This window comes from Zea mays, chromosome 8, assembly GCF_902167145.1.
Source record: "Zea mays cultivar B73 chromosome 8, Zm-B73-REFERENCE-NAM-5.0, whole genome shotgun sequence".
Lineage (NCBI taxonomy): Eukaryota > Viridiplantae > Streptophyta > Magnoliopsida > Poales > Poaceae > Zea > Zea mays.
In genome coordinates, this window is record NC_050103.1 from 166,789,673 (window position 1) to 166,850,620 (window position 60,948).

Sequence of the window (60,948 nt, forward strand, 5' to 3'; positions counted from 1 at the left end):
TCCCCCCTCGGAGGACTTTGGTGACTCTGCGTACTCAGAGGAGGAGTTTTCCTCCGAGTCCGAGGGGTCGCCGGTCTACGCCTCTCCCCCGGTGTCGTCCGATGATTCGGACGATTCCAAGGGGATCGTCGCCGAGGTGTGGACGTACATTCAGGCCGTCGAGCGCTCCGGGCTCGAGGGCTCGGATGAGTCAGAGGTCTCCTCGGACGAGGAGAACACCTCCGACTCGTCCGAGGAGGGGAGCAGCGGTGACAGTGACGACGAGGGCGATGACGGTGATGACGGCGACGGCAAGGGCGACGGAGGCAACAGCGGCAAGGGCGACGACAACGACAAGGACAGCGGTGGCAGCAGCAAGGCCAGTGGCAAAGCACCACTAGTTTAAATATTAGTATAGGTAATTAGTAATAGCAGCAGTAGTAGTAGTAGCAGAATAATGTAGTAGTAGTTAGTAGTATAGTGTAGTGTGAGTAATGTAGTAATGCAACGTAGTGTAGTGAAAAAGGGAGAAAAGGCCGACTCATAATGAGTTGGTCTTTAAGTTTGTGGAAAAACTTCCCTCCTCTATATATCCAAGAAAATTTCAGCTTGTTCTAGGGCAACCTTTTGCTTTTCCGCCGTTCTTCTTTTATAGTTGATTGATAGTTTGACTTCGCGCCCAATGTTGTTGATGTTGTTAGAAATAATTACCAAGCAATAACTGGTAACTGCTACGCCATGCTTGGTGAGTCTCGGCGTTTTTTAGAGAAAATGGTCGAGTTATGACAGACATTGTCGGTGTTTTAGAGGTAACAACCGAGTTATGGCAGGCACTATCGGCGTTTTAGAGGTAACGACCGAGTGGTATTTGACTCTGTCGACGTTTTAGATATAACAATCGAGCTATGGCAGACACTGTTGGTGTTTTAGAGGTAACGACCGAGTGGTGTTTGATGTTGTCGGCGTTTTAGAGGTAACGGCCGAGCTATGGCATGTGTTGTTGGCATTTTAGAGGTAACGGTCGAGTGGTATTTGACTCTGTCGACGTTTTAGATATAACAGCCGAGCTATGGTAGGCACTGTCGGAAATCTCATTTTCCTGAGTGATGACTTGGCACTTTTTAGAAACGGTGCCCAACCCAGGAAACCCCCATTTATACTCATGTCGTTGTGCGCTCTTGAGTTCTGAGCCCTAACTTCACATTTCTGCTTCAAAACACTCCTCTGTTTCCCTCTGATCTCGCCCTTGCTCGACCCACCGGTGAGATTGCGATGGCGCCCAAGCGGAAGAGCCAGAGTTCTGATGCGGTAGTCATTCCTCCCATCGACCCCAACAGCCAGTTGTCGTTCGCAGATAACCACATGTTTGTTGTCTCAGAATCAGATCTCCTTCGCCTTGTCGATGTTGGAGTTCTTCCTCCAAAAGAGCTCTATTCTTGGTGGATTTGTCGTGGGGTCACTGTTCCAACAAAAGATACTCACGAGTCTGTCGTCTACGTTCCTTTTCTCATCTGCGGTCTTGCTCTTCCCATTTCTCCCTTCTTCCACAGCATCCTCGATTTTTACAATCTAAACCTGACGCACCTGAATCCCAATTCCATCTTGCAAATGTCCATCTTTGTAAATCTATGTGAGGCCTACCTCGGAATTCTTCCTCATTTCGGATTATGGAAGTATTTGTATCACTATCGGCCTGGGATGGCTGGGGGGGCAGCACCAGCTCGTTGGTGGTGCAAGTCTGGAGATGCGCCGCGGGAGGAAGACGAAATACCTTGACATTACTCTCAAGGACAGCATTAAAGGGTGGCGCCTTGAATGGTTTATTGTGGAAAACCACGGCAAGTCCCTCCCCCCTCGGTCGGGGAGACAGCCAGATGTACGCACTCCGAGTTGGGTTGAGTCTCCCACTGCCTTGGAGGTGACAGAAGCTAGGGTTCTGCTAGCTGAAATCTGTCTGCTGAAGGAGAGAGGTCTGACTACCTAAGTTGTGGTTGCTAACTTTATTTTCAAGAATATTCAGCCTTTGAAAGACAGGGCGTATCCAGCTTACTTGTACAATGGTATTACTGACTCAACTCGGGTCACCAACAGGAAAATTCCAACTGAGGATCTGGTGAGCCGACTAAATATGATCATGAGGGGCAAGGTATCAAATGTTGGTGCTCCTGTTGCTTATTCTGCTTGGAATCTGCCACCTCCTAGGTCATTTTTCAATTTTGTGTCCAACCCTCCTGCTAGTGATAGTGGTCTGGGTCTTAGAGTGCGACCCTCTCCTGAAGACATTGAAGCTCTGGTAGCTCCTCTTCGTGATCTTCCCAATGATGAGAGGCAAGTTCACTTTTCGATGCCGGCAAGTCCGGATGATGCAGAAATAGATGTTGTACTCAATATGTTGGCTGGAGAATCTTCTGACTCGACCCATGCTGAACCGATGGCTGTTACGGTTGGACAAGAGGTTAACAAAACAGTGGACACCCGAAAGCCTGAGGGTACTCGCCCAAAACGTCCTCGCTAGGTTAGCCGTCCAACTGTGCCTGTTGAGGAGAAGAAGAAGAGGCGGCTTCGGCGACTATCATGCTTGGATCAGGATGCTAGCCCTTCTGCTTCTGTTTGTGAAGAAGTACCAGCAGAGGTCCTTACTGAGGTTGATCCCAATGGTGGTGTACATGTTGAATCTGACCCCAATGGGTGTGACCGTGTTGAAGCTGATCCCAATGGGCGTGACCTTGTTGAAGCTGATCCCAATGCGTGTGACCGTCCATAAGCTAAACCCAATGGGTGTGACCGTGTAGAAGCTGACCCCAATGGGTGTGACCGTGCACCGGCTATTGTCCGTATTTTTGATGAGGACGAAGAAGAGGAAGAAGAAGTTCCGCTAATTTGTGACACCCCAGTGTCACCTAGGGTTTCTCTCAAATACCAACCCAAGAACCATTATTTTATGTGAACCAAAGTAAGCATGAGCATCAAAATAACTTAAGTACTAAAGGATTCACCAAGTATATACTTAAAAGTATCATGATCAAAACAATTGAGTCTTTTAAAAAGATAAGAATGTACAACCCTAATGAAAACCCTAAGTGAGCCCCATGAGCAAAATTCAAGAAAATAAGAAAAAGGGGATGAAAAGTTTAAAATTATGACTTGAGCCAATTATAAAAATTGAAGTATATTTAATGAGCAACAAGAAAGGTTGAGAAAGCTTAGCCAAAATAACTCAAATAAAACCCCAAATCAAGCTTCTCATGTGGGGACTAAATGGGAATTCTGAATTTCAGAATTCTGAAATTCAGACCTTGAGCCAAAGATCAGGGATGTTCACCTTGATCCCTAACTCGAATCCTAATGGCCCCATTGACAAAATTGTGTCTAACTAACCCCTCTGTCGTGTGCCAGAAGATGGCATTGGGACGCGAGCCCTAGACACGACAAAACCTTGGATTTGCCTCGGGTTTGGGCAGGGAGACAGACCGGATTTCCTGGCTCCATATCTCTGCAACCAGTAGGCAAAATCCTATGACCCCCACACAAGAATGGTAGCTTGTAGGGAGGAGAAGAGGTTTTGTGCACTGACCAAGGCGAGAGCAAGCTCGGATGAGCGACCACACGCGCCAGAACTTGGGCAGAACGCACGGGCACACGTGTTCGACCCTGGTCGGCACGCCAGAGCTCGCCCAACCCGCGCGCGCGCTCGCCCTGGCGTCCGGTCAAGTCCGCCGCGCGCCCACGCCCTCGGCCGTGCCCGCCCGCGCCTATAAAGCCTCTCCGGGCGCACCTCACTTCGCCCCGCACTCACCCTCACCGGCAAGCCCCCTCTCCATAGCTCCGGCGAGCTCATTTCCGCCCGCCATTGCCGCCAGAGCTTCGGCCACCGTGGCCAGCCCACTCCAGCCATCCTCAAGTCGAGCCAGTGCTTCGGCTAGCTCCGCCAGTAACCCGTGAAGCTTGCCAAGCCCTCGGACCCGGCCAGACTTCACCGGAGGCCCGAGATCGACCTCACCGGACTTCGGTCTTCCGCCACCGCGCATGGACCGAGCTATCCAGTGAGTCTCCGACCGATTTCTTGCACTCATATCTTCTCTGGCATCCCGTGAACCTCTCTGACCCATCCAATTGCTCTATCTCGCCGTGACCAGGCCGGACTCCTCGCCGCCGACGAGCATCCCCGCCTGCGCGCGTGGACCGACCAACTCCGGCCATCTCCGACGGCGACCCGCACACCGTTGTGATCCCCGAGACCTCCCCTGCGTCCTCGACCACTTCACTGGAGCAATCTCGCCGCTGGTAAGCCCCTCCGCCCTTTCTTCTGCTGCGGTTACTGTTTAAGATAGAAGAAGGACCTCGGGTTAGGATTTGTAGAACCCGAGGGGTTTTCTGTAACGTCAGTGACTCATGTGAATAGTAGCTTAAGGACTGATTTGCGAGGAAAACTTAAAAACCTGCCAGGGACTCCAGTGCAAAGTGGATTTCCATTAAACCAATTTTGTTATTCTTTTTAAAATGACCAGAGAACTTAGAAAACCCATAACTTAATGATTTTTTTATAAAAAGTTGTCAAACCAATTTTGCTAGCTCCTGAATATTATGAACTATCATTTAAAAATGATAAACCCTATGCTTTTTGTTCTAAATTTTAGAGTTTAAAATTAAAAACAGAAACCCACTAAACCTTGTTTAATTAAGGAAAATTAGTTTTTCTTCTGTACTGAACTTAAGAAAATTTGTAGATGATCAAACCTCATTTAGACACTGTTTAAAAATAGTAGGAATCCCAGCATTAGAAATTATGGTGTGCTTATTCATTTAAAGCTATTTTACCCAAAACTTAGGAAAAATCAGAAAGGCATTAGAAATTAATGAACATTGATTAAGATTATTTTTCCTAGTTTACTTATGTAACAGAGAACCTAGGAAAAATACAGAGACCATTAATTTGGACCAGTTTTAAATTAAAATGTTTTATTTAGCCTTATATGGACTGAAAATCAATTATTAGAGTAGCAAAAATATAACCAAAATGAGTAGTAAAAATCCAGTGGACTTACAACCACCAGAGCCCCACTACAAAAATAAAGAGCCCCTCAGCCCAACTTTTTAAGTAAAGAAAATAAATACAAAGTGATAATAAGGCATTTTCCCTATAATTCTTGAACAACCCCTAATAGTGTGATAATGGGCAACCAAAAATTAGCTAAGTCCATAATGAGATAAACTACCAGAGAAAAATGCAAACCCATGAAAAAGAAGCAAACTCATACCTATTGCTAATAATTTAAAAGAGAGGCCACTTGATTCAAATAATGCATACCACCCCTTCCCTTAAGCAAATAGAGGCCAAACTTCAGAATGGTTGCTCTTGCACAAAATAATAACCAAGAAAAATAAGAACTCTGTTGTTTGATGTTTTTCAAATATAGTGGTAGTAGAAAGCACCCATTTGGCTAGAAACTTGAGAAAACCATAGAAAAATAATTAAAAGATATTAATGACTAGAACTTTGTATCAAGTCATGTTATAACACCTAAAAGCCAGCAAAAATAAGTTTTAGAGAATTACCCACTATTAAATAATAGTTGTAGTTCAAAGCACCCCTTCTACCCTAGGATTTGATAATTTTGTCGAGAGGAAACTATTCACTTTCTGATCTCCAAATTTTGCGACAGAGAAGCATACACCAGTATCAAGCCACTGTAATTTTGGCAGAATTTTTAGAATTTCATAAAAGCAACTTGTAGTTCAAACCCACTCCAAAACATTAAAAAGAAGAAAAGAAAAGGGAAGAAGAAATAAACCTCACCCCAATAAGTCTAACTTGAGAACTTATCAATTCTCCCTAAGACTTAAAAGGAATTCAGTGGAACCCCAAAAATTGAATCCACTACTTACCTTAGCTAAGTTTAAACCAATTTACCAAGTATACCACCCAAGGGTCTTGCATAAGTAAAGTTCACCTTGTTTAACTCAAGAAGATCATAAACCTTTAAAGTTGTAATTTCTAGAAGCACATATCATATCATGCATATATCTTACGCATTGCATTCATTAGATTGTAATCTTGCCGACGGAGAGTACGTGCTCATCCCCGAGCAAGGACCTGTCCAAGAGGAGGACCAGGAGCAGGCTTCAGAGGCTGCTATTGAGGATCTCCCCGCAGCCCCAGCAATTGAAGGCAAGCCCCGGTTTATATGCATAACCGTATTATTATATGCTACTTTACTACACTTAATGCTTGTAGGATTGCAATGTGCACTTAAGTGTAGGAGTTGCTTGAAACCTCTAGTTGCATGAACTTAGGATTCCTTTTTGAGATGAATACTAGTATGCTAGGTCGAGTAGCTGCTTGCTAATCAGGATCTCGGTAGAAGTCGAGTGATTTTTCTAGCACTCGCGCGAGGTCAGGAATTGATTGTATTCATCTTGATAACGGGATCTATGTTGGTATATGGACTTGGATCCAGGGAGGATGCCTTGTCCATGAGACGGGAAAAATGAATTAAGGATTAATGTGTGGATACCTGAGTCAAGCTTTTGAACGTACTAAGCACATGCCGGGAAAAATGGTAACCGGTAAACCTAGTACCTGATTGAAGCCGGGCGCGGACTTTATCCCTCATGCGACCTGAGACTGGGTCTCCCATGCTAGCTATGGTGGGTACAAGTACGGTCACTGCACGGCAGCAGCCGGGGTCAGTGGAGCATTGTATGCCAAGGCGGTGAGGCCTGGACGCGAACGGGGAATCGATGGGGACGGTTGTCATGTGTGGGGTCGGAGTACCCTGACATGCCGTGTGTTTAGGTTTATCTTGCAAGGTTAAAACTCGATTCGAATCGTCTGCTTCTCGCAGCTAATGAGACTGCTTGACCCCTTGTACTGCATTGAGTAAGAAGTGAAATGAGGTTACATGAGATAACTTGTTGATTGAACAAAATGCTTGTCACCATGTATGCTTAGAAGGAGCAAACCTAGCTAAATTAATGAGGATAGAATTTGAGAAGCTAAAACTTGATTTTAGATACAGCTAGTGCTTTTGGCAAACCAAACCCCTCAGCCAAACAGCTGCATGGTCTAGATGTAGAGGAGTAGACTCCTCACACCGGGTAAGTCTAGCTGAGTATTAGTATACTCAGTCTTGCTTGTGGCATAATTTTTGCAGGTACCATTCAGGAAATGGTTGATGGTGTGACTTGGCCTACCACCCTACCACCGGGTTGGACGGTCGAGTGGGATGTTGCTCCGGCAGGAGAGGAGCACGAGGAGTAGTGGGCTAGGCCTTGCCCGATTCCTCGATACCGACGACATCGATTATCCGCTGCACTTTATTTTGTGAACTTTATTTACTACGCAAAAACTCCGATTTATGTAATAACTCAGTACTTAATTTGAGGTTTCCTGTTTTATTGTATTTCTTCTGTGACTCACCTTCGAGTGAGATTGTGGAATTTGATCCTGGTTAAGTGGCTCTATCAGACTAGATCTGAGGGACTAACGGGTTATTCCGATTTAAGTGTGTTACGGCCCCTGGGGCGTGACTTAGGCACTTAAGCTGGAATAATTCGGGCGGTTCTGCCACATAATTCGTAAGAATAGCCGGCGTTACAGAGGTAGTAGGGGGGATAGTGATGTTCCTTCTCCAGCTCTGTCTGCTCTTGTCGTCCATCAAGAATTGTCCATAACAGATTTTGATCAGGCCCTTGAGGATGTCGTTCCTGAAAATATGCTGTTGGAGCCAACTGCTGGCGACATGATGGATGTTTGCTCTGAAATTCCAGACGTGGGATTAGAGGTATCCCGAGTAGTATCTTGCGCATCGTCGACTTTGGAAGGCAGTCTTCAATGTCAAGAAGTTGGTCAGGATTGCCCGACTCCCATGGAGGTGACTGAGGATCCTTCAGCCTTAGAGGTGGCTGTTGCGGAAAACTCAACCCCTGAGGGTGGTGCTGGCAGTTACCCAGCCCCCGAGGGTGTCGCTGGTAGTGATCCGGCTCTAGTGGGTAGCGCGAGCTACAACCCAGCCCCCGAGGGTGTTGCCGGTAATGATCCAGCTCTGGTAGGTGGCGCGAGCTACAACCCAGCCCCTGAGGGTGTCCAAGTGAGCTCTCCTTTCCACACCTCCATGGATGTCCATGCCGGGTCATCTCCACCACGATCTGATGGGGTGATGGCGATGCATGCTTCTTTGACTTCGAGCAAACGAGTCGCCTTGGAGGTCGGCGAGCCAGATGCAAGAATTCTGATATCCGTTGGTGGGGCTGAGTCAACCCCTGACAATGTTCTTCAAATTGTTCCCGTTGATCTTCCTTCATCGAGCTACGACGCAGCTTCTCCTGACTTGGGATTACCCTCATTTTTTCCAATCTTCAGGTAACTCAGCTCTTTCGTTCTGTCGTTCCTCCTGGTAAATCATCTTCTCTATGCTCATTTGTCTTTGATAATAGGCTTTGGTTGACGGAATGTCCGCTCAGTTGAGATCACATGGTGCCACTATCCTAGAAGGGGCTCTGTCTCTGACGTAGTGGAACCCATTGCTGCTTCAGAAATAGATAGCTGATTTGAAGGCGTCAAATGTTGGTTGGTAACTTTGTTTCTTCCTTGGCTGATTGATCAACTTGTTTTTACCCGTGTATCCTTCTTTGACTGCTTTGTTAGATATGGCTCAGCGGTGCTCTGAGCTTGAGGAAAAACATCTTCAACATCAAGCCGACTCAACCCGACGGTACTCTGGCCTTGAAGAGAAGTATTCTTAAAGTCAGACCGACCTGCCTCGGGTTTCTGCTTCTTTGGACGATGCACATTCTTTGAATTTTTCTCTCAATGCTCAGCTTAACTCTGAAAGGGTAGTTCATGAGGTAAACTTCCTTAATTGGCTCTGCCGTTCTTACTGCTTACTGGATGCTTGAAAGTTGATTCTGGTTTGTAGGAGGAGAGGCGAGCACTTGCAGCTTCTCTTGACAATCTAGATAGATTGTATCGTGATGCCAACAACTCCTTAACCATCTTAGAGCGAAGCCATCGTTTTACTATGTCGGACCTGGATCATCATCGTCGCGAACTGCAAGTGTCCCAAGATGAGGTCCTGCGGCTTAGACAGTTGGTGTCAAGCAAGGATTCCATCGTCAAAGATCTGCGTGCCTCCAAGAAGCTAGTCGCCCAGGAGCTAGAGGCCGCTCGACTGGCTACCAAAGTTTCAGAAGACAAATGTACCGTTCTGAAGGCTCAGCGCGACAAGGCTATGGACAAAGCCATTCGCGTGGGGCGGATCTTGATGAGAAGGGCCGGTGTAATTGTTCCTGATGACATTGTTGCCGACGTCAAGGCTGCGCCTGATGCCTCGAGTCGCCCTTCTTCCTCAATTGCCCTTGCAAAAGACATTGCCAAATAGAGATGTTTCGCCGTAGTGACGTGTTTAGAAGATACTGAATGTATTTGTGAATTATATGTGTTTGTGATCATTGTGCCTGGATATTCGGTGGGTGGAGCACTAGAATGTGCCCTGGCGCTAACAACTATAACACTTGTTTCTATTGTTAGGATGTAACAATCATCTTGACCGATTGCGGAAGTAAATGTGGCGTGCTAGTTTTGGAGTTTTTTCCTGACTTATGCCAATCGCTTGGCTGGTGAGGCATAGTGGTTGCCCTAAGATGAGTATACGTGAGCATGTCGCACCGTCTTAAGTCGTTGCCGACTTAAGCCGATTGCTCCGTTAGTAGGGTATAGTGGTCACCCTAAGTCGAGTAAGCGCGAGCATGTTGCACCGTTTTAAGTCATTGCCGACTTAAGCCGATTGCTCCGTTAGTAGGGTATAGTTGCCACCCTAAGTCGATTAAGCGCGAGCATGTTGCACCGTCTTAAGTCATTGCCGACTTAAGCCGATTGCTCCATTAGTAGGGTATAGTGGCCACACTAAGTCGAGTAAACACGAGCATGTTGCACCGTATTAAGTCATTGCCGACTTAAGTCGATTGCTCCGTTAGTAGGGTATAGTGGTCACCCTAAGTCGAGTAAGCGCGAGCATGTTGCACCATCTTAAGTAATTGCCGACTTAAGCCGATTGCTCCGTTAGTAGGGTATAGTGGTCACCCTAAGTCGAGTGAGCATGTTGCACCGTCTTAAGTCATTACCGACTTAAGCTGATTGCTCCGTTAGTAGGGTATAGTGGTCATCCTAAGTCGAGTAAGCGCGAGCATGTTGCACCGTCTTAAGTCATTGCCGACTTAAGCCGATTGCTTCGTTAGTAGGGTATAGTGGTCACCCTGAGTCGAGTAAGCGCGAGCATGTTGCACCGTCTTAAGTCATTGCCGACTTAAGTCGATTGCTCCGTTAGTAGGGTATAGTGGTCACCTAAATCGAGTAAGTGTGTTGATTCCAAGTCTAATCAAGTCGAAGTCAATTGATAACCAATAGTTTGAATGCCTTCGAGAATGAAATCTTTTATTGATGACGTATTTTCCAATTACAGAGTATAACGTTGCTCCGATAGCTCTTGCTAAGGGTAAAACTTCCTGAGATGCTCTATATTCCATGAATTCCCCACTTTCGTGCCATCCACTTGAGTAAGCCGATATGATCCTGGCCGAGTGACCTCTGATACCATGAATGGCCCTTCCCATAGCGGTGACAACTTGTGCCATCCTTCTCCCGTTAGAATTCGACGAAGGACCAAGTCTCTCACTACAAAGGATCGATGTCGTATAGCCTTATCATGATAGCGCCTCAGGGTCTACTGGTATCTGGCTGACTGAATTACTGTATTCAATCGCTCTTCCTCCAGCACGTCAAAATCTTCTAGCCTGGTAGCTTCTGCTTCAGCTATGCTTTCGAAGACCAGCCTTGGTGCCCCAGACCTGAGGTCGACAGGTAGCACTGCCTCCGAACCATAGACCATGAAGAAGGGGGTGTTTCCATGCAGAGCTCGACTGGGTTGAGTTCTTAGGCTCCAAACCACATAAGGTAACTCTCTGATCCACTTCCCTGCAAACTTTTCATTCTTGTTAAAGACTTTCTTCCTGAGTGCTTCCAGTATCATTCCATTAGCCCTTTCCACCTGACCATTAGCTCTTGGGTGTGCTACCGATGCATATTTGATCTGGATGCTCCGTTGTTTGCAGAAATCAAAGAATTCAGAGCTAGTGAAGTTGGATCCCAGGTCGGTTATGATGCTATTCGGTATCCCAAACCTGAATATTATATCTTGTATGAATTCAACTGCCTTGGCTGAAGTTAGAGAAGCAATGGGTTTGTATTCTATCCATTTGGTGAATTTATCGATTGCAACCAACACGTGAGTATAGCCTCCTTGAGCTTTCTTGAAGGGTCCAATCATGTACAGTCCCTAGCACGCAAATGGCCATGTTACGGGTATGGTCTGCAGCTGCTGTGCTAGTAAATGCTATTGCTTTGACAAGAATTGGCAAGCTTCACATCTCTGGACTAACTCGGCTGCATCACTCTTTGTTGTTGGCCAATAGAAACCAGACCTGAAGACTTTCCCAACCAGAGTTCTGGATGCTGCGTGTATTCCACACTGTCCGGCATAAATCTCATCTAGTAGTTGTCTCCCAGTAGTCGAGGAAATGCACTTCATGAGGACTCCCGTTGCACCCCTTCTGTACAGTGCGCCCCCTATGAGGGTGCAGTGGGTCGACTGTCTTGCGATGCGTTCTACTGCTGCTTTATCATCCGGTTCTTCTTTGTTCTTTATATACTTGATGATAGGCTCTCTCTAGTCATTAGAGTCTGACTCTGGTTGGCTCAAAATGTTGCACTCTTCCGCCTGATCTGAGGGAATGCTTGGGCGTGACACTTCCTGGACGAAAACTCCGGGTGGGACCTGGGCTCGATTGGATCCTAGCTTTGACAATGCATCTGCTGCTGTGTTGCGATCTCTTTCCACGTGGTTGAATTCCAGCCCTTCAAACTTGTCTTCTAATTTTCGGACGGTCGTACAGTACTTGCCCATAGAATCACTCAAGCAATCCCGATCTTTATTTATCTGACTTATGACCACCAGTGATTCTCCGTATACCATCAACCTCTTAATGCCCAGTGATATGGCAATGTTCAATCCATGGATCAGAGCCTCATATTCTGCTGCATTATTTGATGCTGGGAATGATAACTGAAGAGCATATTTGAGTTGTTCACCTCCAGGGGCAATGAAGAGGATTCCTGCGCCTGCTCCCTGTAGTTTCAGCGAGCCATCGAAATACATTTGCCATACTTCTGTAGCCTCCGGGTTGTCAGGTACTTGTTGCTCATCCACTCTGATACGAAGTCAACCAGTGCTTGAGTCTTTATTGCTGTGCGAGGCCGAAACTCGATGTCGTGAGCTCCAGCTCGCAGGCCCACTTGGCTATTCTCCCGATGGCTTCTTTGTTGTGAAGAATAACCCCTATTGGAAACCCAGTGACTACTATGACTTTGTGGTCGTCAAAGTAGTGACGGAGCTTACGGGCAGTTAGAAGTACTGCGTATAATAATTTTTGAACTTGAAGATACTTCTTTTTAGAGGGCCCCAGAACTTCACTGATGAAGTAAACCGGATGTTGTACTGGATATGCGTGCCCTTCGTCTGCCCGCTCGACTACTAACGCGGTGCTCACCACATGAGTCGTGCAGGAGATGTATAACAACAGATCTTCTGCCGACTGATTTGGCATTGCTCGGCGTGGCGGCTTTAGCACTGGTGGCGTGGTCAAGAACTTATTTAGTGCATCGAGAGCTTCCTGTGCTTCTGTGGTCCACTGAAACTTGTCCACCTTCTTGAGCAATTTGTAGAATGGTAAGCCTTTTTCCCTAGCCTTGATATGAACCTGCTTAAAGCTGCCATGCATCCAGTAAGCCTTTGCACTATCTTCTGTGATCGTGGTGCTTCCATTCTCATGATAGCCTCGATTTTTTCCAGGTTAGCTTCAATTCCTCGGTGGCTGACAATGAATCCGAGCAACTTCCCTGCTGGTACTCCAAAGACACATTTTCTGGATTGAGCTTCCACCGGTATCGCCTAAGGCTGTTGAAGACCAGCTGCAAATCTTCAATGAAGTTTTCTAAGTTTTCTGTTTTGATCACCACATCATCGACATAAGCTTCTACCTGCTTGCCCCAGTGATCGGCTTAGCATGTTTGAATAGCTCTCTAGTAAGTCGCTCCAACATTCTTGAGGCCGAACGACATAGAGGTATAGCAGAAAGCTCCAAACGGGGTAATGAATGCTGTTTTTTCCTCATCCTCTTTTGCCAGGCTGATTTGATGGTATCCAGAGTAGCAGAGCGATCGAATCTACCACCTGATCTATTCTAGGAAGTCCAAAGGGATCCTTCGCACAGTGTTTGTTGAGATATGTATAGTCGACGCACATGCACCAATCCACTTTATTCTTTTTTAGTATAAGAACAGGATTTGCTAACCACTCATGATGCAGTACTTCTCTAATGAACCATGCTGCGACTAAGCGAGCTAGCTCGACACGAATAGCTTCTCTCTTGTCAGGCGTGAAATGACGAAACTTTTGTCGGATTGGCCTCGCCTGGGGATAGACCTTCAGTTTGTGCTCGGCCAGTTCTCTCGGGACTCCCGGCATATCCATAGGCTGCCATGCAAATACGTCTCGGTTATCTTACAGAAACTGGATGAGCGTGCCTTCCTATTTGTCGTCTAGTTTGGAGCTGATGATGGCAGTCTTGCGTTCATCAGCGAACCCGAGGTTGATTCTCTTCGTCTCCTCAATCGGCCGCATAGAGGTCACGACTTGAGCTTCATTCGCAGGTATCGCGAGGTCTTCCTTAGGCTTTGAGTTCGCCTGCGTGGAGGAAGTCGTCGGTGGTTTGGTGGTGAGGGCCGCCTAAATGGCCACTCAGAAACATTTCGTGATGCCTTGGAAGTCAGCGCACACGGTGATGATTCCTTGTGGTCTCGGCACCTTCAATATCATGTACGAATAGTGTGGAATGGGCATGAATTTTGCCAACCCTGGCCTGCCGATGATGGCGTTGTATCCACAGTCGAAGCTTGCTACCTCGAACCTCAGGAACTCGGTTCTGTAGTTTTCCGGAGTTCCAAAGGTGACAGACATGTAAATGTGCCCAAGCGGGTATTCTCCTTCGGTCGGCACAATACCGAAAAAAGGAGTGTCTGACTCGTGGAGCTCTTTGAGCGCGACTCCCAAGCCTAAGAGTGTCCGGGGGAAGGTGACATTGATGTTGCTTCCCCCGTCCACCAACACCTTCTTTACCCTGCTCTCTCGGATCACCGGATCGACAAGGAGCAGGTACTTGCCCGGATGATCGAAGTTGAGCCATTGATCCACCCGAGTAAAGGTGATCGATGTCCGCCGAAGATGACGCTGACTTCTCCATCGACGCGCGGCAATGCTCCGCCTCCTCCCCCTTTATAGATGGCCAACCGAGCCGGCACGACCCGACCCGGCACGGCCTGTGGTCGGCACGGCCCACGGTCGGCACGGCCCGTTAGGCCCAACTAATGAAACATGTCGTGCCAGATGGACCGACGTGCCGCTACCATGGCCCAGGCACGGCCCATCAGCCTGCTAGTTGTGTCGGGTCGGCCCGGTGGCACTATGGTCCATCTGAGTATCTCTACTAACTATTAAGGGGGCAGTGTAGACTGCCCCCACCGCATCCCCTCGCGCACGCCCGCACCCCTCCCTTCCCCGCCGCGATTCCCCTCACGCTCGCCCCCCACGCCGCAATTCCCCAACCGCCCGCGGATCACGCGCACGACCGCCCCCTCCCGCCGCGAAATCCAAGGGCACGAGCACACCATGCTGCCGGCCCGGCAGCGCTCCTCCTCCTCCTCCGAGTCCGAGATCGGAAGGCATGGGAGGAAGGAAACGGGCGAAAGGATCCAGCAGCACCCCATGCGCCCGGTGGTTAACTCGTCCTAGATCTTGGCGCGGCGCGGTGCCTCCCTCCCGGCCCTGCCGGCGAGAGGCAGTCCGATGAGGCGGCGACCGTTCCTGGACCAGCGATGGCCGTCGTTCAAGCGCCGGTGGCAGCAGCAGCCGTGGTGGGTGCGCCTCTTGCTCTCCCTCCTCCTCGCTGTCCTCCTCGGCTCCCCTGACCTCGAGGAGTTAACCGCCTTCCACCTCCGCTGTGTCCTCCAGATGGTGGCCGAGTACCGCCAACCCTTGGTGAAGATCGAGGGTGCCAGCCTCAGCATCGCGCAGGTGGCCGCCGTGGCCACCGGCGCTAGCGAGGCCCGGGTCGAGCTAGACGAGTCCGCCCGTAGCCGGGTCAAGGCAAGCAGCGACTGGGTCATGAACAACATGACGAACGGTGCCGACAGCTACGGCGTCACCACCGGCTTCGGCGCCACGTCACACAGGAGGACCAAGGAGGGCGGCGCTCTCTAGAGGGAGCTCATCAGGTTCCTCAACGCCAGCGCCTTCGGCACTGGCACTGACGGCCATGTCCTCCCGGCCGAGGCGACGCGCGCGACCATGCTCGTCCGCATCAACACCCTCCTTCAGGGGTACTCCAGGATCCGCTTCGAGATCCTCGAGGCGATCGTCAAGCTACTCAACGCCAACATCACGCTGTGCCTGCCGCTGCGTGGCACGGTCACCGCGTCCGGAGACCTCGTGCCGCTCTCCTACATTGCCGGCCTCGTCACTAGGCGTGAGAACTCTGTTGCGCTCGCCCCAGACGGCAGCAAGGTCAACACCACCGAGGCATTCACGATTGCCGAAATCCAGGGCGACTTCTTTGAGCTGCAGCCCAAGGAGGGTCTTGCGTGGTGAACGGCACGGCCGTGGGCTCTGGCCTCGCCTCCACTGTGCTCTTCGAGGCTAACATCCTTGCCATCCTCGCCGAGGTCCTGTCTGCCATGTTCTGCGAGGTCATGAACGGTAAGCCGGAGTACACCGACCACCTGACCCACAAGCTCAGGCACCACCCGGGACAGATCAAGGCTGCTGCCATCATGGAGCACATCTTGGAGGGCAGCTCCTTCATGAAGCTTGCCAAGAAGCTCGGCGAGCTCGACCCCTCGATGAAGCCCAAGCAGGACCGGTACGCGCTCCGCACGTCGCCGCAGTGGCTTGGCCCACAGATTGAGGTTATCCGCGCCACCACTAAGTCCATTGAGCGCGAGATCAACTCCGTCAACGACAACCCGCTCATCGATGTCGCCCGAAGCAAGGCTCTTCACGGTGGCGACTTCCAGGGCACGCCCATTGGGGTGTCCATAGACAACACCCGTCTCGCCATCGCAGCCATCAGCAAGCTCATATTTTGTCTCCATTTGGCTTCATAGCTTGGTGTCTGTCAGAAGATACACCTTTCTACTTATAAAAAGGTTTCAACGTTGCCTGTGCTAGATTTGCAACGGTAGGTTGATCAACAATGGACAGCGAGCAGTGTTGTCAATGTCGGAAACCCTTCAGATGCTTGGGCACACTCATACTTGAAACAGAGACCTGCTAATTCTTTGCCTTGTAGGTAACGTAAGCCTGAAGTAACTGAGCAGTTGCTCTTACAAATTTGTGCAGAGCAATCCCACTCTTCCAGTCCCCCTGATTCTGGCGCGTATTGAATAATCAGTAGATAAAATGCAGCAGGATTTTAGATAAACAGTAAAGCCTTTCTAACTCTCGTGTCTTTTTTTTCACAGAATGCTGCTGTCATATACTACCATGTGTGTCCTGACGCATGAATACCCGATAGACCGATGAGGAACACTGACATGTTGTTGCTGAACTTTTGTTTGTCTCTCATTTGCATAATAACTATGTAACAAATCTACTTCTGCGAATTCATTGCCCATTTACGATTATTTTCCCTCTATCAATTACTATTGTTCAAGCAAATAACAGTTAATGTGGATATATGTAACAATAATTATGTGGCGAATCTACTTCCGTTTCTCTCGTTTGCATCATCGCCAACTACCGCAAGAAATATATGCAGCGAACAGATTGATCCAGTGAGCGATATGATAGCCTCACATAAAAAAATCTTATCCAGGGCTCATTCGTTCAGTATTCAGTAATGTCAGCAAATGCTGCGTATGGAGTATAAAGTAAAACAGAAAAAAAGGTTTGTCTATGTGGTAATCCATGGCTGAATATTGCAGTTGAGAAGAATAAGAAACAAAAAAACCACTCTCTAAAGTACCACCACGTTCTAATCCATCATGTATTTTGCAAGGATCAAACACATTTCTCACACGCCAACACTCTTACACCATTTTCATATCAGTCAGTTGTACAAACCAGCAATGAAAGGAAGCTAAGAGTCCCTCAAATCAAGACATGGCATCAAGTCATCCTGCTACTACACGCGAGAAAATAGACAACAAGGTATGCTTCCCAGGGATGAACCACAAAGTTTTTTTGTCAGACAATTAAATATATGACGCAACACCATTTCAGATTTTCATAACATAGCACACAATTTGGTTACCCAATTTTTTCATTAAAGTAGCATACTAAAAGCAGACTTATAACATATAAATGACAAGCTAATAAATCATAATTCTATTATATAATACATGAGAAGAGTGATGGCTTATTATTGTATATTTACAATTTTGAAATAACCCTGAAAGATCGGTTGACTACTATTCAGAGCCATCAGAGACCGCCGCCTCCTCATCGTCGTCCTCGTCGTCCTCGTCCTCGTCGTCTGATGATGATGATACACCTTCAACTGCAGCCCATAGCACTAGATCAAGAAATCATGTGTTGTCCTCATGGTCCTCTGATGAACCTTCTTCAGCTGACTGTTGCCTATTTTCCGATACCAGTATGTGTTGGATCAACAGGTCTCGTATGCCAAAGCGCCAGAGCTTGGCTCTTATCTTGCGAGGTCTCAACTGGAGCTGCCAAAAGAGATACTTAATAAATTGTAAATGTATAAAATTCAAATATCAAACGAAAACGGATGATGTATGTCCGGCTTGCCCTCCAACCTGTCCGGTGGGCGTAACCTCAGCCTGGACTACGGGTTTAAGGGCACCGAGATCGCCATGGTGTCCTACTGCTCTGAGCTGCAGTTCCAGTAGTTTATGTGGCAGTTATCTCAAGAATTTTCATCTGGTAGATGTACAGGGTTCGTATAGCAACATTTCCTTATAGAAAGTTGAAGCTGTATATCGAGGGTGGATTTACCTGTGTTTATCTTTTCGACCCCAGCCCTCTGGGAAGCTGTGAACAACCATAGCCTCATGAAATATGCCTGTTGTTGATTCAGTTTTTGTGTTTTTCTTGTTTGTCATTGTTGTGCACTCGCTTTTAATATAACACACATTTTGTATATAAGTTACCGTAGTATTATATGTCCCCGTGGTATCAAACTGTAGATGAACAGGATATAAAGGCAGCCTTGTTCCAAAAGCAGTCTTTTGGTGATGTACATGGAGCTTTTGTATAGAGTAGTTTATGTGGCAGTTATCTCAAGAATTTTCATCTGGTAGATGTACAGGGTTCGTATAGCAACATTTCCTTATAGAAAGTTGAAGCTGTATATCGAGGGTGGATTTACCTGTGTTTATCTTTTCGACCCCAGGCCTCTGGGAAGCTGTGAACAACCATAGCCTCATGAAATATGCCTGTTGTTGATTCAGTTTTTGTGTTTTTCTTGTTTGTCATTGCTGTGCACTCGCTTTTAATATAACACACATTTTGTATATAAGTTACCGTGGTATTATATGTCCCCGTTGCAACGCACGAGCACTCACCTAGTATTGTATAATTTAGCAAAAAATGTGTAGTTGTGGGGGCTCGAACTCACAACCTAAAACGTGTAGTTATGGGAGCTCGAACTCACAACCTAGTGTATAAATGACTTAAATGCATCCATCTAGCCAGTGTGATTGCGGTTTTATTGTGTTATATGTTGAATTCTTATACTTAATATATGTAAACTATTATTTTTAAAATAAAAAATGTAACCGTGTCGTGCCCGTGCCAGCACTACGGGTCAAGATGGTGGCCCAGGCACGACACTATAGTCGTGCCATGTCAGGCACTGGCACTATACTAGCCGGGCCGGGTCGTGCCTGGGCCATGCTTTTTCGTGTCGTGCCTGGGCTGGCCCATCGTGTTAGTGCCAAATGGCCATCTATATCCCCCTTCCTGCTGCTGAGGTTGTCGAGGTTCTCTGGGTCCTCCTCGTGGTGGGGGAGGTGGTAGAGGTTGGAAGGGTCGACCATTCCCGACGGAGTGCTTGAAGTCTCTGCAGTTCCAGAGGGTATGACACATATCCTTGTGGTACGGGCACTGGGCGTCGATGATGTCGTCCAATGTTCGTTCGCCTCCACGGGGTGTCCCTCAGGCACGAGAGACGTGTGGTCTAGCGGCATGGACTTCTTCACGATGCCTCTTCTCCCAGCGCTTGTCGGTTTGCTGGTTCGCGTCGCGCCGTGGTGCAGATGGAGCGGGCTTCGTTCCCCCGATGAGGTCCTGGGCACGCTCATCGGCGGTGATGTAGAGGTCTGCCTCCCTGAGCAGCTGTTCGGAAGTGGTCGGCGCCTTTTGTAGTATGGCTCAGACGAAGGCCGAGTCATTAGATCCTCGGTAGACGTCCTCGATCACTGTTGCTTCAGCAACCTCGGGAATACGATTTCTCATGGTCTGAAACCTTTTGAGGTATGGCCGAAGAGTCTCATCCCCTCGGCGCCTGATGGATTTGAGGTCCCATGGCTGCGCTGGCTTGTCGGAGAGGGATTGGAAGTTGGAGATAAAACGCCGACTGAAGTCGCTCCAATCGTCGATGCAGTGTCCGGGTAGGTGTCGTAGCCATTGCAGTGCATCTTACCCGAGGACGATGGCCAAGTACGCAGTCATCACATCTTCAGTTGCCCCAGCGGCCCGGGCAGCGGTGGTATAGACAGCCAACCAACCTCCTGGGTCTTGCTTAGGCTCGTACTTGTCGACGTTGGAGACTTTGAAGTTTGGGGGCCACTGAATGGCCCTGAGACGCGGAGTGAGCGCAGATACTCCACACCTGTCCTCTTGTCGACGATTGTGGTGTCGGTCCCAGGGAGGGGAGTTGTCGATGTGCTGCCTCGACCGTCCCCGGGTTGTGCCGCCAGTTGAAGCCGTTGCCGACTCAACCCTAGTGGCCTGACTTCGTGCAGAGATGCCATGATCCCGATCATACTCTTTCGGCGCCGGATCTCGTTCTCATGTCGTCGTTCACGCGAGGCATTGATGGAGCTCCACGCATCCCATCGACTATTGATGGCGTGTCGTAGATCGGTTGGAGGATGAGCGAGAGACAGAAGATGATTAGTTGCCCGAGTGAGTAGCCGCCGATAGCCCTCAGCATCTGGAGTCCCGGGGAGGCCATCAGCTATCCAGGCCAACACTCCACCGACCTCGCTCGGTGTGTTCATGGCTCGGGCGAAGTCGGGGTCCAGGTTTCATCCGAAGAGAGGGTTCTCTCGGCGTTGTCTCGCCTCCTTCTCGGCTTGCTCTTGAGCTTACCGACGATCACGTCGGCAGGAATTCCTCCTTTCCCTGAAGACTCGTTCATCAAGAGTTTCTCCCACCTCTGAGATCTCATCTCGTGATACAGGCTGCGCTGGGTCTCGTTCTCCGTCTTCATGATGTCGCCGAACATTCCAGCGTCGGTTCCTTCGTCGGCGAGCTTCTCGCTGAGGAGGTTCTTCCCCAGGCATGGTTGGCTCATCGTCGGAGATGGGGGACGATTCCACTCTTCTCCCGATGAAGAGGACATCGGGGTAGAATGGAGTTGTCATGACGACAAGCTTCTCTCTGTTCTCCTTTGAGGGCGAAGGTGCCAGAAGAGCAGCTTGACGGGTCTTTATCTCGTTTGCTTCTTTTCTCCTTGCAATCCACGTCCATTTTTTCGTGGATGAGGTGGACAACGGGGTTCTTCGAGTAGGCGAATTCTCTATTCCTGGCTTGCAGGAGGTAGTCCTCACCCGGAGCACTGGAGGTTGCGCTATTTCCTAATTCGTTCTGGCTTTTTCGGAGATTTTCGAGGAAGGCTTCTTCTCCGGTGGATACGCTATACGATGCAGAATCCCTTCTTCGTCTGCCACGGACGAGACGGTTCCGAAGCAGAACACGGATCCAGGGCGGAGAGCGATCTTGTGCTGGAAAATGATGGCCATTGAGCTAGCTTGGATCAGCGACACACCCCCTACCTGGCGCGTCAGCTGTCGGTGTTTGGGACCCGACTGCGCACCCGGGGTTACCCCTCGAGGTGCTTTTGGGTAGGACGGTGTTACTGACTGTAGCTCGATGGTTCGTGCTGGGCGCACGAGAGACGATAGACAATTTTATACAGGTTCGGGCTGCTTAGAGAGGCGTAACACCCTACTTCTTGGTATGTATCTTTATGTGGTGGGTTACAGGGGAATTCTCTAGTATGGAGAATGCTAGAGAATTGAGTAGATTGCTAATGAGTGACCTGTCTTTTGATGGGGTGCCCCCTAGGCCTTATATACTCGAGCGTGGGGCATTATATGCGGGTATGATAACTACGTGCTCCTAAGTAATAGTGAATCGACTGAACTTATCTTCCTATAATCATGCCGACTTATCCTCATTTAGTTCCAACGTCTGAGGGCACTGCGCGGGAGAATCGGATCAACACTGTGGATAATGCTTAAACCCAATGAGTCGTCTGAGCTCGGGTTTATCCAATCTTGCGTCAATCCATTCTGCCAGTGGTTCCTTCCCTGGCCCACGAAGGGATGGCCTTGCGAAGTAATGGGCCCAAAGTCTTTCGCGAGGCCTTTCTAGCCTTCTAGTGGACCGAGGGATATCTGTCCCCCACAAGGCGTGGTTAAATGCGGTCGACTATTTATGGCAGGCCAATCTGGGGCCGGCGCAAAATCCACTCGAGTGGTTCCCTTCCGACACGCCCGCCCCCTATCAGGTTCCACACGTCTGATCCCGGGCTCGGTGAGAGCATCTAGAGTGGAGGGTGAATAGGTGATCCTGTGAATTTTGCTCAAAACAACACAATCTTGGTCTATAATATGGGTTAGAATAAATAACACCAAGTTTGAGAGTACAGAGATGATAATTCTTCACTTGATTGCTCTTTTGAGACGAGTATTAAACTAGGAACAATATTCCAAGTTAACACGAGAACTTGGTCGTCCAGGTTTTTTAGGGCTCCATCTCTGCCCCTGGTCGTCCAGGTTGGACCTGAAAGTTTAGGCCAGGCTATTTGGGACCGCCTAGGCATAGCCCGAAAATAAGAGTCCAAAGCACATCACGACACAAAAAGTCTGGGCTGGCACGACCATAATGGCTGGGTTGGGCCGCGTCTAAAACTTAGGCACGATGGACGACACAACACAACACGACTAAATGGGCCGTGCTTAGGCCGACACGACACAAAGTGAGACAAATCATAAAACTAACGTTTAAATGGTATTCCATGCTATAATATTTTTATCTATTCACAAAAGTTATAAAAACATTGTTTTCTCTTTATCATATGTTTTTAATCTATAACAAAGTTATGAATAATTTAAAGACATATTTTTAGACATATATAAGGTTTTTTCTCCGTATCGTGTCGGGGCCCGCAAGGTCCGAGCATCGGCCCATCGTGCTTTTGGCCCATACCGTGCCTAGGTTTTAGTATTTGGGCATGGACCAACCTAGCCCGAAATTATTTCGTACTGTACTGACCCAAAAAAAATTGGGCCGAAGCACGATGGGCTCATACAGTTTTGGTTCGGCTCGGTCCAACTTTCAGTTCTAGTTTGGGTTGAATTCAGAGACATTTTCTCTAAAAAGATCGAGTATGTGTAGGCATGTGTTGCTAGTTAGTATTATGAGATTTCTTGAACAGTCTCTTCAACATTTGAATATCTAGTCAACATAAATATCAATTTTAGGTTGTTTCCAGTGCTAACGAGGGTGGGGGTGAGAGGACGAGTCTCAGGAACGAACGATGATCGGGATCGCCCGATGACATCGTGCCTGCCGCTTCGCTCTAGCACAAACTAGAGAGCGGGTTCAGGCAGTAGAGAGCGAGAGACGAGTGATAATGGGACGATGCGACGCACTGGGCACGAACGGGTGAGAGGAATGTAGTGAGAGTGTCTTGGCGGCATCTGATTGGTCCACGTCAGCCAGTGCCATATGTACAAGTCATTGGTGATTGTTTCGAGTCCTATTTTTATTTTTTTAAAAATCACAAATTGCATCCCAGATCATTTATAAATACTCTCACTTAGTTGGAGTTCATTTCACACATTATTTTATCTCATGCAATTTTTTTATTATTACGTTATTCTATTTTAAGTATTATGTAATACATAATTTTTAATTCAATAAAAAATTATGTTGTACAATTTTTAGGTGTAAAAATAAATTAGTATGGATAATTAATTGTGAAATAAAAAATTGATGTGACTGTGGACTGAGCCTATAGTCTACTCTAGTCTGGGGGTGGGCGAGAGTGTAGTGAAGAGTTGACGTGACCAGGGCGATAGAGAGATGGAGTGGCACCAGCCTTCACTCTCATGATACATCAGTGCAGCTGTTTTTTTTTTAAAAAAAAGGTAAGCTTGCTTGGCCGCCACCGCCACCAACCAAACGTACATACAAACTTGCCCGCCGAACTGCTGTCACGCTGTGTAGCAGCAGCAGTCCAAGCAACGGAACAGTGGGACGCAGCACAGGCGCATACGGCATACCCCACGTTTCTCCCTCATTTCCAACGGGCTACGGTGACGGGGGAAGGGATAGATAGACAGATAGAGATAGATAGATAGATAGATAGAGGGAGAAAGAGCCCAAAGACAGCCAGCGCCGTGCCGCGGTCTGCTAGATACAGTGACAGAAACGATCCGCAACGCAGGCAGGCCCGCCGCGCAGCCCAGGATCCATCCATCCACCTCACACCGCGTCGTCGTCCAGCTCACACTCCCCGGCCGCGCCCCCGCTGCTCCTCGCCGCGGGGTCACGCGCGCAGGCAGGCGAGCGACCAGTAACTGACGTCTCTCCTTCCTCCCCCCCCTGCTCCGGCCCCTCTACAAATCCCCGATTAAACCCTAGACTTCCCTCCCCACCCAAATGCGCGCCCCCTCCTAGGCGGCGCCCCTCGAATTCGGCACCGGCTCCGCCGAAGGTACGGCATCTCTCGCGCTCCGCTCGCTCTATTCCTGCTCTGCTCTGGTTTTGATCTAGCTCGAGCTCGCCGGCGCTGCCGCGTTGGCGCTGTGTTGTGTAGTTCGCCGCCTGCTCTGGGATTTAGGAACCGCTGCCGCTGCCGCTGCCGCTGCGCCTGGTGTATGTCTGTTTTTGTCTGGGATGTTCGTGCGTGTGAATTTTCTCCTGACTCGTTTTCCCCCCTTGTTTGAGCCGCGCTGGGACGGTTTCAGCCGGAATCCGGTCGGGGCCTCGAATGATTTTTTCGCTTGTTTGATTAGGCGGCAGCATGTTTCTCTGTTTTCTCTCTCTCTGGGTTTCCTGGTGATGTTGTGTGCACGCGCACACCTGCTACACACCTGCTGCGCGTTTCCTGGGCGAGATTCTGTAGCTGCAAGGTTTTGCTCTGCCGTCGACGACGATCATGCCATGTGCTGCTCGGGTAGGCGGGCTATTACTCAGTCTCTGCTTCTGCTCCTCCGTCTGCTGATGCTCTCCATACTCCAGGACAGAACTCCAGGTCTGTCATGAGGAGAGGCAGTTCTCATTTACGGCTTGCGTGGCCCGTCATCCTTTCTGGGGCTGCTTTTACTGCTTTATCGAAAAGGCTGGAGTTTTTGTTGCCCTTCCTTTGCAAAGACAGAGTAGGACTCTAGCTACTAGTGTCGGCTATCAATGCCTGGTTGTTGGTGAGTTGCGAATGGGTTTTTATTTGGCTTCCAGGCGCATCTGTGGTTTAACTTTGGTTATGTTTTTTAATGGGTTCCTTTTCAGAACCTGAATATTCGGTGCAGTCACAATGTCTGAAAACAACATACAAGAGTATCTATTTTGCCACTTTATTTTCCATGATTATTCCATCTTCGGCACATTATTTCAGCATGAAGTGATTTATGGACTGTACTTAATATTGATTTTCAAGCCAGGGTGCGTATAATGAGTGCGGGTTTCGACAAGCAGATATTGGCTCAGAAGCTTTCGAAGCTTAATAGCTCACAGCAGACCATAGAGAGTATCCTTCTTGCCAGTTTCTCAATCCCCATTAACTTAATACTTTTTTTTGTCTGCGTGAAGTATTTTTTATATTAACTTCTCATATGAGTATTTTTCATATTTTATTGGCTCGTATAGCTGTAAGGTTTGCAAAGTGCATAATCATACCTTAAGATTACAGGAAAAAAGGTAGTTTTGTTGTCTTAACTTTCCAGACCACTGTGTCAATAAATCCCATTCAGTTGATGACCTTTCATGCTTCATTGTGACCAGTTAGTAGTATTATGCTAGTCATTCGCTGTCGCCTGCTCAAGATTGGTACCTACTATTGCTGGCTATTTTCTTATGTGCTACATTATTTTATTGATTCATGTAATGTCATCCTTAACAAAAAAAAGCTTTATCACATTGGTGTGTCTTTCATCATCGTTGCTGCCAACAAGTTGTAGAAACATGGGATTCTGAGTTCCATGCAGCTCCTGTAGAGAGGAGGGTATCTTTGCTGTACCTTGCGAATGATATTATGCAGAATAGCAGAAAAGAAGGTAATGGATATATAGCTGAATTCATGAGGGTCATCCCTGCTGCCTTGAATGGAGTGTTGACTGTAAGAGATGATTTTGGGCGGAATGTCCCAAAAAGACTGGTATGTTGTACATATCATTGATATCTATATTCATGCAAGTGCATGTGCATTATTTCTCATGTTGTTCAAATTGTGGTTTTGGTTATCATCATAACAAATATGCTAACAACGTCATGCCCATATCTATGTGCTTAATTTAGGGGCAAGGTTATTAGAATGCTAATCACTAAGCTTACTATTTGACATTTTTATTCAAGATACTCTTCGTGCACAAGATATGCAGAGCATGCGAGGGTTCGTGAATAGTATTTCTAGCCTCTAGGAATGAGTGCAAAAAAAAACAATCATGTTCTTGCCTTCACTCCTCTCAATCATTTTCTTTCTCTTAAAGCAATGGGGGTTGGGGAATTCGGTGCTTGTGTTACATACCGGTGATGAAGAAAGGTGGTGTGAAGTATGGAGAACTTGAAAGCTCGCTCTTCACCTTAACTTTGTTGGCATGTCCTAATTTAGAAGTTAGCATATCCATTGTCATGGTTGTCATTGTGTTTGCGGACTCATGTCAAGATACTTAGGCAGAGCATGGTGCTAACAGTACGAGTAAAGTCGACTGTGGTTGATGGGATTTTTTGGGGTAGGGCAACATTACTGTCCCCCTCCCTCTCATTTATTGGTGTATGCTGTTGAAAGGATGGCCATAGAAAGCAGGCCTCAACAGTGCACCTATGCTAATGCTTAGATGAGTCATGAGACACACGAGGTAAAAGGGTCAAAGAGCATTGCACCATGGAGCCTGCTTAACAATGGCCTATTGGTGGGCTCACAGACAAACCTGTCGCGTCCTGATGTTCAATGCCCTAGGTTCATTGTCTCCACAACTTGGACGACGTGGGTCAATGTTTGGGGCAAGTGGGATAGTATCTTGAACATTGGCGTGGTAAAGCCATCAATGTTCACAGACTCTAGATCCCAACTAGGCGGAGAACTTTGATTAGGGTGTCACGCATGCATGTCTCCATGTAGGTGATAATGGTTGGGGAGGCACGCTCAGTGGATGAAGGATTGTAGCGGTGGCATGATATCTTGTTGTCCATGTCTGTGTGAGATCTTGGTTCTTAGTGCCAACATCACCTATCAGTGATTAGCTAGCGTTGAGCCTAACAAACTCAAGTGGGCTTGTATGTTGAACATGCAAAAGCTAGATTGCAAGCTTATTTTGTGGAAGAAACTGAAGGAGATGGAATGTTTATTGCTATTGCTTTTTTTACAAGATTTTTTAAGGAATGATCCACAACTTTTATTTTGACCGGTTGTTAATTTGTTTGATAAGCTTGTAGGTGGGGTGGGTAATTACCGCAACCCGCCCTGCAAAATCACGTTTGTGGCTCATATGGGCTAGCTACAATTGTTTTTGCGGACCAAATTACCAAACCTGCAAGTGTTTGCTTTGGTTCGCAAGCGGTTATCAGTGATTTGAAAGCCTCCATCTATGCCCACTTCGCCTACCTAGCTCTGATCCTCTCAATTCAACACACAGGCCGACTACAGTATCAAGCATGCTTGTTGTTTTGCTTCAAACCAACACAGAAGCATGGAAGCTGAAAACTCATTGACAACGAATGTATGAGGCACTTAGGGAGTCAGGCATCTTCTGCAGTGGGGTGTCTGCGCCGACGGGGCTATAGGCTACCGTCGGCACACATCAAGATCGTGAAGCATTCCATGGGGGAGATCGTGGACAACAACAACAAGATGATCTCAAGTGAGGTACCCTTGGTGTTCTCCAAGGCATCGTCGAGTTTATGTCGTCATAGCAGACAACACTGGTTTAGACATGCTGTCTAGACTGTGCACGACACCGACCTCTTCAACTTACTCATCCATGTCGTCATAGCGGACAACGCGTGACAAGCTAAGTGAGGTGAGAAAAACTTCGATGTTGATAGTGTGCAAATTGTCGTGAAGTTTGCAAAGTACCAGCGGTTCCATGCGTATTTGTCACCAATCTCTCAAGGATTCTAGCGGCTTGTGTGGACAGCCGTGGATGAGCCTGTCGACAATGCAATTGTTCGGTGAGATCCAATTGAGGCATGTTTTCCTATGTAATCCTCTATTTTTTTGAACCTCATTGAGGATTGATCATCAAACGATTGTCCAAAAAAATCATTCATGTGCCATGCAACATGTTACAAATAGTAGTTTGGATTTCCATTTTGACCTTGTAGATGTAGCGACGTGTAATAGGTAAGCTCTCATGGACTGCTATAATTGGATGCCAAGTGGCACAACTTGTCTATTCTTCAAATGATTTATTGTTTTGCAAATCCTTTGAAGGAATCATACTCCTACACGAGTAATAGGTTGTCCACTTCATGCAATTTTCCCATTCATTGTCGATTGAGTTGCTCGATCTGTCATGTTACATGCCCATGTGACAATTTAAGCGCAACTATTACTTCCATTGATGTAGCGTGTCTGTTTCAAGCTAGCAAAGTGTACATTCAATATAGTGGAATTTTCCCTTTCATCAAAGTCCAAAAAGCCATGACCGCAAGCATTTGATCTAGGTGTGTCGTTTCTCTATAAGAAGCTTCGTCATTGATTGATGTCACAATTGGGGCTGTCTACACACAACGATTGTCTCGCTATCAAATGGCTGGATGTGGTGGTGGCATTAGGTCCACGAGGTGGGCTATTGAGGCTTCAACACATTTGTGCTTGTCCCTGGCTTTATGGAAGGATCCTAGTCACACATGATCTTTTCCATCTTTGTAATGATTTTGGCTAAGATTGGTGTCATCGAAGTTAAGAAAGATCTCTTAAGTATTGTTGGGGCGAAGTGTCAACCATGGTAGGACTCTGAACCAAGACATCAACATGTCCAATGCTCGAGGCATACGTGAGGGCATGCTTCACATTTGAATGCCACAAGTCGGAGCACCTACAACATCTGGCAATCCGGATATCAATGTGGTCCAATGTCATGATGGACTTCATCGAGAGACTTCCCAAGGTTGATTACAAATTAATGATCCTCAACCTCGATTGGTCAAGGACTTCCCAAGGTCGATGGCAAATAATTGATTCTCAACCATGATTGATCGGTGGAGACGGTGGCATGATTCTTCTTTGTTGAGGTCATATACTTGAATGGCATCCCATCTTCCATTGCATCGGGTACACCTTGTTTTTACCTTTTACTTTTAACTTTCCAAAATGTGTTGTTTGATGCTTCCGGCTCCAAATTTCACATGAGCTCCAAGGCAACTAACAAGGTAATCACCATTTACTTGCTATCTATGGTAGCTAATTGTCCTCGATAGTGGGTAAAATGTCTCCTTTGGGCCCAATTCTTCTACAACAATTCTTACCACTTGGCGCTTGACATGATGTTATGTGTGTGAGTTTGCTCGTATGAATCAGGCAAGCTATGTGTCGTCTCGGCACCCCATGCCATGCAGAAGTGTGCCGAGTTCCTCGTTGACATCCACAGTTGTCTTGAGCATGCTTAGCAGATTGCCAAGTGTAGTTATGATCATGGCCATCGTATAACATCCTTTGCTGCCAGGAATTGGTTGTCGCTCCGCCTTTGTCATCACACACCTGTAGCGGTGGCAACAACTACACGTCTATCACAAGAGAGTGCATGAAGGGAAGGTGCTAGCAATTGACAGAGTCAAGACGTGTGTGTGTCCATCTACGTTTTGAGGGTATCTAAGTGGGGCCTATGGATAGTGTAAAAACCAACTATATGGCTAGGTACTTATAAGAGGCAAGACAAGCTATAACAGATAAAACTCAAATTGGGCTAAAGGAAACTTCCTTCTCCCCAAATTATCTGTGTTTGATCCTTGGGCGATTGCTCACGTGGACGACAAATCACTGGTGGCCATGGGTTTTACAACACCTTGTCTTTTGTGACTTCCAAGGGGAAGCTCTAGCCTTGCTTCTATGCCACATATAAGATCAACACTCAAATATGCCTGGTGGCTTTTGAATTTGAGCTCCCAACTGGTGCATGCATCCATGAAGTCTTCCACGTTGGTCTACCTAAGAATTTCTTGGCTGATCCTCCTTAATGCAATGAGAGTCCCATTGCATTACTATTGCTCCACCTTGGCGCAACCTCTGTCCATGAATGAGCACTGAAAACACGTTTGGCTCACAGTGTTTGCCCACTATTGGTCAAGTGTAAGGACCAACCCGACTCCGTGTTGTCGGAAGACTTGGAGCTCTTCCGGAGGAAGTACCCCTCTTATCTCGATGATGAGCTGTCGCTCGAGGAAAGTGGTGATTCTATGTGGGGCCACACGTACAACTGGCAAAAGAAAGAGCAGGAGAATCATAAAGAATAAGGAAGGCACACTTGGAGCTCTTTTGGAGGAAGTAGCCCTCATATCTCGACGATGAGTTGTTGCTCGAGGGAGTGATGCTATGTGGGGCCACACCTACAGTTGGCAAAAGAATAAAGAATGGGAGAATCATGATGGATAAGGAAGACACCATTAGTAATTAGGTTGCTATTGATCTCTATTAGGATAATTGTTTGGAATTTAAACCCATTCTACTTTTGGTTGTAAGCTCTTGTATCTAAAGGAGCGATGTCAATTGGAAAAGGCAAGCAAATAATTATTCCTAATTTCCTTCCCATCTTTGTGAGCTCTTGCTCCTTTATTTAAGAGGAAGCAATGCAAGGATATGGCCTTCCCATCGAGAACATTCACCGGCCACTCTCACGATAGACAAGCACCCCAAGAACGAATTTCTCAGCGTTTTCTATATAATGAATATGCCATCCTTTGATCTGCACTGTATATAGCAACATGTGGACGCTGTCAAATGGAAAACGTGAAGAAAAATATGGTTCATGAGCTCATTATGCTAAGTTCCTTGCATCTCAAGCTTGAATGCTAATTTGAATTTACATTTCTGGATTTTTTTCTCAAACAAGCTTGCATTTATATGTTAACATGTACCAAAATTCAAAACATTTCATTTTTTCTATTTCAAGACATCTAAAGAAATAAAAACTTCCCATAGAAAAGATGTGTATATTGATCTTATCTTCTATTCTAAAATATGACAACAATAAAAACAAAAAACTCTTTGTCCCAAATAAGTTGGAGTAGGCTAGAGTTGAAACCTAACAAAAACCACAAGTTAAGGTTCAGATGCATGGATAGTTGGTTTTCATGCACTCCTATTCAAAGCTAAATCTTTGGATATATTCCATCCTTTCAAGTTTCCGTTTACCGTCTCTTTCCATGTCAAACGGTCTTCCTCTGTCTCTCTTCCTATTGCTACCGTGTCCTAGGATCCTGAGCATTGGTGCCTCTGGAGGTCTCCGCTGTACATGTCTAAACCATTTCAACCGGTGTTGGACAAGCTTTTCCTCAATTGGTGCTACACCTAGCATATAAAGTATATCATCATTCTGGACTCGATCCCTTCTTGTATAGCCATAAATCCAACTTGACTTATATAAGAAACTAAAACATTAACAAACAATATACACAAGGGGAACTTGCTTGCACATGTACCAGGGTTCAGAAAGTAAAGAATATCCTCTTTGTATTAGAGGTAATCATACTATGTGGGCTTTCATCTTGGACTCACACCTCTTAATAGATACACCTAGAATTTAGAACAAGGAAGCAACATACCATAACATGACAAACTGATCACACACCGGACAAACTTTTCGTCGATAGTCAAAGGCAACAAAATATGTAAGTTGTAATTAATTTTTATTTTCTATGCTTGTGATTTTGGGTGTTGGCCTTCAAGTTCAAGTTTTGAGTCACCCTTTTGTCTAACATGGTTCTAGTAGAGCTTGAATTTAGTTGCATTTGGCGCTTGATGCGCACTTGCGAGCAATCTAATTGCTTTAACTTAGGAAATCTTATAAGGGAATACCCAAAAACATCATATGTATTCTAGCTTCATTGCAAATAGTGGCTCAAAAGTACGTTAAATCAAATAAAGATATGTCTGTATCAATCTGTGGAACATGTACAATCTTACATTTGGAGGCATGTAGGGGCATAGGGCACACTCTTGTTTTGAGTTGCTCACAAGGTGATCTAAAAAGCCCATTAATCATTTGTCTTCCCTTTACATGGATTCCTTTACATGTTTGCGCTTGTTGGCCATGCCACTATAGTGCTTTCTTGTTAGAGTACATTGTTTACTATGTCTATTGTATTTTCCAGATGTGTAGAGTGCCTTGTGTAAACATTACTACATATATCAACCTCACTTTATACTCATTGCATTACAAGCTTTCTAAGTTACTAACATGTTATTAGAATATCATGGTTGCTCGTATCCAACCCTATACACCACATGGTTGAGCTTCCACAAGCCAAAAAGATTTGACTCTCCCTCTTTCTCCCCATTCGCCAAGGAGCGGTAGTTTGCATTGCTATATTTACATTTCTACTGTCATGGGCTCCTTTGTGGTTCACACATACAGGCGTAGCACGGAGAGGGCGCCGACGTACCTGTTGGGCAAGATGACAAGTTTGGGTTTTTAGGAAATAATTAGAATAACTTTGAGTTATTTGATTATTTCTATATTTAAGGACTTGATATATAAAGGCCGGTAGATTGTATTAGGGGAGGATTCTATCGAAAGAACTCTCCAAGGTGTATGTGTGGGGTGGTGGTTCTTTATCAGGCACCATGGAGAACGAGTGCCTCTTCGGTTGCTATCCTCTCCATTCCAACCCAAATTCTCGTGCCCTACTTTCACCCTTTGTGCACTCCTCATTGACAACGCCATATCAATCTAGTATGAGAGAACACAAACAGGACATCGACAACAATGTCAATCCCTAGTAACGATACTGATGTCATCACGACTGTTATAGTTGTAGATCGGTGAGGGGGATTGATGGTTGGGAGCTGCTGGTGGAGGCGGCGCGGTACTGTTCACGCGTCAATGAACAGTAGTTGCGTCGCGGTTACTGTTCACAGGGTGGGTCTGCGCGGGTTAGAGAGAAAGAGGAGGGTTTCTCCCTTCTAATTCTTGCTTCCTTTATTTCTCATCCATTGATTACATAAATAGGTCGACTAGTTGCCCCTATCTAGCTACAGATCCTTATCTTCTTAAAATTCTCCTAAAAACACTCAACAAATTACTAACTGATAACCTTCCTAGATAATCTCAACTAATCTCCTAGATAATCTTATCCTTTTGACTCGCGCTCCTTGCTGTTGCTTCTTGCCGCCGCCCCCTTGGGCCCTGACAGGTCCTGACAACGACCAAGCTCGATTGAATGCTAGTGCAGCTGACCATGATGAACGTCCGTCTTGACAGCCATGATCATCAAAACGCACACATCGAAAAGTTAAAGATCGGCAACGATGGCAAGGTGGAAAATGGTGTGCCAATAAGACTCCACCAGTGTTCCGACGACCCCCCCTCAGGGTGGCAGTGACGGTCATGGCGGCGGCCGGTCACTGCTACTACCATGACGACTATGGCGACGATGACCACAACCCATGGTCACCATTCATGCAATCCGAAGCTCAAATTTCCCCGCTACGACAGCAAGTCCAATCCCTTGCATTGGTTATGTTAGACTGTGTGTGTATGGGCCGGCACCACTGTTGGGCTGCCGACCCATTAGGGTTAGGGTCCTGTGAGTCTATATATTGTACCCCATCTCCTATGCAATACAACCAAGTACTATAGTTTCTTACATGGTATCAGAGGATTAGGGTTTCTCCTACCACCCCACAGCTGCCAGCTGTTTGCCCAGGTCCAGCCCACCACCGTCGCGCCGCCGCTCCGGGAGGCTCATCCTTCCCTCCCGGGGCAGCCCTTCTCCCCAACAGTCGCCAGCCCCCACCTCTCTTCCCCATCCAGCGCATCCCATGGAGCTCTGTTGCCTTGCTGAGGTCCGCCCCCTGCTCGAACACCGCGCTAGCGGCTCCTAGCGGCACAACCGCCCCTCCCCGCTGGTGCACAGCGGCGCGACCGGGTCCCCCTTTGTCGGCGTCGCCTAGGGCGCGAGCGCCGCCACCGCCTAAACCCCCCAGATCCGCGCGCTCCATCCACGCGGCCTGTCGCCAGCCGGCCTCCCCTACGTGGCCTGCCCCCGAGGTGGGTCCTTCCGCGGGCGCCGCCACCATGGGCGCAGGCGCAGGCGCAGGCACGGGATCCGCCGCCGCAGCGCGTGGACGCACGCTCAGTCACCGCCCGTCGCGCTCCCCCACGGTGGCTATCTCCCCCACCAACGCCCTCGTCCCTGCTCCTAGCCTGCCTGGGGGACACTCAGCCACCGCCCCTCTCGTGCTCCTAGCTTCCTCTCCCGGCCGTTGTGGCGTCCTATCTACTCATGGCGTGAACTACCGTGCTCGCGGCCGCGGAGAATCAACAGTGCTGACCCCATGGCCCATGTCTTTCCATAGCAGCAACCACCGCGGCCTCACGGGTGCTCCCTTCCTACACCGTCGTCGGCCCTTCCTCCACTGGAGCGGTGCCTCTCCCTCCAGCACGGCCCGGCTCTCCTAACTACCCACACTGACACCCTAGCAACGCCTTCCTCCCTCTTCGACCTTCTCTTCTCCTGTCGTCGGCATCAAACCCTTCTTGCTAGGTTCGACACAAGCCCCTGTTCGGCTGGACTTGCCCTGTCGCCCTCCCCCTTCATCGTCGCCTTTGTTGGATCCGTCGCTGTCGAGGCCTTCCCGTCTGGATTCACCGTTGTCGTGACCTTGTTGGCTTGATCCGCCGTCCCTTTGGCCGTATCGCGTCTTCCCAACTAGATCTGTCGCTGCCGTGGCCTTCTCGGTCGGATTTGTCGTTACCACTTCTATTCTGCCGCGGGCACGACCACCATGACCGGCGCTGACCCGTCGCTGTCGTCGGCCTCCCTGGCGGGGCTCCTCGACGTTCGGACGATGGAAGAAGCAAGAAGGTCGGCCTACTGGTGCTCTTTTGTTGTGTCGCCCTGCCGACCATTAACGCTCGAACGTCGACCCCTTCCGAAGAACATGCTACTGATGCGTGTATCCCGACCGCGACCACCTCGACTTCGGCTACCTCGCCATCTAGGGGCTATCGTCTTCTTGGAGCACACACCGGTCTCTACTCCAGCCACAACATTCGCACCCTCATGACGCGGCGACTGTGGGGGATTTCAACCCGTTGGCTCCTACTTCTACTCCAGTCTCATCGTGTGTGGTACCACCGTTGCAACTGCGGGGGGGGGGGGGGGGGGGGGGGGGGGGGAGGGGGGATATTAGACTGTGTGTGTGTGGGGGCCGGCACCACTGTTGGACTGCTGGCCTATTAGGGTTAGGGTCATGTGAGTCTATATATTGTACCCCATCTCCTATGCAATACAACCAAGTACTGCAGTTTCTTATAGGTTCAACAAGTGCGACAGCTTCTTTCGGGGTCACCAAACCCTAGAGGAGGAAAAGGTGTGGATGGCTTCTCTTCACCTTGTCAGCACAGTGGGTGTATGATACTACCAGATGGAACACAATTTCATGGTCGTGCTTCGCCGAGTACGTGAACCTATGCTTCGGACCACCATCTGGCCGAACGCTTTGGGTGAGATCAAGGCCCTTAGTGTACGGGGTCGATGGAGGACTATGGGCACCAATTCCTTGCTCTTATGTGCCGCTGCGAGAGCCTCACACCGCAACATCAGATTGATCTCGGCACTGCTGGTCTAAGGCAGCTGCTGTGCTCTGCTGCACCACTTAAAAGAAAGGAATGAAACTATCTTTTCTCACCATTTTGTGATCCCTCTTAGATATAGTTTCTTCTTTTGTTCCTTAGTTCTGTCCATACTTCCCCTCTGTGCTGCCTTTTGGAAAGACTGATGTTAAGCTTTCTCAAAGCACTGTTTGACTTGCCCTAGTGAACTGTTGAGGTGCAATTGTGCAAGTTAGCATCAGTAGATATGTGTGAGTGTGACCTAGTATAGATTAGCTTGCACGTTAGCACCTATCCTGCTTTCTGCATTATTATGTCTTGCACTTGCCCTGATGAATCCTTAAGGAAAAGTTAGAAAGTAATGCATACTCATATAAGTCTTAGATCCATAGTAAGTTAATCACTTGGGATGATAACCTATGGGCTTATATCTCGCTTTCCGACATATTTTTTTTGGTTTCATCTCATATATTCTTTTTCTCAACGTTACAGATTGACATATGGGAAGACCGTAAAATATTTGATACCCAGGCACAAAGCCTGAAAGATGATTTTTTCAGGAGGTTAAAGGACATTAGAAACCAGTTGGTAAGCGAGTTGATCTATTTCTCTTTTATGTTTCTCTGACCTCTGTTGAGGTGTACAATCATGGACTATTGGTTTCCATATGGACAGAAAAATACAGGCAGTGAGCAGCTGGAGAAGGTTGTCTCTAGCTACAAACATGTCCTGAATGCTCCTATGGATGAGGATACTCTGATGCGAAAATGCCAAGCAGCTCTTATCAATTTTGATGAACTCAATAAAACATATGGAAATAACTCCATTTTAGGTAAGCTATATGTATTCAAAGGATATTCTCACATGTGCAGTTATTATTATTTTCTAGTTAATATGTAGCTAATAGCATGCAGAAACTAGTGATTATGTGGAGTTATAGTTTGGCCTGTAAATTCTTCACCTCTGAGCTGTGCGTCACAGCTGCAGGGTTTCCATAAAACCAACAAACTACCATGGCGTCAAGCCTTACCACATTGATGTTGATCTGGGCATGGGTTTGTTTTATCTAGGTGGATGTAGCTATTGTGCAAATGGTTTGCATCATACCTTTGTTGCAACTGAGATATCCTTGAGCCTAGATGGTTTGTATAAAGAGATGCACTGTATGTTCAAATCCCTCATTTCCATCTAAGTATTTTCTACCTTGAGTTGCCTTACAACAGATACAGCAATTGCATTCTTCCACTGCTTAGTTTCTTCAGCCTTAACTAGATTCAGGGGTTGGTGGTGTCATGGTCCTCTGAAATATGGGCAGCAAAAGGACCTACGCCTTTGATGATCCTTGCATACTCACTGTTGGTTTATAAGGGCGATAACAATTAACTTCAAGCTTAGCTTTGTGACCACAATGAATTGTCCCCTTGGCTTTTGTGAGCACACACTAAATAAAATCTGAACAACTGAAATTGAATATAATATGCCACACGATGTGCGATGGAGAATTGATTCATAGCCTTATAGGCTGGCTTGGCACAACGAAATTCTTGTCCCAACGTCAGTCCAACCTGCTTACTTGCTTAGATCCAGCTAACTTTAACGAGGTTGCAAGATGATAACTAGATTGTTTGTCTTCTTTGTCCTGTAGCTTGAATTTTCTATTGCATATTGCCAGGTAGTAGCAATCGTTCGGGCTTTATGCAGGAGCTGCAGGAACAACATAGCATTCTCAGAAACTCCATCGAACAACTTAAAGTGTCAGAATCACTCAGGGCCACCCTGATTTTTCATTTGAAGGAAGCGTTGAATGAGCAGGTGCTGACGCAAATAACTCTGTAAGGTCTGTTTTATTTGTTAAATGGATCTTCCGATGCTTACACAGATTCATTTATTTTCAGGAGCTCAAAGTGGAACACCTCAGAAGCCAGCTTCAGGTAATTTCCTTCAACCAGCATTGCTGGGTTTATTTTTATTTTTATAATTTTTTAATAAAATGCTATGTTACTTATGCTTCTCAAAGAATAGAGTTTGTATTGTAGAATACTTACAACTTCACCTTTATGTGTTCGCGTATGATTATGTTATGGGCCCATCTGTTTAGGGTTTGAAGAGACTCTTGATTCCCCTTAGAAGAGGACCACTTAGAAGCAGGGCCGACCGCTACCTGTAACCTTTGAATCTGACAGTTATGGCTCTCTATGTCAGGGAAAGAAGCAGTTTACCAGATTACTAATGGTTTTCCATTATGAATCAGGCAGCTCAGCCCCGATTCAAGAGAGCTTCTGAGCTCTGCGTGGGGCTTGGAAGCAACATGGAAAGGCGTCAGCCATCAAATCAAGGGCTTAAGAGGTCCAGTCTCTCCGATCCACTTAGCACTGTTGCTCCAGAAGCTGTGAAATCTCTTCAAAAGGGACAATCAAGTGCAGTGCTGTATTCACAGGAGGGAAATGGTGTTGAGCACAGCGTGACAGAGACAAAGCTTGCTGCAGGTGCTGCTTCAGATGATATACGTGGTGGTGCTTTGTCTTCACGAGTCAATGGGGGCAACACTATGCTGAAAATAGAAGAGCACACTTCTGGTAACAAGAGGCAGAAGCTAGAGGATGACGCACATATTTCTCAGCCTCGGTCAGAGTCACCGCCGCCGCCGCCACCCCCATTCCCTCATCCTGATACATTTCAACCGCCTCCGCCACCACCTGAGTATCCTCGATCGCCAGATCCTAGCCCACCACCGCCACGGACTTCACTGCCACCCCATATAATCCCCCCACCGCCGCCGCCACCACCCGCAATGCCACTCCATATGTTCTCACATCTACCACCTCCAGCTGGTACATTTGTACCTTTTCCTGCTGGACCACCTGGCCCAATGTATTGCACTTATCCATCTTTTACTCCTGTTGTCAACTTTCCCATGACCAGCCCACCTGGTTTCCGTAATCTAACCCCGCCTCCATCTTTTCGAGGATTAGCTGGTACATTCTATGGCCCTCGGTTCCCCACCGCGCCCCCACCAGCAGACAGGAAATAAGAGTAGTAACTTACCTGCAGACTTACAGTGCCAGCAGCTTTGGCAAGTATCATACCAGTTTTTTTCTGTTTCAACAGAGGATACAAACTCGTGGGGATGCGTCACCATGTGTTGTAGAGCTCAGGAAACTGTTCTATTGTTGTACATTCAGCCAGTCAGCGTGCAACAGTCAATTTTCTGAACTAGTTCTGGTCTTGGTCCCAGAGTAGAAAGTGTAGAGCCTGTACATGTCGGCTGCTAGAGGGAATTTGGAATTCCGAGAGCCCGGACCCGGAGCAAATGGCTGCGTCAGTTTAATGATCGACTGATCCAGTAGTTCCTGGTCTAGGCGGTGGAGTAAAAACTGTAGATTCCGACAGCTTAGGGAGAAGATATGGAACCCAATAGCCGAAGACAGATGTTGTAGCATGACATGTTGTAACTCATCACAGTTGTGCTCTTCGCTAGATCATCCGAGAACACGTAGATGTTCTTGTGATGTCTTGAGCGTGTAATCCTGCTGTTTGGTGTAAGATATGGCTTCAGCTGCTGTCGATGGTCGAATCTCTTGCTCTGTTTTTAATTACCCTTTTTTGCTCTCGGCTATTCTAGCGCCAATACCTTTTGCGTCTACTTTCGCATGTGTTCCCAAGGAATTTAGTGGTCTGTCTTGGTTTCCATGTGTACAGGAAAGATATATCCTGTCATGGTGCTTCGGCATCGTTTCTCTCCTGCTGGCTGCTGCATTCAGGTGCGGTTGTTCCCTGCAAATCTCTCCTTTTTCATGTAACGATATTTTTCCCTCACGTTGTGGCTGCTCTAAAGACAGGTTTAGATCGTGTATATTTCGGGTGTATATTTGGGGATCTAGCTTCTAAAAACTCTAGGTGATCTAGACAGAACTAGTTGTTTTGTCCCTCTGCTCCAAAATAAAATTTGGTTTAGGGATTTAGTGGATTCATTCAATACTTGATGTATGTGTTTTATATATGAGTGTCTAGATTCATCATCATCTATTTAAATAGACATAAAAATCAACCGCTAAAACGACTACTATTTTGTAACGGATAGAGTATTTTGTTTTTACAACCAAAAGCTACCCCTATCTACCAAACTCTAGGTTTCTCGATCAAAACTTCAGGAACGGTTTGAAACTGTTTTGTGCTAAACATGATAAATATTAAATTTTTTTAAGAAGCTGTATATACGTGGAGCTATTTTGCTAAATAGTTAGCTAAAAACTAGCTCTTTCCCCACTGGTAGAGCTGCCAATAGAGTTGCTACGGAAGAAAAATATATAGCTTGACCTGGCCATGTATGCTTGTTGTGAGCGGGCGCTATACATGAACAGTAGAGGCCGTATGCTTCCAGCGGCAGCAACCACATCGGAAAGAGGCTGATACTTGGAATAGATTCATATACCATGTGATTGGTTGTATGAGCGTCTAGCGCCTGGCTAGCTGCAGCCTGACTGGTTGGATACCCGCTTGGATCGCGTCTCTGTGGATGCAAGAAAAGATGTATAATTTAAATTTGGCTATGATTGCACCAGCACATCTAGGCTCTGTTTGTTCCGTACAGACAAGTAAACATAGGATGAGGTCTGGTCAATGCATGTGAAGAGCCTGATTGATCTCATGCAGTTAACCAAACATATGGATATATACTGTAGATTGTGTATATATACAAAAGATAGACATAGATTTAACAGTGTTTTTGATTCATGTACTCCTGGTTGCAGCGCAAACAATCAGTACGATTTGTATTTATGGGGAAGAGTAGAATAATGTACATCGCTAGCTGCTAAAGCCAATAAGTGTGCGTAGACGATCAAACAGAATACTACAAATTCATTAGGCCTTGTTCGTTTCCGTCGGATTGCACCCGGAATCGTTCCAGATAATCAAAGTTTATATAAATTAGAGAAGCAATCCGGTCAGGAATCGTTCCGACCCACTAATCCGACAGAAACGAACAAGCCCTTAGGGTTTTCAGATTCATAGATACATTAATAACTTTTTTTAATTCAGCTCAGCACGATTTTCGTTTCATGTACATGGCTATAGTCTGTAGCGCAAAAAAAACATTAATTGAATGAGGCAGTGGAAAAAGAAGGTAGGCCTGATTTCTTCTGGAAAAAGCAGGGGTTGAGAGGGAAAAAGTCGCCATGGAAGCGCTAATAACCTAGAAAAAAGCGAAATTTGAGTTAAAAAGTAGTGGGATATGATCTGCGAACCTTTGGGAAATCGGGAAGAAAGGATACTAAAATGTACTTGATGAATATGATACAGGAAAAAGCCAACGGAGGAAGATAAAGGAGATCCAAACCTGACCTAAACAACTTCAGACTCGACTCTGGTTCCTTTTCCCACCAAACAACCAAGGAACACCAAATAAAATTTGTAAACAAATTTCAGCTTGAGGAGAAGCAGCAATGGTTATTCGGCAAATTGCTTGTCCCGAATTTTTAACCAACCAACTCCCAATCATGGGAATCACAATAAAAACTGATGCAAGCCATGCTGAGATGTAGCTCCCGAAGAATTGAATTCAAATAATCCACTTGAGATATCCCTGAACACAGAACCACAGGAAAATGAGAGAGAGACCCAATCCTAGAACGCGAGGAAGGGACACAGACCCCTTTTGGAGACGCTGGGGAGGGGCTTCCCGGGTCATGTGCTGTGCTTCCCTTGCCGCTAAAAGTCGACGTGGAGGACATCATGGCTGCTTTGCAGGAATGCTCATAGTACAATAGAATGAGAGGGAAGTGCTGTTGCATTGCACGCCGCATGTCGATTCTGTGGACAATCTTTACACGAATTGAAGTGCAGGCTGCGGCCATGCATCCGAACAGAAAACCTTAATCTTATTAATAAATGACCTTTCGATCATCCTCGCGGGTCGCGGCCAGCAGTCTCCGACGGTCAACGCTCATAGTCATGGCAGGGACAGCTCATGCGACACTTTTGGTGCATAACAGAGAAAACAGAAAACTGTTGAAGTATACTCACTGGCAAATGAGAATTGAGAGAGACAAATGGCAGAGACAAGTAACTGTCGTCTTTATTGCAGAGATCCTTGTTTATATACAAGTAGATATGGTGTCTCCCAAGGGGTGTGTCTCTTGGGAATAACTGTCAGGGATTGATCATATATTATACAAATATTTTGTAACACTCCCCCTTGATCAATCCAAGTCAATTGATCATCTGCAAGATGTCTTTTAATGTTTCATCTCCTCAAAATCTCTGTAGGAAAAATAAGGAGTACACAATGCTTTTGGATCATGAGTAAAACTCACATTGAACTCCAAAAGAAAAATATGCTTGTAATCATCATTCGTAAAAACCTCCTTGGGAAAAAATCAATGATGAAGCATATAGCTTAGTTGATATTACCTCACTAAAAACTTTGGATGAGAAAACCTTAACAAGGCAAAACTCATACAAAGAAAAGAGTGTAATATGATGGACAAAACAGGTCAAATATCACGGAGAATTTCTCCCCTTGATTCTTGCAATCACTTAAGTCTTCTCATACCAACCACTTTAACATATTTCTGAAACGTGGAGCATGGTAGAGATTTTGTGAATAGATCAGCAAGATTATCACAAGACTTTGTTTGCAAGATGTCAATATTTCCATTTTCCTGTTTCCATCTGAACAACATAAGCTCAATTATCCTTATAGATAATTATCGGTGGTTCAATTGAACCATGGTATGCCATTGTTCTCCCATGGACCTCTAGCCCAAAGAACAATAATATGTCTATAGTCATCATATCAAAAACCCCAATGGGGAAAATAAATGATGAGACATATAACTCAGCCTAATATTTTTCCAAGATAATCTTGCCAGAAAATCTGAGAAAACATATCAGCTGAGTATCCTTAAAAACCCAGTGGGAAAAATAAGGAGAGTAGTCATACTCTATTGTTGATTTATTTGAACTCTAAGGAGATAAACTCATCACCTAGTTCAAATACAACAATAACTATGTCATAATGTATCATCCTCGAAAACCTCTACGGGAAAAATAGATGATACGACATAGGCCTTGTGTTGATGTTGCCTCGTTAAAAACTTTGAATGAGAAACCCAATCAGGGAAAAACTCATGCGAAGAAAAGAGTACAACATGATGTGTAAACAAGTTCTTCTGATCAAGAGGAAACTCCCCCTGATCTTTACGAATCACTAAGTCATCTCATACCTACTCTCAAACACATTAAAAATGTGGAGTAAGGTAAGGACTTAGTTCGTAACTTGTTTTTCATCTAAACAACGCAAAGTAATATTATCTCCATAGATAATAAGGTCAATGATATAAAATCATGACCACCACATACCCTCAGTATGTAGTATATCATTCTGTACAATCCCACGAAGTATACTATAGAATGATTAGTGTAAGTGACCATTAATCTCCGTTGATCAACATTTATCAAACAGTAGGTCCAACTTACCATAAGTATGTCATTGATCTTGTACCTGGGGATCTTCTATGGATATCCAAGATCAGTATATCCAAACATAAGGAGAGCATGAGTACATCTAGAGATCATAACTCGATCTCATGTGTTGTTAGCTAGCAAATCATTGCAAAGCAATATCCGGCCGGATGTTCTTGCAAGATACAATAACACATCTCATGATCGGAAAGAATCAAATAACAATGATTCTCTCATATTGAATTTCTTCAATATATGTTGGATATAGACAATTTTGTATCCAAGATACTCAAGATAGTTTACTTTGAATTGAAAATCTCTTTCAATTCATATCCTCTATCTCGAACTCCGTCGATAAGTAATGTATGTTTAAAATATGCTGCACATATTTACACTGAACATACCATTCTTTGTGTATCCTTTCAGAAGGAAGGATTCACTAGGTCGAATGTACCATATTTGACCAGGATGCTCTAAGTCACAAAGACTTTCCAAGCATTACAAATTTGTGATTGGTGATTATGTATTTGGAATCCTTCAAGACTCCATAAATACCATAATCCAGTGACCACATATGCATATGTTGTCACTACATCTATCAACTGCATAGATAGATGATTTACTGCCCATAATATTGTATCAGAATTTTACTACTCACAGTAGAGGAGAATTTATAGCATTAAAATAATGCTTGGGTTTGCGTATAAACCCAGTTGCTACTAGCCATGCTTTCTCACCACCTCATTGTTTCCAAGTCCATGAAAACAAACTTGTATCCACAGTAAGATACCTTGAAGTGAAAATAAGTTAACACTTCTTTCCGGTGAGCAAGGCTATCTCTGCAACATTGTATCACTCAACAAGATCTAATTTGAGCATACTCGTGCTCTGCTATGGCCATAGTCTTTTGGATCACTTAGAGCGCATATACAATTGCTGAGATGTATGTGTCGACACTTGTAGCTTTTAAATAACACAATTCTCCAGTTGACATGAAGTCATTTTCTTATGTACCCTTATGATTCGTCGTGAAATCCCAAAACGAGAATCAAGGGCTTCCGATAACCTAGCCTCATCAGTGCGCACTGAGCTAGGTTGTGAATGTCTTCCATTCACAGGATAATCAATATCCTTTAGGTGTCCATCAAGACTAGGTTGGTTACCAACGAATAGATGGTCTGCATTTACTATCTCAGAAGGTCTAGCCTTCAGCTGCTTGCAAGCATCTTAATCCCAATTTGTGACCATACTTCTCCCCCTCTTATTTACAACAACGTTGCAATAGGGAGTTAAGTGGTTTTCCATGTAACCACTCTTTCTGGCACTTCCTCGTAGGATTAATTTGAGTGACACCTCATAGTAAATGCACATGGCAGTCAATTTGCAACTTCTTGCAAATCATTCGAACCCAAAGGTTCAGTTTTAGTACGTGATCCTGAGCCTGAATGCTTACTGCATTCATTATAATTTCCTGGCATTCATTTTGGTACTCGAAATCTCCCCCTAATGCCTGGAAAAGCTCATGATTCAAGCAAGCGTACGGTCCGTAAATAGATTCTCATGGAGAGATTCTAAAACTTAATGATCGACGGAGAATGAATTCTCACATAGATCCCCAGTTTTCTGTGTGCCCATATATGTACGCTGCGGTGGTGAGATTGGGAACATACCCAATGTACGCATGGGAAATCTTTCACGGATTCCCACGTACTAAAAACCATAGGGGAACTTGTACATGCAGTACATGCAGTTAATCACAAGTCAGGAGCGTGCAAAACTTCCTGACTCCAACCATAACCAGTTGGAAATGACAATTCATTACTGATGGTCGTTAATGATCTGAAATTTTCGAATCTATCACAGATTCATCATATCCTTTATGGATATCATTCTGAATACCAAGACAAACAATCACCATTGTAAGCACATTTGGTAAATTCAGTAGTGTGGAGGCTAATGTGCTCAAGCTTGAGACATTATTGCTTAATGGACATGTGTTGTCCGAAGGACACACTTGAGGTCATCATATAGATGCACCAAAGAACCATATAAAGCCTTCGATGTCCATACAATCTCTGTAATGGACCACACTCGTTCCTTTGAAACAATTCAAAGAACTTAACCAATTCAGATTAGATTTTAAGATAAGAGGGACTTAAAATCTCATTTCCGATGATACTCATCAAGTATCCATCTTATGGGGAAAACATGATCAATAGAATTGTTCATAACTTTTCATTTCATCTCAACAATGGGATGACCAATTCAATCTTACCCAGCATGGTAAGTATAATCACTTGAAAAGTTATAACATATGCAACACTTTGTATGGGAGGATGTATGTAGAATACAGTCCATAAGAAATGTTTCTGAGAAACATATGCAATATCCATCACTATCACCTTGTGTTTCCACATGATAGAAATTATATGGATATCTCTATAATATGGTAAGATAACAATTAGGATATATCAACACATCCTTGATACTTCCAATACCAAAGGGGATATGATAATAACATATCATGATATCGCGCGAAGCGATTGTTAAAATATTCTTTCCTCTTTCCAAAGGAATATGAGAATATTTTGTTTCCCCACTTATAGAGTTTGTGGCTCAATTCTCCACATTGCATTTTTTTCCTCAAATGGAAGAATCCCTGTACAAGTTTGCACAACTCAAATCAATGAGTCTTCAACTCCCTTGATGAGTTGGTTCAACTCTAATCGATGAGTTTGTTCAACTCAAATCACATGAGTGATCAACTCCAATCGATGAGTTTGTTTAACTCAAATTCATATGAGTTTTTACACTCAAATCACATGAGTGTGTTCAACTCACATCGCATGAGTTGAATCTATCACAACATCAATTATGAGATTATACCAAATCTCATGCATCATTTATATAGTACTCAAAAGCGAATCATCTAATAAAGTGGTCTTCTCTTAGAAAAAGAAGTGTTGTTACATGATTAGTCCAAATCATGAATTACACAACTAACCACTGTTATCATGTCAGATGGAAGATTGAAGTACACTTCATATCTTAGCTTTCATGAGTAGTATGCATCTATTGGTATTTCATATACAAGATTAGATGCTTAGGCATACAACACTATACCACGTATAGTGTAATGACAAAAGAGTTTGTCATACTCATTGCCCTTCCCTTTTTAATGTGCTTATATATTTGCTTTCAAGCAAAATATATGAATACAAAGTGTTAGTCTACAACATAATATAGACACATACTCATAAGTCCACAAATCTTATGATTTTCTTTGCTATTCATTTTGGGCTTGCACATCAAGCCACAAAAGCACATTAGTTCTTTTCATAAGAACCACAAGAGAAAGGGAGCATCTCACTTTCTCCAAAATAAAGAAGTGAATCCCCATATTATGCAAAGATGAAATGAACATATCCAATGAACATTAAGGATAATTAAGCCCATTAGGCGAGTTCATCAAACTCTATTAAATAATTATCCTTCAAATGACATAACCATTTTCGTTTGCTGTTGCAACTTTGCCGCAAAATATAACATATCTTTATATGTTGGAGAATTCCAGGTATCACATAAAGTGTACCAAAGATTTTTGAAAATTGGTGTACACAACGTAGATAATCTCCATGTAATGAAACAATGGAGTAGATCTCCCAGTAGTGGGCAAAACTTTTGCTGCCTGAAAGCATGGTCTCTGGGCTGATATATTCAAGGAACATACCGTAGCCAATGCTTAGGACTCCACAACCCTGTGCTTGACCAAAATTTCAAAAATAAAATGGAAATCACCATAAAGATGAATAACCAACATCACATCTCCAACATATCTACTTGGAAGAACACATAGGTAATCATCATAACCATATGATGTAGACCTCTTACTGATGGGTAAATAACATTTTGCTGTCTAAAAGCTTGGTCTCTGGGCAAATAAATTCCCAGAACTTATTACAGCCAAAGCTTAGATCTCCATCATGTGTTGAATAATCCCAAGTTCAAGATATGTATCATATTTTGCAAGAATTCAACATTTAATTAAGTAGAACTTAATTAAAAGAATTCTTGTAGCAGTCAGCATGACTGCAGCGTCCAGCCTGGCTCCATAGCCCGCGACGCCTGCATGGTCCGTGATCTTTTTGGGTAGCACGTATAGGTAATCATCTCGAAAGATGTAGACCTCATAGTGATAGACATTTCAAATGCGGCCTAAAGCATGGTCTCTGGGCTACTAAATTCTATAAAGAATTTAGCGTAGCCAGTGCTTAGGACTCCATCACCCTATGCTTTCACCCAAAAACTGCAACCTCATGTTGCATGTAGACCATTCAGTTTCGACTTATTATATGTGCTATGTTTTCCATGCAATCATAAATAATGCAAAAACAAAGCAAGTCGAAAATATGTGAATTATAAATGTAAAAACAATATAATTCACTATCAAGTCTGATTTTTTTCATAATAAAAACAGACAAGTGTGTGCATTTACATATATCATCATCAGTCTAAATATGCAAATTTAGACGTCCTAACTCAAGTTAGAACTGAATTTTCATATAAAACATAGTCTTATACTGAAATTCAGAATTTTAAAATGATAATCAGGCCATATAGACAAATCTGGTTTGAGACGGCCCAGGCGCCACCAGGCCGAGGCGACCCATGCTGCCAGTCTCCAGGCCAGGGCGGCCCAGGCGCGCCAATCTCCAAGCCAGAGCGCCTATGCAGGTCGGCCCATCAGGCCGAGGCCGCCCATGCAACCAGCCACGGCCCACACGCCGGTATATAGGGAGCCGGTTAGGGTTTTACCCTAACCACTGCTGTTCCAGCAGCCGCCGCCACTAGGGGCGGTTCCAGCCACCGTCGCCATGGCGTATCCTTCGGCCAATTCCTGGCGGCATTTCGCGGCGGCGCACGGATCCGGCCTGCGCGGCTCCGCGGCGGTGCCAGGACGCGACCCCGCGGCGGCGGGCGGGCACGGCCTTGGCGCGTGCCCCCCAGGCAGCGTGGCGCCCCCGACGGCCAGGGCGCGGCCCACTGGCGCGTGGCCGGCCATGGCGGCCCCTGGCGGCGCGGTCCCGCGCGGGTGCGTCCCCCGACGGCCTGGGCGCGGCCGTCCCTCGGCTCAGACGGCCCTCGGCCAGGGCGGGCGGGCACGACCAGCGCGTGCGGGCGGCCTCCTCCGGCCAAGGCGGCGCGTGTGTGGCCCAGGCTTGGGCGCGCAGGCACGCCGGCCGGGCAGGTGTGTCCACTGCCAGCGCGGGCGCGCAGCCCCGGCACGGCCTCCCAGCGGCGTGGCCGTGGCTTATGCTTGGGCGCGCGGGCACGGCGGCCGGCGTGGGCAGTGGCCCCGACGCGCGGCCCCGCGGCGGCTCGGAAAGTCGGCCCTGGCGCCCGTGGGCGCGGCCTCACTCCGGCGGCGCGGCCCCTGCTAGTCGCGTGGCGCGCGACCGCTCTCCGGCGGCGCAGCCCAGGCCAGATGCGCGCGCAGGCCCGGCGGCGGCCTCGGATGCGGCCATGGCGCGCCCGGCACGCGCGGGCGCAGTCCCAGCTATCTAGCGCGGGCTCGGCCCCGGCCCCCTGGCGCGCGTCCCTGGCGCAGGCGAGGCCCTGTCGCATGCACAGCGGCCTATGCGAGGGAGCGGACACGGGCACACGGCTCAAGTGGCGCGGACGAGACCAGCCTGGCCTCCTTCGTCAGCGCCGCAGCCGCAGCGTCCGTCGAGGCGATGGCGCAGAGTAGAGACAATATTGCTTCAGTTTCGTAATAGGTTACTCACTGAAAGAGTCGCGCAGGAGCAGGTCCGGCCTAGCGATGCTAGCATGCTGCCTCTTCGCGGTCTGTCAACGCCAATCGTGATCTTGCTTGTTCGTCTTGGCCTTCGTTGGAGAGCGTCGTGTCATCAACGTTCTCCAACTATGAGCGATCTGTTTTCTTCCTACCAACAGCCACTTCTCTCTGTTCTCTCAAGCAAAAGTGCTGATAACGTGTTAAAGTATACTCAGTGGCAAATGAGAATTGAGAGAGACAAATGGCAGAGACAAGTAACTGTCGTCTTTATTGCAGAGATCCTTGTTTATATACAAGTAGATACAGTGTCTCCCAAGGGGTGTGTCCCTTGGGAATAACTGTCAGGGATTGATCATATATTATACAAATATTTTGTAACAAAAACAACACCGCACAAGGAGACTTTAGATTTGGGCCGGCAACACGACACGAAAATAAGATTAAGTTAGTCCAAAAAAAGTTAACACAACATGGCCCTAAATTATTTTAAGCTCATAGTTATAGCCCTAAATTATTTCGTGCCATACCGACCAAAAAAAAGTTAGTCCGAAGCACGATGAACCCAGGTCGTGCCGGCTCGACCTAACCCAACTTTCAGCTCTAACGACAAGTCTAACATAAGGAATTCAACTATTCACGAATCACGAGCAGCGAGCCCTCTCCTCTCTAGGCTCAGGCTGGTGCCACTGCATGCCACGTCGATCAGCTCTCGTTTCTAGCCTTCTACTATTCTAGTGCACAAACTGCAGCAAAATATAGCCTCAACCCATATCCACATTAGTTTTTCTATTTTAGAATTAATTATTTGTATGGATATATTTCGACATCTAAAAAATTACACAACATGGTTTTTTGTTAAATTAAAAATTATGTATTACATAATAAATAAAATAGAATTACATAATAATTAGAAAAATGCATGAGATGAAATAGTATGTGAAATGAGCTCCAACTAAGTGAAAGTATTTATAAATTGGCTGAGAATGAAAATTATGATTTGTTTGCAATTTTTTATTGTTTTGGAGTTCAAACAATCACCAGCAGCTAATATGCGTGCCACGCTCGTATGAACCAATCAGAGGTCACCAAGTCACTCTCGCCCGCGTCTCAATGCTGCCAACATGGCGCCCACCTCCCGTGGTCCCGCCCGGGGTGACAGCATGGACGAGAACGAGAGCGGACGACGCCTGACCGTTCTCGCTCGCCTGAGGGTGACAGTGACAGCGTCTCTCGCCCATCTCCCGCACGTATCTCCCGCGTTGGCACAGACCCAGTGCTGAGAATATGGGCTGGGCTTTTTGGGCCAACACAAGTACGACCCGAAAATAGTAGTCCAAAGCACGGCCCGACACGAAATAATATGGGTCGGACTAGCACGGCTCGAAGACGGGCCTAGGCCGGGCCTCAAATTCTAGCCCGTCAGGCCCCCGGCACGGCCCGCATGGATGGGTCGGGCTTAGGCCGGCACGACTCAATTAAGCTCAATCTGTTTAATTTCTTTAATTTAGTAAGATATCAACTTTATATTGTTGTTATATTTGGAGTTTATATGGTCAAATGATGCTAGAATTGTTTAATATCTTTAATTTAATAAGATATGAACTGTCGGTACCCTGCATCAGGGGTACCCCTTACTACAGTATGAAGACGCGATGCCCGTACGACGTTCTCTAGCCGCATGGTGAACAGCACCCAACCCCACCACGTGGCGAAAAAGATGATACATCCCAGGATGCATCATTTGGGCCAGACCTCCACAAGGAAACACCGGACCCCTGTACGCACAACCCGGACCCCCGATTGTGGCCTGGGACTCCCAAGTAAGCATGTCGGGTCCCTTGGATGGGGTCCAGATTCTTCCGAGTAAGGTCCGGACCACGACAAGGTCCCGAGACAGGGGATACCCTGGCGTAAGCAAGGGTCCGGTGCTGACACGTGTCTAGGCCTTATCCTGTGCGCTTGCGCTCCCCGCTCAGGCGGAGACCCGATGCTGCCACGTGGCTTGTTGCCCGTGACGTAAGCCAGCGGGCGGAGCCTGACGTAAGGCCTCTAGGTCGTGCGGTCTCTGCATTTATTGCAGAGAGGACGCGCCGCTTGTCCACCCTGCTGACAGGCGATGTGCCCCCTCAGCATTTATTGCGTCCTGTCCACTCCACTGGCAGGCGGCGCCAGGGCCACCCTGCAGACGACGCACCTGTCCAGTCCATTATTGATATAGTGCGCTCGTGCTGCGCGGTGCACTGTGCTCATCATCACTTATACGAGAAGCTTCCCCTGCACGCCGGTGCAACGCAGATCTCGGGTGTCAGGGCACAAGAAGATTGCTCCAGCAGCAAACATTAGTAGCTCCAAGTACTACATCCGTTATGTTCCTGGACCCATATGCCGAGGCTCAGTACCCTTGTACATGCCCCCCTTTAGCTATAAAAGGGGAGGCATACCATGTTACAACACAAGCTCTCTTAGACACACTTAGACGGAGGGCTCAGACTCTCGAACTTCCGTAGCAATCCAACACACAGTGGAGTAGGGTATTACGCTCCGGCAGCCCGAACCACTCTAAATCCTCGCGTGTTCATGTGCTTAATAATCGCTTAGCAGGACAGGCAAAACGCTTAAGCCCCTTACTCATCTTAGGATTTAGGGCGGGTGCACTCCGCCACCCGAGCGGAGAATTCCCTCTCCGACATTTGGCGCGTCAGGTAGGGGGCTAGGCATTAGGTTTTTGCTTGTTTTCCTTGCTCAGCATGATGGCGCAAATCGTTGAGCACCGCGCCGAGACTTCAACGGATTTTCTGGTGGAGGAAGAAGTGAAAGGGAAATGTGCCCTTGGGCCATTTCTAAGTATTTTGGTGATTAAGTGCCAACACAAGTGGTTTAAGTATTAAACTGTGCCAATTGGTGGATGAAGTGCAAATCAACACAAAGGTATGATTCTAGACTTAGTACATTGGTTTTTGTGTACTAACATATTTTGTCTAAGTGCTAGAATCAGAGAAAAGACAAAAGGAAAATGACTTGGCTGAAGCAGCCAAGACTCTGCGCAGTCTGGGTGCACCGGACTGTCCGGTGGTGCACCGGACAGTGTCCGGTGCGCCAGGCTGGCTTTGGTCAAACTAGCCGCTCTCGGGATTTCGTCGGCGGCGTACGGCTAAAAATCACCGGACTGTCCGGTGGTGCAACGGACTGTCCGGTGAGCCAACAGTCGACCGAGCCAACGGTCGGCCGCGCAATCCGCGCGTGACGCGTGGCCGGGCCAACGGTCTAATGAGGGCACCAGACTGTCCGGTGTGCACCGGACAGTGTCCGGTGCGCCAACGGCTCCAAATCTTCAACGGTGAGCTGCGCCAGATTAGGAAAGCAATCAGCACCGGACACTGCCTGTCCGGTGGTGCACCGGACTGTCCGGTGCGCCACCCGACAGAAGGCAAGGATTGCCTCCCGGATTGCTTTCAATGGCTCCTAGCTGCCTTGGGGCTATAAAAGGGACCCCTAGGCGCATGGAAGAGTACACCAAGCATTCTTTGACCATCTCTAAGCACCAAGTCTTCATTCTAGCGTGTTTGATTCTTTGTGATAGCAATTTGAGCTCATTTTGAGTTGAGAACTCCGTGTGTGAACTTAGAGCTCAAGTTGTGACTAGTGTGCGTGTTTGTGCTATTGCTTTTGAGACTTGTGGGTGTTGCTTTTCCCTCCCTTACATCTGTGCTTCTTTGAGATCATCATTTGTAAGGGCGAGAGGCTCCAAGTTGTGGAGATTCCTCGCAAACGGGATATAGTGAAAGAAAGAAACACCATGGTATTCAAGTGGATCCTTGGATCACTTGAAAGGGGTTGAGTGCAACCCTCGTCCATTGGGACGCCACAACGTGGAGTAGGCAAGTGGTGTACTTGGCCGAACCACGGGATAAATCATCGTGCCTCTTGTGCTTGTTCTCACTGTGACTATTGTGTTTCACAAGAGCTCGGTCTCTAGCCACTTGATTTAACTGTGCTAACACTTAACCAAGTTTTGTGGCTATAAGTTTTAAGTTTTTACAGGATCACCTATTCACCCCCCCTCTAGGTGCTCTCAATTGGTATCAGAGTCGTTCTCTTCATGAAAGGGACTAATCGCCCGAAGAGATGGATCCTAAGGGAAAGGGGATGGTGGTCAACGACAATGAGGAGTCCATCTTCAACGAGCCAAGGGACGACAAAGCCAACGACTCTGGCTTGAGTCAAAAGAAGAAGGATGGAAAGAAGAAGAGGTACATTAAGAAGATTGTCTACTACGACAACGACGAATCTTCCTCTTCTCAAAAAGACGACGAATACGAGGAGAAAAAGAAAACGGTTAACTCGAACTTTTCTTTCGATTATTCTTGTATTCTACAAAATTCAAATGCTCATTTGCTTTCCATTCCTCTTGGTAAACCTCCACACTTTGATGGAGAGGACTACGGATTTTGGAGTCACAAAATGCGTAGCCATTTGTTCTCTCTTCATCCAAGTATATGGGAGATAGTAGAAAATAGAATGCAATTTGATAGTTCGGATAATTCCATGTTTATCAATGAACAAATCCATAAAAATGCACAAGATACTACTGTTCTCTTAGCATCCTTGTGCAGGGAAGAATACAATAAGGTGAGCGGCTTGGATAACGCCAAGCAAATCTGGGACACCCTCAAGATCTCGCATGAGGGGAACGATGCCACCATGCTCACCAAGATAGAGTTGGTGGAAGGCGAACTAGGAAGGTTCGCGATGATCAGGGGAGAGGAGCCAACCCAAACGTACAATAGGCTCAAGACCCTGGTCAACAAGATAAGAAGCTATGGGAGCACGAGATGGACGGACCACGACGTCGTCCGACTTATGCTAAGGTCCTTCACTATCCTTGATCCTCATCTTGTAAACTCTATTCGTGAGAATCCTAGGTACATCAAGATGACGCCCGAGGAAATACTCGGAAAGTTTGTAAGCGAGCGAATGATGATCAAGAAGGCAAGATATGTTGATGAGGCGTTGAATGGCCCAATGCTGATCTACGAGCCTCAAACTGTTGCTCTCAAAGCAACAAGTAGCAGGGAGGCGCTACCTAGCAAGGTGGCTCAAGTTGAGGCGGTCAGGCTAAATGAGGACGAAATGGCCCTCATCATCAAGCGCTTCAAGATGGCGCTCAAAGGTCGCAAGGAGCATCCCAACAAGAGCAAGACGAAGGGAAAGCGCTCCTGCTTCAAGTGTGGTAAGATTGGTCACTTTATTGCTAACTGTCTCGATAATGATAGTGACCAGGAACAAGGAAAGAATGGGAAGAGAGAGAACAAGAAGGTTTACAAGAAGGCTAAGGGCGAGGCACACCTTGGAAAAGAATGGGACTCGGATTGTTCTTCGTCCGACTCCGACGACGAAGGACTCGCCGCCACGGCCTTCAACAAGTCGTCTCTCTTCCCCAACAAGCATCACACCTGCCTCATGGCAAAGGAGAAGAAGGTAAGTACTCGAAGTACCATTACATATGCTTCTTCAAGTGATGATGAGTCTAGTGATGATGAAATAGACTACGCTAGCTTATTCAAAGGCTTAGATAGAACCAAAATTGATAAGATCAATGAATTAATTGATGCTTTGAATGAGAAGAATAGATTGTTAGAGAAACAAGAGGATCTTTTATATGAAGAGCATGATAAATTTGTTAATACACAAAATTCTCTTGCGTTAGAAGTTAAAAGAAATGAAATGCTTTCATGTGAATTATCTACATGCCATGAATCTATTTCTAGCTTAAAAAGTATTAATGATGATTTAAATACTAAGTTAGAAATAGCTAATAAATCAAGCTCTTGTGTAGAACATGTTGTGATATGCAATAGGTGTAAGGATTTTAATGTTGATGCTTGTAGTGAACACTTAATTTCCATTTCCAAATTAAATGATGAAGTGGCTAGTCTTAATGCCCAACTTAAGACTAGTAAGAATGACTTTGATAAACTAAAATTTGCAAGGGATGCCTACACTATTGGTAGACACCCCTCAATTAAGGATGGGCTTGGCTTTCAAAGGGAAGCCAAGAACTTAACAAGCCAAAGAGCTCCTATTTTCAACAAGGAAAACGGGAAGGTTCCTATGGCTGATAGTAGTCAAAAGAATCATGCATTTATTTATGATAGAAAATTCTCTAGAGATGCTTATCATAATAGGAGTCGTGATACTTATGATTCACATGCCATGATTGCTTCAAGCTCTTCATTTATGCATGGTAGAGATATGCCTAGGAAAAATGTTATTCACCATATGCCTAGGAGGAATGTTGTTCATATACCTAGGAAAATGCATAACGAAAATGCTACAGTTATACATGCCTGCAACACTGATTTTGTACTCACGTGTAAAAATAAGAAAGTGGTTGCTAGGAAATTAGGGGCAAAATGCAAGGGAGACAAAACTTGCATTTGGGTCCCTAAAGCTATTATAACTAACCTTGTAGGACCCAACAAGAGTTGGGTACCTAAAACCCAAGCCTAATTTGCCTTGCAGGTTTATGCATCCGGGGGCTCAAGCTGGATTATCAACATCGGATGCACAAACCACATGACGGGGGAGAAGAAGATGTTCACCTCCTACGTCAAGAACAAAGATTCCCAAGATTCAATCATATTCGGCGACGGGAATCAAGGCAAGGTTAAAGGACTAGGAAAAATAGCTATTTCATCCGAGCATTCCATCTCTAATGTGTTTTTAGTTGAATCGCTCGGGTATAACCTGTTGTCCGTTAGTCAGTTATGTAATATGGGTTACAATTGCTTATTTACAAATGTAGATGTGTCTGTCTTTAGAAGGAGTGATGGTTCATTAGCTTTTAAGGGTGTAGTAGACGGCAAACTTTATTTAGTTGATTTTGCAAAAGAAGAGGCCGGTCTAGATGCATGCTTAATTGCTAAGACTAGCATGGGCTGGCTGTGGCATCGTCGTCTAGCACATGTGGGGATGAAGAACCTTCACAAACTTCTAAAGGGAGAACATGTGTTAGGTCTAACAAATGTGACTTTCAAAAAGGATAGACCTTGTGCAGCGTGTCAAGCAGGTAAACAAGTGGGAAGTGCTCATCACAACAAGAATGTGATGACCACATCAAGACCCCTAGAGATGCTACATATGGACCTCTTCGGACCTGTCGCCTACCTTAGCATCGGGGGAAGTAAGTATGGTCTTGTTATTGTTGATGATTTTTCCCGCTTCACTTGGGTATTCTTCTTGCAGGATAAAATAGAAACCCAAGGGACCCTTAAACGCTTTCTAAGGAAAGCTCAAAATGAATTTGAGCTCAAGGTGAAGAATATAAGGAGCGACAACGGGTCCGAGTTCAAGAACCTTCAAGTGGAGGAGTACCTTGAGGAGGAAGGAATCAAGCACGAGTTATCCGCTCCCTACACGCCACAGCAAAACGGTGTGGTAGAGAGAAAGAACAGGACGCTGCTAGACATGGCGAGGACAATGCTTGGTGAATTCAAGACGCCTGAACGGTTTTGGACGGAAGCTATGAACACGGCTTGCCACGCCATAAACCGGGTCTACCTTCATCGCCTCCTCAAGAAGACGTCGTACGAACTACTAACCGGTAACAAACTCAATGTTTCATATTTTCGTGTATTTGGGAGTAAATCCTACATTCTAGTGAAGAAAGGTAGGAATTCTAAATTTGCTCCCAAAGCTGTAGAAGGGTTTTTGTTAGGTTATGACTCAAATACAAAGGCGTATAGAGTCTTCAACAAATCATCGGGTTTGGTTGAAGTCTCTAGCGACGTTGTATTTGATGAGACTAATGGCTCTCCAAGAGAGCAAGTTGATCTTAATGATGTAGATGAATATGATGTTCCGACGGACGCAATTCGCACCATGGCGATTGGAGATGTGCGACCACAGGAACACCAAGAGCAAGATCAACCTTCTTCCTCAACAATGGTGCACCCCCCAACTCAAGACGATGAACAGGTTCATCAAGGAGAGGCGTGTGATCAAGGGGAGCACAAGATGATCACGCAATGGAGGAAGAAGCACCACAGGCCCCTCCAACTCAAGTCCGAGCGACGATTCAAAGGAATCATCCCGTCGACCAAATATTGAGTGATATAAGCAAGGGAGTAACTACTCGCTCTAGATTAGTTAATTTTTGTGAGCATTACTCCTTTGTCTCTTCTATTGAGCCTTTCAGGGTAGAAGGGGCCTTGCTAGATCCGGACTGGGTGTTGGCCATGCAGGAAGAGTTCAACAACTTCAAGCGAAATAAAGTTTGGACACTGGTGCCTCGTCCCAAGTAAAACGTTGTGGGAACCAAGTGGGTGTTCCGCAACAAACAAGACGAGCACGGGGTGGTGACAAGGAACAAGGCACGACTTGTGGAAAAAGGTTATGCCCAAGTCGCAAGTTGGACTTTGAGGAGACTTTTGCTCCTGTGGCTAGGCTAGAGTCTATTCGTATTTTGTTAGCCTATGCCGCTTACCATTCTTTCAGGTTGTTCCAAATGGATGTTAAGAGCGCTTTCCTCAACGGGCCAATCAAGGAGGAGGTGTACGTAGAGCAACCCCCTGGCTTTGAGGATGAACGGTACCCCAACCACGTGTGTAAGCTCTCTAAGGCGCTCTATGGACTTAAGCAAGCTCCAAGAGCATGGTATGAATGCCTTAGAGACTTTCTAATTGCTAATGCTTTCAAGGTTGGGAAAGCCGATCCAACTTTATTCACTAAGACATGTGATGGTGACTTATTTGTATGCCAAATTTATGTCGATGACATAATATTTGGTTCTACTAACCAAAAGTCTTGTGAAGAGTTTAGCAGGGTGATGACTCAAAAGTTTGGGATGTCGATGATGGGCGAGTTGAACTACTTCCTTGGGTTCCAAGTGAAGCAACTCAAGGACGACACCTTCATCTCCCAAACAAAGTACACGCAAGACTTGATCAAGCGGTTTGGGATGAAGGACGCCAAGCCCGCAAAGACTCCAATGGGAACCGAAGGACACGTCGACCTCAACAAAGGAGGTAAGTCCGTTGATCAAAAGGCATACCGGTCTATGATAGGTTCCTTGCTTTACTTATGTGCTAGTAGACCGGATATTATGCTAAGCGTATGCATGTGTGCTAGATTTCAATCCGACCCAAGGGAGTGTCACCTTGTGGCCGTTAAGCGAATCCTTCAATATTTAGTTGCTACGCCTTGCTTTGGGATCTGGTATCCAAAGGGGTCTACCTTTGACTTGATTGGATACTCAGACTCCGATTATGCTAGATGCAAAGTTGATAGGAAGAGTACATCAGGGACGTGCCAATTCTTAGGAAGGTCCCTGGTGTCTTGGAGTTCTAAGAAACAAACTTTCGTTGCCCTATCCACCACTGAGGCCGAGTTTGTTGCCGTAGGACAGTGTTGCGTGCAACTACTTTGGATGAGGCAAACCCTCCAGGACTTTGGCTACAATCTGAGCAAAGTCCCACTCCTATGTGATAATGAGAGTGCAATCCGCATGGCGGATAATCCTGTTGAACACAGCCGCACTAAGCACATAGACATCCGGCATCACTTTTTGAGAGACCACCAGCAAAAGGGAGATATCGAAGTGTTTTATGTTAGCACCGAGAACCAGCTAGCCGATATCTTTACCAAGCCTCTAGATGAGTCAACCTTTTGCAGGCTGCGTAGTGAGCTAAATATTTTATATTCGCGGAACTTGGATTGATTTATAGCATACATGTGTTTTATGCCTTTGATCATGTTCCTTTATGCATTTTGTTGGTTATGGTGCTCAAGTTGTACGAGCAATCCCCGGACCTCAAAAGTCCATGTGTGAGTGATGCACATATTTAGGGGGAGATGTGCTACAACTTGATCCTTTGAGACTAACCATGTGCTTGAGTGTTCTTAAATTAGTCTCAAAGGTGTATTGAAAGGGAAAGGTGGACTTGGACCATGAAAGACTTCCACTGCACTCCGATGAGAGGGTAACTCACTCCAAGTTCATCTCCATGCTCAAATTGCCTTTTGCCCTTAATTGACAATTTTGGTGAGGCAATGAGGTTCAAAGGGCCAAAAATGATCCCGTTTTGGTGTTTGATGCCAAAGGGGGAGAAAATAAGGCTAAAGCAAATGGATCAGCTACCACTTGATAATTTTGAAAATAGTAGAGTTAGAGCTTTTGTTTTGTCAAAATACTCTTATTGTCTCTTATTGTCAAAAATTAGTCTCCTGTGGGGAGAATGTTTGATTATGGGAAAAATGGGGAGTTTTTGAATATTTGATCAATTTCTCTTGGAATACCTCTCTTTATGTCTCAACAAGTGTGTTTGACTTAGAGATAGAAAATTGAGTTTGATTTGCAAAAACAAACCAAGTGGTGGCAAAGGATGATCCAAATATGCCAAATTTGAATCAAAACAAATCTTGTTCTCATTTGCATTGATATTGCACTTCTATGTGTTGCTTTATGTTGTGTTGGCATAAACCACCAAAAAGGGGGAGATTGAAAGGGAAATGTGCCCTTGGGCCATTTCTAAGTATTTTGGTGATTAAGTGCCAACACAAGTGGTTTAAGTATTAAACTGTGCCAATTGGTGGATGAAGTGCAAATCAACACAAAGGTATGATTCTAGACTCAATATATTGGTTTTTGTGTACTAACATACTTTATCTAAGTGCTAGAATCAGAGAAAAGACAAAAGGAAAATGACTTGGCTGAAGCAGTCAAGACTCTGCGCAGTCTGGGTGTACCGGACTGTCCGGTGGTGCACCAGACAGTGTCTGGTGCGCCAGGCTGGCTTTGGTCAAACTAGCCGCTCTCGAGATTTCATCGGCGGCGTATGAAAGTCGCCTAGAGGGGGGGTCAATAGGGCAAAACTGAAATTTACAAAATTAATCACAACTACAAGTCGGGTTAGTGTTAGAAATATAATCGAGTCTGAGAGAGAGGGTGCAAAACAAATCGCAAGCGAATAAAGAGTGTGACACGCGGATTTGTTTTACCGAGGTTCGGTTCTTGCAAACCTACTCCCCGTTGAGGTGGTCACAAAGACCGGGTCTCTTTCAACCCTTTCCCTCTCTCAAACGGTCCCTCGGACCGAGTGAGCTTTTCTTCTCAATCACTTGGAACACAAAGTTCCCACAAGGATCACCACACGATTGGTGTCTCTTGTCTCAATTACAAGTGAATTTGATCTCAAGAAAGAATGAGAAAGAAAGCAATCCAAGCGCAAGAGCTCAAAAGAACACAACAAATCACTCTCACTTAACCCTAGTGCTTTTGTGGAATTGGGAGAGGATTTGATCACTTGGGTGTGTCTTGTATTGAATGCCTAGCTCTTGTAAGTGGTTGGAAGGTGGAAAACTTGGATGACTTGAATGTGGGGGTGGTTGGGGGTATTTATAACCCTAACCACCAAACTAGCCGTTTGGTGGAGGCTGCTGTCGCATGGCGCACCGGACAGTCCGGTGCGCCACTGGACACTGTCCGGTGCGCCAGCCACGTCACCAGGTCGTTGGGTTCCGACCGTTGGAGCTCTGACGTGTGGGCCCGCCAGGCTGTCCGGTGGTGCACCGGACAAGTCCTGTAGACTGTCCGGTGTGCCACCCGCGCGTGCTCTGCTCCTCTGCGTGCGCTGGCGCGCATTTAATGCGTTGCAGACGACCGTTGGCGCGAAGTAGCCGTTGCTCCGCTGGCTCACCGGACAGTCCGGTGTGCACCGGACATGTTCGGTGAATTATAGCGGAGCGGATTCTCAAAGCTGGCGAGTTCAGAGTCGCTTTCCTTTGGAGCACCGGACACTGTCTGGTGGTACACCGGACAGTCCGGTGAATTATAGTGAAGCGTCTCTGAGAATTCCCGAAGGTGCGAAGTTTAGCTTGGAGTCCCCTGGTGCACCGGACACTGTTCGGTGGCACACCGGACAGTCCGGTGCGCCAGACCAGGGCAGCCTTCGGTTGTCCCTTGCTCTTTTGGTTGAACCCATTTCTTGGTCTTTTTATTGGCTAAGTGTGAACCTTTGGCACCTGTAGAACTAATAGACTAGAGCAAACTAGTTAGTCCAATTATTTGTGTTGGTCAATTCAACCACCAAAATCAATTAGGAAATAGGTGTAAGCCTAATTCCCTTTCAGCGTACGACTAAAAATCACTGGACTGTCCGGTGAGCCAACGGTCGGCCGCGCAATCCGCGCGTGACGCGTGGCCGGGCCAACGGTCTGATGGGGGCACCGGACTGTCTGGTGTGCACCGGACAGTGTACGGTGCGCCAACGGCTCCAAATCTTCAACGGTCGACTGCGCCAGATTAGGAAAGCAATCAGCAACGGACACTGAACAGTGCCTGTCCGGTGGT

At 46.4% G+C, this 60,948-nt stretch overlaps 1 protein-coding gene, 2 long non-coding RNA genes and 1 pseudogene across 3 annotated transcripts; all 4 read left to right on the forward strand.

The window, feature by feature from the left end:
- The first annotated feature begins 15,101 nt into the window (after positions 1–15,101).
- Positions 15,102–18,001, forward strand: LOC103637472 (phenylalanine ammonia-lyase-like; annotated as a pseudogene).
- Positions 18,002–23,981: 5,980 nt separating this feature from the next.
- On the forward strand, positions 23,982–28,003 carry LOC100273784 (ENTH/VHS family protein). Its single transcript, NM_001148187.1, has 4 exons — positions 23,982–24,063; positions 25,010–25,095; positions 25,475–25,722; positions 27,200–28,003. The coding sequence occupies exons 2-4, from the start codon at positions 25,020–25,022 to the stop codon at positions 27,287–27,289; spliced, it is 414 nt and encodes a 137-aa protein (NP_001141659.1). The 5' UTR covers positions 23,982–24,063; positions 25,010–25,019; the 3' UTR covers positions 27,290–28,003.
- Positions 28,004–47,641: 19,638 nt separating this feature from the next.
- LOC109941495 (uncharacterized) lies at positions 47,642–48,841 on the forward strand. Its single transcript, NR_157565.1, has one exon. It is a non-coding gene; the product is annotated as an uncharacterized lncRNA (long non-coding RNA).
- On the forward strand, positions 48,404–48,874 carry LOC118027466 (uncharacterized). The gene has a single exon (NR_157567.1). It is a non-coding gene; the product is annotated as an uncharacterized lncRNA (long non-coding RNA).
- The last annotated feature ends 12,074 nt before the right edge of the window (positions 48,875–60,948 follow it).

Bases quoted from the DNA above. Each gene is read 5' to 3' on its own strand.
- LOC100273784 (NM_001148187.1), top strand. From the start codon at position 25,020: ATGAGTGCGGGTTTCGACAAGCAGATATTGGCTCAGAAGCTTTCGAAG. The intron at 25,096-25,474 runs GTATCCTTCTTG...AACAAAAAAAAG, and splicing joins CTCACAGCAGACCATAGAGA to CTTTATCACATTGGTGTGTC. The intron at 25,723-27,199 runs GTATGTTGTACA...TTCAACACACAG, and splicing joins GGAATGTCCCAAAAAGACTG to GCCGACTACAGTATCAAGCA.